At 38.2% G+C, this 72,089-nt stretch overlaps 1 protein-coding gene across 1 annotated transcript; it reads left to right on the top strand.

Annotated features, from left to right (window-relative positions):
• The first annotated feature begins 35,392 nt into the window (after positions 1-35,392).
• Positions 35,393-70,469, top strand: prox1a (prospero homeobox 1a). Its single transcript, XM_066683074.1, has 5 exons — positions 35,393-35,575; positions 36,646-38,436; positions 42,446-42,551; positions 47,498-47,692; positions 69,888-70,469. The coding sequence occupies exons 2-5, from the start codon at positions 36,713-36,715 to the stop codon at positions 70,071-70,073; spliced, it is 2,211 nt and encodes a 736-aa protein (XP_066539171.1). The 5' UTR covers positions 35,393-35,575; positions 36,646-36,712; the 3' UTR covers positions 70,074-70,469.
• The last annotated feature ends 1,620 nt before the right edge of the window (positions 70,470-72,089 follow it).

Here is a 72,089-nt window from a genome sequence, read left to right as displayed (position 1 = left end):
ATTAAGTTACTTTAAAAATTATTATTCTTTATTTGTGCATTGTTTCACTCATCACATTTGCACTTATGAATTACAGTAATACACAGTCCAGTCATAATATTATGACCTTGTATCTACACTCATTGTCCATTCTATAAGCTCCACTGACAATACGGGAGAACTATGTAGTTTCTACAATTACAGCCTGTAGTCCATCTTTTGCTCTGAATACATAGTTAGCTACCTTCCACCCTGTTTTTCAATGATCAGGACCTCCAAAAACAAGTATGGTTTGGGTGGAATGTAAGTGTGTTGTGCTGATAGAAGACGATCAGACACAGCAGGGCTGCTGAAGTTTTTAAGCCAACCAAAACATCCAGTCAACAGCATCCTTTGTCCACCAATGGATGACCAACACAAACTATGCAGCTTCTGATAAGCTATTTTCTCTGACTTTACATATACAAGGTGTAACGATGAGGTAGGAGTGTCTAACAGTGTGGACACAGTGGTTAAAAACTCCAGCAACCCTGTATCTGATCATCTTGTACCTGTGTTGGGGAGTAACAGAATACATGTAATGGTTTTACTATTTAAAATACAAAATATAATTATATGTATACTGATCCAGTTACTGTATTGTTAAACTGTAAGTAGATAGAACTCAGAATACAGTTACTCTGGTGATATTAATGGATTACAAGATCTTTTTAACAACATGCAACATGTTTGATGTTAGTTGCTTGTTTACTCAATGTCATGGAGCTGACACAATACTGCCAAAAGAGTAATGCATATATTGTCTTAGAAATTCAAATGCTATTTTATGTTTAAGCAAGAAAACTGAGAGAGTAACATAGTACAATGCAAATTGACTTGCTTTCAGTGTCCAAAGATGGTTCTTTCACAGCTTAGGTTTTATTGGCTGAGATCTTAATTAACTGTTTTATTTAACTGATTCTATTCCAGGTAGATTCCAGACCTGCCACACCCCTGAACTAGACAAGTGGTTACAGACAATGAATAAATGAATTTAACTGATTCTTGTGATAAACTGAAGAACCTGAAGCTGAAAAGTGATAACTCTTGTGAACGCACATTTTTGTAATTTTCGACAACAAACTATTTGTCTCATACATTTTAAAAAATGCATTCTAGTCAGTGTTCCAAAGTCACGTCTCCATTTCACATTAAATTATGAGGCAGTTTATATCTAGGCTTTCCAATCAACCTGAAACTGAAGATCTGTCAATTTTAAACAGTACTCACGACATTCAGCTGCTCCATTCTAAATTTCCACCCTAAATGGGTTACATAAAAAACAAGTTTTCTGGTTTTATTTCTCTGGTGAGTTGCAATACAAAATGCTCATAAGTAAACCAAGTGCTAACAAAGTTTGTAATAGTAACACTAAATTCCATAAAAGAACAGGATATGTTATGCTTGTCCTAATAGCTGTGGAAAAATGTCAAGGGAAATTTGGGAATTTTTTCTTTCCTTTTTTAACCAGACAAATGCTGCTGGGTTTTGTTGATACTGATTCAGCCCCAAACCTTACTAAAGACCTCCACAATGTATTCAGACTTCAAGGATGTCTCTACCTGCAGATTTAAATTAAAACTCTATTGTTTAGAATTTGTTTGATCAGAGGAGGATGAGTCCCGCTTGTGAGGCTTGGTTCCACCTGTCCAGCTTCAAGGGAGTTGTTCCTCGCCACCGTCACCTTTGGCTTGCTCACCTGTGATTATTAATTTAAATTTTGCATTAATTCTCAGTTTCTGTAAAGCTGCTTTGTAACACAATCAGGTTTTAAAAAGCACTATACAAAAACTTTGAACCAAACTCATGCAACCAAACTCAGAAAACTTTGGGCAATGTAAACTAAACATGAAAAGCTTATTGAATATTCCATCCATTATCTGTAACCGCTTATCCAATTTAGGGTCGGGTGGGGGGGGGGGTCCAGAGCCTACCTGGAATCATCGGGCGCAAGGCGGGAATACACCCCGGAGGGGACGCCAGTCCTTCACAGGGCAACACGGACACACACACATTCACTCACACCTACGGACACTTTCGAGTCGCCAATCCACCTGCAACGTGTGTTTTTGGACTGTGGGAGGAAATCGGAGCACCCGGAGGAAACCCACGCGGACATGGGGAGAACACACCAACTCCTCACAGACAGTCACCCGGAGCGGGAATCGAACCCACAACCTCCAGGCCCCTGGAGCTGTGTGACTGCGACACTACATGCTGCGCCACCGTGCTGCCCTTATTGAATATTCAATTTGTACTATTTTAAAAACAATCCACTGAAGGCAGGAGAATATAAAAAGTTATAAAATAAATATCCAGTAAAGGCTCAGTCTTTGTAATCAAAGATGGGTCGTGGCTTGCCACTTTGTGCCAACTTTTGTGCAAACTTCATTAAAATATTTTCAGACAAATCATATGCCTAGATTATAAATCTTCACTATTCCATGCTAGCATTGTAATGCTAGTACTTTTCAATAGATGACTACATAGTTTAGTATTTAACAAAAACAAATACAAAATGGCAAATGGGATCATATTAGATTTTGAGCTAAAACTTTGTGAAGGTTCAGAAATTAAATGTTGTTTAAGCCTAGGCTGTTCATATCTAACATTGCACGTCTACAAATGGATACTTAGGTTTTTTATCTTCTTAAGAATTCCCTCTTGAGTCAGTGCTTTTTGGATAACTTGTTGGAATTAGTGTGGAGACATTTATATCATAACCAGATAATACAAGTTAATTGTTTGATTTACACAGCCCGACTGACATACCAATAGAGGCTCTGCAGTCATTGTAACTAGAGCATTAATAAATTCAGAATGTGCCTATTAGGATGACAGCTTTGGAGGTGCAAAGGAATAACAGTTATCACTTGGCAGAGGCCAATCTCGCCCCATCTGCTGAGACTTTGCATATATTTTCAGCTTCCTGAGCAATGATTAGGGCTGTCAGAACCTCTTTAACCTTCTAACTGCTGGTCCCAACTGGCCCTAATTAGAGATTAATGATTTCTAAAGACACAGGCTGTGATGGAAACTGCCTCTGCAGTTTGTGTACAAATTAAGTGCCAATTACTTCAAGCATTTGTACATCAGTTGATGTATAGATAGAATACCTCAAATTAAAGAGTGAAAATTGTGACAAGACAAACACATTTTTGACAAAACATAAAACCTGTTCATAATATAATATGGAACATGGAAATACCTTTACAGAGTGGAATTTTGAAAATAAATAAAACTTTACAAAACTGTTTCATCTTACTTTTAGATTTCATTACAAACGCACAGCTCAACAATCAAGGAAGATACTTCTTTCATCTCCACTGCTCTCTCAAACATTCACCTTTCATCCAGAACAAGTAAACAGCTTTAGTGTTCATGATCGTTGGGAAAGTATAATTAAATTTTTATTAAAATGGCTCTTTCATTTCCTACTATGATAAGCAGTGTCTGTCATTTCTTCAATGAGGATGAAATGTAGATTATCTATGAAATATTTAGAGTGCATTTGCCTTTTTTTGTGTGTGTGTGTGCTGAGGTTGAGGTTGAAATGTTGGCTGCGCTTCTCATGTGGCTCTTTGAGGCCATCTGGAGAGCTGGCTCACGTGGGAGAAATCCAGCAAGGCTCTCTCTCTTGTGAGTTGCGTAGCCTGCCCAGATGATGGCGACCCCAGAGATTCCATGTCGAACTGCATGGTGGGATCAGACAGCTCACAGGGATGCGAGGAGAAACAAAGAGGCCCCCGACTCTTGCCAGATCAATCCTACCACATCAAAGGGCTTGACAAGAACAGAACGCCTATCAAATAGTGTAATCCAAACAGGTTCATTTTGTTGGCCAACCCTAGTTGAGAGTTTTGACTTGAGTATCACCCTTACATTAATATTCAGGAGTTGTGTGTGTGTGTGTGTGTGTGTGTGTGTACCAGGGATATCATGTTGTGAGGACCAAAGCATATTTACACATTCACATTGTGGAAACTTCTCATCCACTAGCTGGTCTCCACAATGTATATAATTAATTTTTAAGGTTGAATAAGTTTTAAACTTAGATTAAGGCTAGGGTTAATATAACAAGTGTAGTATAGGTAAGGGTAAGACTACATAAACTATTGTACAATTTTATTATAATTCACTGATCACTTTGTGAAAGCATATGCAGATACATTGGATCATATTCTAGTAAGGGTGAACAAATTTTTTATTTGTTATCAACATACAAACCCAATTCCAGGACGAGTTAAGGCTGTATTTAAAATGCAATAAAAATATTTGTTAATTTTGTTTAATTATTTATTTATTAGGTGTACAAATATATTTTTAATTAATTATAATTGTAATTTAAAATTTATTGATGCTCTTATTGGTCTTTTTATGATTGCTAGTATTAAAAATGACAAGTGTCATTTTATTAAAAAAACAAACAAACAACAACACTATGTCTATTAAAACACTATGTTTATGATTGCTAGCATTTATATCATCATCTTTAAATCATTTAAACCAAAACTCACTTTTGGATACAATATTATTCCCAAGAGGGCGGCACGGTGGCGCAGCAGGTAGTGTCGCAGTCACACTCCGGGTGCTCCAGGGGCCTGGAGGTTGTGGGTTCGATTCCCGCTCCGGGTGACTGTCTGTGAGGAGTTGGTGTGTTCTCCCCGTGTCCGCGTGGGTTTCCTCCGGGTGCTCCGGTTTCCTCCCACAGTCCAAAAACACACGTTGCAGGTGGATTGGCGACTCAAAAGTGTGAGTGTGTGAGTGAATGTCTGTGTTGCCCTGTGAAGGACTGGCGTCCCCTCCAGGGTGTATTCCTGCCTTGCGCCCAATGATTCCAGGTAGGCTCTGGACCCCCCCGCGACCCTAAAATTGGATAAGCGGTTACAGATAATGGATGGATGGATGGATTATTCCCAAGAACAGAATAAATCAATGCACATGTTTTGAAGCCTTTCCTTTGATGGAACTCCTTACAAATGCAGTGACAAATATATTCTTCTCACTTGCCAATATTAAACAACTTAAGTTGTTTAGGTTATTTTTAGTTTAATAAATGAAAATGGTCATTTTTAATACCAAGCAAGAGTTACCATAAAATGAATAAATAACAAAGAATTATACATCACATTAAAAAAAATAAAAATAAATAAATAAAAAACAAAATTTAATAATAATGATTTTACAGACAGAACTGTTTATTGTTTATGTGTTTTATTAAGTAATAAACAAGAAGTTTGTGACAGAGATCGGTTAAAATACATTTGATTTATTTATTGTTTTTAATGGTTCGGTATATATAAAAAAGTGTTGGTAGGTGGACTGGTGACTCAGAAGTGTCTGTAGGTGTGAGTGTGTGTCGCCCTGTAAAGGACTGGCACCCTCCAGGGTGTGTTCCTGCCTTGTGCCCAGTGATTCTGTGTAGGCTCCAGATCCACCACGACCGTGAACTGGATAAGCGCTTACAAACAATGAATAAATGAAGTTTGTCTTTTCCGGTTTAAAAAAAAAAACCTTCAGCTTCTTGCCTGTCCTGTTGTGATTCTTCTTTTTATGATGTGCCATTGTTGATAGATCTGGACTGCAGGCATGCAGGTCAAGTACACATACAGTGTGTATGTGAAGTCTATGAAACATTTCAGAGGTGTAGACACAAACACACACACACACACCACACACACAAATAATCAACAAAGACACCTGATGACCAACCAGTGGCTGGGCACTTTTGTAGTGTAAGCTCATGTGTGATGTGGATGAGACGACCCTAGCAACATACACCTGGATCCCACCATTAAATCTTTCTAATCTCAGAATATAGAAGTGTATGATTTTATATTAATCACTAATGGTGATATTCTTTATTAAATGTAGTGTAGTACATAGTAGCAGATTCAGGAGAATACTCAAATCACTACTTCCACGCTAAATTACTTCTGGGAAACAACTTTATAAGATTCAAGAAAAATGCTTTGTTTGTTCTGAAAGTTTAGAGCTTGGATACTAAATCAAACTTATTTTACAATATGACTGGTCCATTTTAATGCATTTCCAATTATGGATAACAAGATAAAACATTTGAATTCCAAAACAAAACCCATTGCCAAGAAAGTTGTGATACATATTGTATATTGAAATACAATATATTTTTTGCACTGAGCAATGTTATTGTTTTATTCTAAACAAGTTGGGATGGAGCAAAGAAGACTGTTAAAGTTGTGTAATGGTAAAAAAAAAAAAGTAAATTAAAGATCGAAAGGATTTCACCATTCTGTAAATGACCTACATTTAAATAGTAAACAGCTTGGATATTTTTTCATTTACAGTTCATTACATCATTAAAAGATTCTGAGAAACCGAAGCAAACTCTATGACCAAGGCTCAAAAGCTGTATTGGATGGCTTTGGTTTTAAGAGCCTAAGGTGGTAATGAAGAAACAAATAGAGATGTTTCTGTAGTCTAAATCATTGCATGGACTCAGAAATACTTCCCAAAACCAGTGTCGATGAAAATAGTTCTTCACTGCATCCACAAATGAAAGTTGGACTGAAGTGAAAAGAAGTGTCCTGTGGTCTGACAAATTAAAGTTTGAAATTATTTTTGGGAATTATTAATGCCACATCCTCTGGGCTAAAGATAAGAGGGACTTTCTGGCTTGTTATAAGCGTACAGTTCAAAAACCTGCATCCATGATCATACAAGGGTACATTAGTGCATATGGCCTTAGTGATGTGCACATACAGTATCTGAAGGCACCGTTAATGCTGAATGATATATACAGGTTTTGGAGCAACGTGCTGCCATTTGAATAGCTGTTTTTCAGGGCGGTCCTTGCTTATTTCAGTAAGACAAGGCCAGTCTACATTCTGCATGGATTACAACAGCCTGGCTCCTTAGTAAAAGGTGCTAAAATACAGACTTTTAACCCATTGAAAGCACCTACTAGCTGGCTGTGGACTGTTGGGCTCAGTCCAACTGTAAAACTGAGAGGTTTAAAAATTTGTGTTTGCTAGTGTTGCTGTTTCTGATCCACTGACACCAGCATAAAACACACTAACAAACCACTGCATTGTCAGTGTCACTGCAACTGCATGAACCATCAGTAAAAGGAGGCTAACAAATTATGTGGAGCAACATATGGACTACAGTTTGTTACTGCAGAACAACGGTGTACATGTATATCGGGAGTGGGGCTAATAAAATTGACAATGTTTCTAGAAACAATGAGGTCATCTTAATGATATGGTTGTCCAGTGTTCATCAAACATCCTTAATTTTTAACCATTACCTTTACCTACTCTCTTAACTATTAAATAAAGAAAAGAAAAAGGTAATAAAATGCATTTAAACACATCTCTTCCAGCCCATTCCAAGCAGAATACTGTTTATCAGTCATCTGTGACCTTGGTTAAACTCTCCCTGCTCTATTATTATTATTATTATTATTCCTTCTACCATTTTTGCAAGGGACACATGTAATATTTGTTCTTGCAGTGGATAAAAAATTGACCTTCCTAATCTAAGGCCATTTATGCTAATTAAATTATGTTTTCAGACAGAATTCATATATGTGCATTAAGGCACAGAGGTCTGAACAATAAGTGCAAAGTACTATGCAGAAGGAGCAAACCCTCAGCTGGACTTAGCCAATTTAAAAGCAAAAGCACAAGTGCTCCCATTCCATGTCTTTGTAATACGACTTTTGAAAGCAGCTCAAACTGTTTTTTGGTCTCTAATGGATTTTTTATTTCTCTAAAACATACATAATAATTAAGTTCTTCCTAATTAATTATAGATTCAGCGTTTTCTTTCATGTGATTTCTTTTCCATCTGAGCTCAAAGCCTGTGTCCATAACAGTGACGCATGTCTTTGTTGAGATCATTTGTACCAATGACATGCAAGGTTTTCTTGCTTTTTTGTATGAAGGCAGTTTGGCTTAGCTTTCTCAAGGCTTTTCTCTTCGTACAGTCTAGAGCTTTCTTTTTTTTATGTTTTTTTTCTTCTTTTTTGTCTCTTTTTCCCTCAAGGCAAACAATATTAAACAGAACACAAACATGTTTTAATTTGTGTTGGTTTTGTGCAGAGCACCTTGCATGTTTAAAAATAACTTTTTTTTTCCCCATGTCCAGTGATTCTTCCATGTCCACTGAAATCTGGGCTCAGCACTGCAGAAACTGCATTGCGTAAGCTTTGGAGGAGGGTAAGCATTTACAAACAACTTATTTTTTAAGTTATTTTTTTGTTGAATAGAATGTCAACTCATTTATAATATTACACAACTGTTACCATACAATGATGAAAGATAGGAGAATATTTGAAGTTTGAATGACAATTTTGTTACAAATCTGCTTATGTATAGCTAATATAAACAAAGTTTGAACTTGATTCAAACTAAAATAAGGATTGGACAGAGGCATGTTTATGATTTTTACATCATTTTTCCTTTTAATACATTACAACAAACTTAGAGAACCATATACATACTGAGTGAACCATGAAAACCAATGACGTCCAAGATTTAGAACAATATAAATATACAAGGCCATAACCAATCACAAAAGCTAATAAACCTTCTTAAACAAGGAACACCTGTGAAAGCCACATGAAGGAAGGGGCATGGCCATGACAGGAACAGCAGGGTGAGTCACATGAGAGAAAGGAGTGTGGCTATAGGGAAACAGACCTGGGAGGAATCAAAGGGAAATAAACACAGGAAAAAACAGAGGAACAGGACTGAAGCCCTGTCCACACGGATCTGTTTACTTTTTGTCTTTTCTCCAATGTGAAGATTTAAAAAAATAACACTGTCACTGCTCCTATGTGGATGTGGAAAACACTTTTTTTTTTTTGCTGACGTCACACATCGTGCCTGACTGAAACACAACAGTTCCTCAGTCCCTATATAGTGAATTACATAAGTCATAAAACTACAACATGTGACACAGTGGGGCAGCAGCTAGTGTCTCAGTCTCACAACTCCAGGGACCTGGAGGTTGTGGGTTCAAGTCCTGCACCAGGTGGCTATCTGTAAAGAGTTTGGTGTATTCTCCCTGTGTCCGTGTTGGTTTCCTCCCATGTTCCAAAAACACACATTAGTAGGTGGATTGGTGACTCAAAAGTGTCCCTAGGTGTGAGTGTGTGTCACCCTGTGAAGGACTGGCCCCCTCCAAGGTGTGTTCCTGCCTTGCGCACAGTGTTTCCAGGTAGACTCCAGACCAACCACAACCCTGAACTGGATAAGGGTTACAGACAATTAATTAATTTTATTGTTATACTTATATAGCACCTTTCTAGATACCCAAGGACGCTTTACAATAAACACTGCTCAGAACGGCATTCCATTCAACACTCAGTCCACACACACACTGGCAAGAAGTGGCAGCCAAACGCGCACAATGACCGTCCCCCTGGAGGACTGCATCGGGCACTAGGTTTTCACCCAGAATAGAGCACCAATCCATATCTGGGCACACACATATTCACTCACAAATACAGACATTCATTCACAATTCACTTATTCACACTCACACCAGGACAGTTATTTCAGAAACCAATTCACCTAACCTCCATGTTTTTGGACTGTGGGAGGAAACTGGAGACCCTGGAAGAAACCCACACAGATACAGGGAGAACATGGAAACTCCACCCAGATAGGACCTGAACCCAAGATCCCAGCACTGGGAGGTGAACGTGCTAATCATCAAACCACTGTGTCGCCACAAATGAATGAATGAATGAAACTACAGTGTACAGACACAGATAGCACCAGATTTCAGATTTCCACACAGGTGGTGTCACTGTCACACAGCTACAGGGCCCAGGGGTTGTGGGTTTGAGCCCTGCTCTCGGTAACTGTGAGGAGTTTGGGGTGTGTTAGGTGAATTAGCTACTCAAATGTGCCTGTTGGTGCGGGTGTGTGTGTCACCCTGTAAAGGACTGGCGCCCTCTTCAGATTGTGTTCCTGCCCTTTGCCCAGTGATTCTGGGTAGATTCTGGACACACCGCGACCCTGAACTGGAGTTGTGTGACAGCAATGCTACCCGTTGCACCACCTTTCCACCCGAAGTACAGTTTCAGATTATAAAAATAAGTATTTCCTGTAATAACATAAAATTACATAGTAAGTTAATAAGAAGTCTGAAGTGTAACTTGTTTATAAGTTTTTATTCACTGTTTAAATTCCCACAGAAACTCATTTGTAACTCGAGCTGTTTATTTTTGTAGCACTGTCGGTAACACAGTTAGCTGACTGGAGAGCAGCACATGGAGAGAAAACATGTTCTGAATTTTATTTAAAAAAAGTGTTTTGTAATTGTAATCATGAATGTCACCTTTAAATGGAAAAGTAACGTCCTGCCTGCCTGATATCCAGCCAGCTTTGACCATATGACTGCACATACACTTTCCCCAGAATACACTTAACAATTTGCGATTCTTGCTCATCTGGAGCTGGAGTGTTTCAGCTTGACGCCACTAACTGACCACCTGACCCTGGACCTTAAATAGGACTGGCAATATTTCACCTGCTTCGGACTGTATTAATTGTGCTTTTCCAATGAATGGCATCAGCTTGACTCAACTTAACGCACTTTTCTCTATTTGCTTTTCCACCAAATGTAACTGTTGACGTTGCAAAACCCTGTCTCTAACGGGAACAGAGGGCTTGGAAAGCCACAGCAAAAGTGGTGGTAGCATTAGGTGCTGTTTACTTGTTGTGTATTCACATGTTTGTTTGTTTTTTTAACGGAACACGGTTCCATGCCCCAGTTCTCACAGATCAGCAGAATATTCCTTTTTGCAGCGTCTGGCTCTCGCTGGATATTTTCGTCAGCCACTGATCCAAGGAGCATGTAAAATCAATCAATCCATCAGATTTATTTGTATATCGCTTTTTACAACTCATGTTGTCACAAAGCAGCTTCACAGAATACCAGTAAAGATAAAGTGGCAACAGTGGCAATTAGCGAAAGTGGCAAGGAAAAACTCACACTGAGCTGAGGAAGAAACCTTGGGAAGAATCAAGGCTCACAAGGGGGGACCTATCCTCCTCTGGTCAATCTACTAGTAATATTAGTAAGTAGTCCATTTACTTCAGTGGCTGAAGAATGTGCAGCTGGTCTGAAGCATGGAGCAGGAGCTCGACAATCAGTCATCCATCAATGACATCAATGACAGACAGGTTGGCGGTCATTTACTTGGAGGTAGAAGGATGGACTTAGTTTTGGTGGTAGGTGAAGGTAGAGGGATGGAGTTAGTTTTGTTCTGTTTGGGTGAACGTAAAGTGTGACTAATGACTTCAGCAGATCTGACTATGACAGCTTTAACTAAAAGGAGAGAACCACAAGGACACGGAAGCATCCTGAAACACTGGCATCCCTCCGCTCCACCGTCAACAAACCTGAGTGATCGTGCGAAGAGGTGGGATGACAGCACTAGCATCTCAGTTTAAGATAATTCACTGTGTCCATGGACCCCCTGGATCTGCCGCCTTTATCTATGGGGGAGCATTAACTACCAAAACTAAACTAAAATGAGTTTTAGCCTAGATATGAAGATTGCAGTGGAGTCCTGAACATTTTCTGGAAGATCATTCCAGTCTTGGAGGGCTTTATAAGAAAAAGCTCTTCCACCATCTAGGGCCTTCTGAATTCTGGGAACTATTAAAATTCCAGTCCTCTGTGATCTGAGTAATCGTGGAGACTCATAATAGGAAATATCATCTTGAAGGTATTCAGGAGCAAGCCCATGTAGGGCTTTATACGTTAATAACAGAATTTTGTAATTGATGCGGAATTTAACAGGCAGCCAATGAAGTGATGACAGAACTGGACTGATATGTTGAAATTTTCTAGTCTTAGTGAGGACCCTGGCTGCAGAATTTTGAAATATTTGAAGTTTACTTAAATTTCTGCTGGTGCATCCTGACAGTAGTGTGTTACAATAGTCTTGAGGTAATAAAGGCATGCAATAATGTTTCTGCGTCATAGAGGGATAAGGCATTTCTAATCTTGGCAATGTTTCAAAGATATAAAAAAGCTGTCCTTGTGATGCTGCCTGTGTTGATCCAATGATAAATCTGGGTCAATTATGACGCCAAGATTTTTTGCTGCTGAACCGGGTTTAACTGGAAAGTCTGCAAGATTTAAAATTAAATCTGATAATTTATAATTGCTGTGCGTAAGGGTCAAGGCCGTTAAACTCTACTGGATGCTCATGATCTCCGGGCCCTTAAACGTCACTGCACCTCAAACAGGAATGCCACTGTCAAGGAAATAACAGAATGGGCTCAGGAATACTTCCAGAAAGCATTGTCAGTGAACACAATTCACCTTGCCATCCGCCATTACCAGCTAAAACTCTACAGTGCAAAGAGGAAGCCATTTCTAAGCAAGCTCCACAAGCTCAGACGTTTGCACTGGGCCAGGGGTCTTTTAAAATGGAGTGTGGCAAAATGGAAGACTGTTCTGTGGTCAGATGAGTCACGATTTGAAGTTCTTTATGAAACACTGGGACGCCATGTCATCCGAACCAGAGAGGACAAGAATAACCCATGTTGTTATGAACGCTCCGTTCAGAAGCCTGCATCACTGATGGTATGGGGTTGCATGAGTGCTTGTGGCATGGGCAGCTTGCATGTCTGGAAAGGCACGATTAATGCAGAGAACTATGTTCAGGTTCTAGAACAACATATGCTCCCATCTAGACATCATCTCTTTCAGGGAAGACCCTGCATTTTTCAACAAGATAATGCCAGACCACATCACAATCACTGCAGCAATCACAACATCATGGCTACGTAGGAGATGGATCCGGGTACTGAAATGGCCAGCCTGCAGTCCAGATCTTTCACCTATAGAGAACATTTGAGAGCATCATAAAGAGGAAGGTGCGACAAAGAAGGCCCAAGACGATTGAACAGTTAGAGGCCTGTATTAGACATGAATGAGAGAGCATTCCTATTTCTAAACTTGAGAAACTGGTCTCCTCTCTCCCCAGACGTCTGTTGAGTGTTGTAAAAAGAAAGGGGGATGCCACACAGTGGTAAAAAATGGCCTTGTCCCAACTTTTTGGGGATTTGTTGACGCCATGAGATTTTGAAACAACATATTTTTCCCTTAAAATTATACATTCTCTCAGTTTAAACTTTTGATCTGTGATTTGTGTTCTATTCTGAATATAATATTAGATGTTGGCACCTCCACATCATTGCATTCAATTTTTATTCACAATTTGTTTAGTGTCCCAACTTTTTTGGAATCCGGTTTGTATTTTCTAAGTAGTCAGTTAGTACCTCTAGCTCCATTGGGTCTAATGAAGTGGGAATAAAACTCTTCAAAACACCACAGCATAATTTTACAAGCTGCTGTTGAGAGTTGGCGCCAGGGTTGTGCAGCAGGTAGTGTTGCAGTCACACAGCTCCAGGGACATGGAGGTTGTGGGTTCGATTCCTGCTCCGGGTGACTGTCTGTGAGGGATTGGTGTGTTCTCCCTGTGTCTGTGTGGGTTTCCTCCGGGTGTTCCGGTTTCCTCTCACAGTCCAAAAACACAAGTTGGTAGGTGGATTGGTGACTCAAAAATGTCCATAGCCTGAGTGTGTGTGTTGCCCTGTGAAGGACTGGCACCCCCTACAGGGTGTATTCCCACCTTGTGCCCAATTATTCCAGGTAGGCTCTGGACCGTTACAGATAGTAGGCTCTGTTACAAATAATGAATGAACGAATGCTGTTGTGAGTCAAATAAACACAGAAGTGACGGCTGTAACTTTGAGATTTTACAAGCTGATAGATTGTGCTAGGGACTAAATTAGTGCCCCGTTCCAGGGACCAGGTAACAGATTTGGCAAATGGAAAAGCAAAATAGCAGAGCCGAGCTGAGTCGAGTAGGTTCCATGCAGTGGAAAAGCCCCATAATACAGCTCTTAGCACTCAGAAAATGAAAAACTGACAATTGATTTGAAGTGCAATATAATTCTGTATTGTGCCTGTCAAAGGTTTGCCCAACTAATCCTGAACCCATGTGATTATATTGACTATAAATGTCGATACTTGAAGCAGCGCCAAGGGATCAGAGATGGCTTAGGTTTGTGCCTTTTCCTTTTTAAGAAATGACATTCCTCCAGTGCTCCTAAAAGAAAAGGTTTTTTTCCTGGGTGCTGCTTTCATAATAATGATTTAAAATCATCATAAGACTCACAGTTTTATTTAATCATTTCACCCAATCACTCACACTAATTTTCCCACCTGAATATGAGAGATGAATGGAAATGAAATATAGCTGAAAAGGGAATACCAGAAAAGTCTGCTTTTCTTAGGGACTGCAAACAAGACATATTTATATATCATTGCTTTCTTTTTATTATTTGCAATCTCTGTACCCTCCTTACTTTCTAGTTTGGGGTTGAATAAATAAATGAATGAATAGAAAAATATATAAATAGTGAAAAAATATATATCAAGTAAGATGTTATATTTTCTGAACAGATTAGCAGGGATTATCTTAAAGTTTAGATAATACATTAATAATACACTTGTGCTTTATATATCAGTATAGAAATAGAAAAATATTTTGAGCAGAAAAAGGGCTCAAATGCAAAAAAAATAGTGTTGCCTTACACCGCTAACTCATGGACAGACTTTATTTTTGATTTTCTAATTGCCATACACACAGTATTGTAATGACAGTGCTGAATTGAGCAAGAAGCAACATGAGGTCACTTCACATTCGGTTGATCCCACCAGCATAAGGTCTGGAATGCTGAGCGCCCACCCTCCGCCCCACTAAAGGAAGCACTTTCACTGTCTTGCCGCTGATCTCTAAATGGTATAATGCCTCAATCTGGGAACATTATGAGACTCTAGCACATAGACCTTTTAGCGTTCTCAGAGGGAGGCGAGGAGAGGGCGGATTATCTGCCCCATATGGAGTGGCCCTGTGTAATGTAGGCCATTTTAACATCCCAGTTCTTGTGCAGTCATGCAAGAAATCAGTGGGTCAGAGGGAAAAAAAAAGCAAACAAGTTGCAAGCAATGACAGATGCCTGGCAGAAGATTGTGATACCCCTCCTCCATCTATCCATTTCTGAGAGCAAGCTTAAGGCACAGCAGTACTCGGGAGTCCTCGCCTTGTTAATCTAAGGATGGACACTCATAAAACATGTTACCTCAGCTTCACTGGATTACACACTAAGCACTCTCATAGCAGAGAAACTTATGTCCATGTTTGCTTAATAGACTTCCCATTGTTTGTTGACTGTGTACTCTTCAGCAGTCTGTGGTTGAACACATTATTGGACAGAGATGTTGATTAAAATAAGCAATAGATTAATTAACCTGTAATTTAATATGGGGTCTTAAGGACATACTGGCTTTAAATTATATTGTGATGAGGGCTCTGTTTCAAGAAAGGCTCCAATTTTGTGTTATGTAAATAAGGCTTGAAGATTAAGTATGCATTATTATATGCAGTATTAATTAAGTAAATAAATACATACACAAAATATAGCATTTAGAGATCCTCCTGGGACTTGTTTATAAATATAGATTAATGCCTAGCTGGAGAAATGCATGTACACATTATTTAATTGGTCGTTCAGATTTATTTAGACAAACTAATTTGATGTTGCTCACATACACAAAGGACATACCAAGTGTATCTGACTCTAATGAAGGACAAGGCCTGAAGATCATTAATATACACATTCTTCCTACCATTTCTCTTATTTTTGTAAACCTGTTGTTTGGGATAAGAAAGACCAATGCAAGCATTTTTATTTCTAGCATCACCACAGAAATAATCCAATTGAAAAGCGGGAAAAAAGAAAGAGGCTTGCCCCATTTAATCCTTGTTCTTTTCATTTCTCTTATCCCATGGGATTGGGATGATTTTATTTAAACTGTCAGCATGAGCCAAGGGATTGAAAATCAGGATTTGCAAATGATTATTGTACATGAAAAAAATATTATTCAGCTCTAGAGCATTAAACATTTGGACACAAGTACAGAGTATTTGGAGTGGAAGTGTGTTTTAGTATCTTAGTGTAACATAATGTAAAGCTATTAGTCTGGATTATAAATGACCTCTTTCACTCATGAATTGTATTTAGCAGCTACTTAACAGAAATATAACAGAGAGACCTTGTTTCTGATGTCAAGATTTGTCTGCCTTAAATGCACAAACCAAAAGACACAAAAAAATTACAAAAATTGTAATTAATAATTTCCATTATTTCTAGTGTTTAATTGCATTCTCCTCTTCTCAAGTTACTTCTGCTGCTTTTAGCTGCAACTTTTGCTGATACAGGCATTACATTTTATGCACACACACTGTACAGTCAATAAAAAAGTCTTGATATATTAATGAGCCTGCGGTGTCCATACCTAATGGTAAGTGTGAGCCAGAGATGTCTAAAGCTCCTCAAGTGCTGTACTATGGCACAGGAGATCTCCAGTTAAATTGAGTCAAATCGAGTGGTCTTTATTATTATGCATCAGTGTACATAGACCAACCATAACATTATGACCACCTCCTTGTTTCTACTCTCACTGTCCATTCTCTGAGTTCCATTTTCCTTACAGGAGCACTTTGGAGTTCTACAATTACAGACTGGAGTCAATCTGTTGCTCTGTACACATTGTTTGCTCCCTTTGACCCTGCTTTTTTTATTATATATAGGTATTATGTAGGTGGTCGCTTATTCTCAGTGCTGCAATTCTCGCTTATTCTCAGTGCTGCAGTGACACTGACATGGCGGTGTGCTAGTTTGTGTTGTGCATGGTACATGTGGATCGGGCACAGCAGTGATGCTGGATGTCACTACTATATGTCACTACTAAACTGAGATAAGTCCACCAACTAAATGTCCAGCCGACAGTGTCCTGTGGGCAGCACCCTATGTTCACTGACAAAGGAGTAGAGGACAACCAACACACACTGTGCAGCGACAGATGAGCTACTGTCTCTGACTTTACATCTACAAGGTGGACCAATGAAGGAGGAGTGTCTCACAGAGTGAACAGTAAGTGTCTAATTCACTCGTACCAGCGCAACATACACTTTACCACCACATCAGTGTCATTGCAGTGCTGAGAATGATCCCTCTCCCAAATCATAACTGCTCTGAGGTTGTCCTGTGGGCCTCCTGTGCATTGAAGAACATGGTGAAAGTGGGAAAATATATTATACAGGGCAACAAATACGCTATAGTCTGTAATTATAAAACTACAAAGTGTTACTGTATGGTCACTGGAACAGTATGAACAGTGTTGGTATAGAAACAAGAAGGTGGCCATAAAGTAATGGTTCATCTGTATTTGTACACTTTAGAACAGATGTAGTTACTGCAGTAAAACCTGGCCTATGAGTTCCTATAATTTATTTGGACAATATAATTTGTATATCCATCCATCCATTATCTGTAACCGCTTATCCAATTTAGGGTCACGGGGGGTCCAGAGCCTACCTGGAATCATTGGGCGCAAGGCGGGAATACACCCTGGAGGGGACGCCAGTCCTTCACAGGGCATAATTTGTATATATTTTGTTTTATTTAAAATGTAGTATATGAAAATATTTATTATTCAGGAAAAAACAAGATCAAGTTTCAGTAAAACTGCGGTACACAGAAGAACCGGATTCTGGATGCTTCTGGATGATTGAATATCTCCAGTTTTCATGTATTTGAACAAGAAGGGGGAAAAGGCAAACAATCAAGTGTTCATTTTAATGAGTTAGCCATGACTAATGGCTGGAAAAGATACTTTAAACCACTCCAACCTTCCAATCTCACACAAAACAAGGCAACTGTTTAAAACAAAAAGGACATCTGGTAAGTGTAGTTCACATACATTAAGAGGACTGTTGTGCTGGCTTAACGGGCCTTTTAAAACTAATTGACACTTTTTTGGGAGAATCCATTTACTTTGTTGAGAAGTAACATTTTGGCTTCAACCAAGAGATACTCTGTGTACTTGACACACTTTTCAGCAGAGAAAATAGAGATATGCAGTTTCTGATTTTGATGTTTTAAGTGAGATAGGAAAAATAAATCTAGAAATACCAGGTTTTGTTTGGAATTGAAATAATTATATATATATATGCTTCGGGGTAGGCTCCGGACCCACCACAACCCTGAAATGGATAAGTGTTACTGACAATGAATGAATGAATGAATAAAACATACCTTGACCACATGAGGCTTCCTGCTGGCCACATATCCTGCGAGGGTCCGCAGGTAAGCCCTGTCTTTTTGCTGCTTTCGTTAGCAGTATTCACAGAATGTAACGTTAGTGTGCTTTGCACACAAAAAAGGAGTATGAAAAACAATCAGAAAAAGACAGTTCTCCATTTATTTAGCATGCTAACTCGCATAATTATTATAAGACACCATGCACTTCCTGCTCCTGATTAGCAAAGAGATAATGGAAACACCCAGAGGAAACCAACGTCGACACTGAGAGAACACACCAAACTCCTCACAGACAGTCACCTGGAGTGGGACATGAACCCACAAATTCCAGTTACCTGCTGCGCCAGTATGCTGCCCAATACAGAAACAAGGACTGCATAATTGACAGTTATATATTGTTATTATATATTTTTTATTTATTTATTTTGCAAATAGCAATTATCAAAATTTGTCAGGCTATTTATCTCTGATTAACTGATGACTACGCAAGTCATTAAGTCAGTTCAACATCCTCGCTTCTGTGTTCAATCTTCCTCTTGCACCTTTTAAAACAAAAATCTGGCAGGTTGTCTAAGTGCTATTTTTTTCCAAGAAATGTCTCATGCTACAATGGTACCTATTTAATAATGGAATACACCTGTACATAGACAAGCACGCCCACACAGGCCCACAGACAGACTAACAGAGACACACACTCACTCACTTTCTCTCTCCCTCTTACAGAGATTTGATCTCTCGAGCCTAGTAAATGTCTTCATGGCCCATACTGAGTGGTAAGCCATATGATATGATGTTTTACTTAATGCTTTCCAGTAGTTTCCAGACAAGGCACATATTGCACCTTCCTTCATGTCTTTTTTTATAGCAATAATAATTATATTTCCCTGTGCAATATTTATAGACTTTTTATGAAGGATGAAACTTTGTGGCTCAGAGTACAGTTTAAAATATAGGCCAAAAAATCACTATACATAAAGTGTTAAATGAAGGTAAATTAACGTGGAATAAAAAAAAATTAAATATCATTTTTAAACTTACTGTTAGAACTGGGTATCACCTCCAGTCATGTGGAACTACTAGACAGACAGAAGACTTGAGGGAGTAGTGACAGGAGGGACGCGCACCTGTTGTTTGCTTTTCTCCAGAAGGAGCAGGTTGAGGAAGTCGATTGGCTCCTTGGAGAGGCTGGAACTCATGGATAATGCATTAGGCTCATATGATGGAGGTCATACAGTCAAACACTGTTAATGAGCAGAACAACACATAACCAGCATCTAGAACAGCACAAAGCTCAGGTTTCTTGATTGCTCTCTCCTATTCTTAGATGTAGATTTCAGTATCCTCCTATCTTGAGTTCAATTATAACAAGTTTTTTGACTGGGTCACTGCAGTGGATTTCCTTTAAAGTGTAGCAGAAAATTGGATAACAACCCAGAGCTATGTGTTACAGATGAGAACTTGATATTTGGTTGAAATAAATTGCAGCCAACGGACTGCTGACAAACTGGCTAATTTTAGCCTCAAATTTGTCCAATTTAGGTACAATAGACAATTCTAATACAAGCTTAAGTAAATCCCATAAAGTTTCTATAAACATTTATTATATGAAGTGCTGTTAAATGCAATTAAACGTATATATAATATGTTCAAAATAACTTCTAGGTGCTGTGTGCATATGTGCTGATTGTGCTGGGTCTATTTAGGACAAAGTCTAGGGCTGTTTTATATTCCCAATCCATCCCTGGTCATGGGTGTCCAATGCTCAAAAACGGGCATAGGTCAAGAAGACTAATGCTGGCTTATAATATATAATACATAATAATATATTATATATAATGTGTTACATATATATTATATAAGGTGTAAGAATGCTTTGCGGTCCACCTTGCTGCTTATGGAGTTGTACACGGTGAGCATGCTTATCCCTGTTCACCATCAAAAGTTGGGAGGTAGGCATCTACACTTGACCATGAACCAATGGAAGAAGTCTCATGAATCACATCTTCATTTTGTCCTGATTGTAAGGAGAACGAGGTAATTACTTTATTTACAGAAACAAAACCAAACACAACAAACAGAGAAAACAAACATAAGCAGAACAAAGCAAATACAATCAATAAAAGACAATAAAAGACCAAAACAGAAAACAACCATGAACCGATGTGGCTTAAGACATACACTCACATAGAACACCAGACAAAGGAAGCTAGCAAGGTATATATACACAAACACAGACAAGAAACACCTGGGAAGTATAACGAGAGGGCAGGACCACAAAGGAGGCACAGGTGGGAACACTAATGACAAGGCAGGGCTAGGGCGGAGACAAGGGAGGAGACAAGAACCAAAAACAAAACAGAGCCATGTGTTAAAGAAGCACACAACAAAAAAAGGAAAAACAAAAACAGAGCAGGAAAACACGAAACAGGGCAAAGGCGTGACACTTTTGCATTATGTATATATTATCTATATATTTCTTGCACAATGGTAGCATTGCACTGTTCTTTGCCCTTGCTACCATAGTTTCCCTTATATTTATATTTTATTTTTTGCATGCTCTTCTAGTTTTTATCTGCTTTACCATTCCCCTGTAAATGTAACATCCTCTCTATTGTGAAGTCTACTAAATTCTGCTAAAGTCTGCTAAATTTCCTATTTATCTATATACAATATACTTTATTGCACTTATACTGCACTTATCACCTTTTTCTTTTTAGGTATGATCACTGAATAAATGCTGTGTATTGCCCTTATACTATGTTTTGTTCTTTCTAGGTATCAGCACTGGCCCTTGTTCTGACCACGTCTGAGCTCAGGGGGAGTTTGGACTGTAATCTATTTGCACGAGCAAGGATACACACTCTGTCTGAACACTAAGCACTTTTGTTAGTCACTTTGGATAAGAGCGTCTGCTAAATCCTGTAAATGTAAATGTGTGGAGATAGATGCTCTATGAGAAGAATGCGTACTTGCATAGGCTGTGTGATACTTAGGGCAATGTTGTGCTAGACTATATTTCCAGTTTGCTAAATCCTGTAAATGTAAATGTGTGGAGATAGATGCTCTATGAGAAGAATGCGTACTTGCATAGGCTGTGTGATACTTAGGGCAATGTTGTGCTAGACTATATTTCCAGTTTGTCTGGAAGGATAACCTCACATATTACAGAAGGTTACTTGCCTTGTAGTGTTTGACTTTTTGCTTTTCTTTAATTAAATGTAACAAGAATAATTTTTAGATTACTCTAAAGTACAATTTCTAAACTATTAGGTTTAAAAAAGATTTTATTCAACAATTGAATTTATTCATCACTTTTTTGGTTTCTGTTCTTGTTAATAATATTGTATCCAAAAGTAAGTGTGATTTTGATGTTAGCGATAGTGAAAGTAAACTCCTGACCACACAGTTAGCCCAAACTAATCCATAGCTTTTTGCAGCCAGTGCAGATCCTGAACACAGTACAACTACAACACAGAGGCTGGAATCATTTAGTCTTCTTCAAGAAATTAAGCTAGTTAAAATAATAGGATCCTCACAATCGTCTACCTGCATATTTGACCTTATTCCTACAATTTTTTTCAAGGAACACTGTCACCAGACATATACTGCCAATAATATACTCTTCTCTCATCTTTGGTTATGTACCAAAACAGAGGTGTCATAACAGTTGAAACCAATTTCTAGGAAGGGTTTTTACTTTCTGGACCAGAATTTGCCACTTCTGTTGAGCGAACACCTACTCAAAAGCATGTATCGCAGTATAATTACTGGTAAATAAATATAATTATAATGGATTCAGTCATTTTGTACGGGTACATTACAGTCGAACAAATGGCTGTGTAAACAAATCAGAAAACACCAAGAGAGGTCAAGCTGTCTGAAGCCATCACCATTCACCAGCACCACTAAGGTAAATCAAGCGTAGGGCATTTCAAAGCCTAATTGCCAGGTACATCTCAGCAGAAAGAAGTGTTTATGGGTAATCATCGGCAGGTGGGGTACTTAATATGGTGGACGGATGGCCAAAAAAAGACCCTCTCTATTTTTGCCCACCCCTAAATTTGACCCAAAACAAATTCAGCAGGTTTAAAGTGAATCCTGGTAAAAGCATGGAGCTGAAAACATCCCAGGTCCTAGTCATGACTGCTGATGAAGAGCTGAGTGATTGACTTGAACAATAATAATTCTGAGAATACTGGATGATATTTGTAATAAACAGATAATTATGTAAATATAAGTATTGGCATGGGCGTCGTTAGACCTGTTTTAGGGGGCTGTAGCCTCCCCTAAATGTTCTACATCCGAACTGATGTTTATGTTCATTCCTGACATTATGTATATTTTACAGATTCCTGTATATAATGATATACTTTATATAGTTAACAGTTGTCCACAACTTTTTTTTTATACCTGTTGATGGATATTCAAAATTGTTTTATAGAAAACATTCTTATTAGTTTTAAATAGCTCTTGATAAAAAAAAGAATTCAAAAAAATTCATTAAAAATAATTTATTGATTTATTTTCTTGCTGAAATAAATATGAAAATCATATGAAATAAAAAACATAAAATGTGTTATATATGTTAACTGTAAGTCAATATATGATTTTAATGGGAAATATGTAACAACAGCAGTGAGAGAAACATGTAAACGAAGGAACTTTCCAAACCTGATGGCTGAGAGGCTGGATCAGTTCTCATTGGCTAGTTTCCTGACTGTCAGCCGATTAGCCACATTTTTTTAAAATCAAAGCAGAGTGACGAGAGAGCCAATAACAAATATTTCAGCGTGGTAATGTAAAGTAAATAAAGAAATATGTATTGTATGTATTGTATTGTATATGCAAGATCATTTATTTCATGGATTTATTAAGTGATGCCACTTAAAAGTCATGAGTGAGGTTCAAATTTGTTCATTAGGCCATTAGGATATTTGATATCATGTTATACTTTAAATGTTTAACAATAATATCATAATATATACACTAATGTGAAAAAAGGTGATGAGGTGTCTAATCTAAATGTCTCAACACCTACATATTATTTTTATCAATTTTTATGTGACCAAGGAAGCCATGTGCAGCCAAGGAACTAGGCTAGTTTTCAGATGTTTCAGATGTATTGCATACTGAATACTGAAAGAATACTGAAACAGATGCAGTATTCTTTGTAAAAACTCACATTGTGTAGGACATATGTTGGACAATATATGAATGTAACATAAAATGTTCATGTATGATAATTGAAGAACGTGAGTGAAAGGGGGAAAATAAAGAAAACAGAGCAACAAATGGACTAGAGTCTGTAATTATAAAACTTTTGAATGCTCCTGTATGGTCATAGGAACTCACAGAATGGACAGTGTCTGTAGAAACAAGGAGGTGATCATAATGTTATGGCAGATCGGTGTATCTGAGGAGTCAAAAAGAGAAAGAACAACATTGCGATGTCACGCATCAGCTTCTGTGCAGAAGGCTGTATTTCAGTAAAATACAGCCATAAACCCTCATTGTTTTCAGCTGAACTCAAAGATAATCGTAGGAGAAACAGAGGCAGCATTTAGGAATGAGGACCCAGTTGTATGGAAAGAGGCCAAAAATTCAGACTGGCAACTCAAAGACCCATGTTCATTTTAGAAATGCTCACAACAGTATACCACCTACAATGTGAGAAAACTCCCCTTGTTCTCTTTGACCTCCACTTCACCAATGACCTGAATGTGCAAAAGACACTCTCTAGACATTCTTTTTTATCTAGACAGTCTCCTGGCTGCTTTCATTACTATGGCTCGTTCACCTCCCCTACTCTTTTCACACTCACCACCAGGAAATCTGTAGGCCTTTTCAGAAAGCAGAATCAGGCTTTTTCAGAAGCACATATAATACCTCCTAGTCTCCCCATCCACAAAACTGTGATCAGCTGTTGTGAGAGCTGACAAATCTGTTGATGATGCTGGCAACTTGCAACATCTTTTATCCCATACCCCAGACTCAGTTTACAATAAAGCCAAGTGATGGGAAATACGAAACAGACCAAAGAGGGGTTATTTTGGGGTTAAAATCCCAATGTAGCATCAATATAACCATGACCATTTTGTAAGTTGTATTTTAGCATTTTGTCCTTGAAATGAGGTCAGGGTTAGGGTTAGGACGTAGGACAGATTACTAAACATTTTGAATTGTTAAAATGTTGGAACACACCTTTAAGGAACAAATATATGCTTTTAGGCATTTCTTTGGGGTCCATGTACTCACCGAGCACACTGTCATTCTGGAAATGAGGTCACATGTACACAAATTCACAAACTGTCATGTGTCTAGGACGTTCAGTTAATGTCACTTAGGGACGTCATGATTTAACATGAAGGATAAAGCTGTGTAAGGAACTTTCCAGACCTTTTAAATGGTTGGTGACATTTATGTCACCATGGGCTCTTATGGGCCACTGCTTGAAAGAACTGGGAACAAAACTAGATGTATTTCTTTTCTGGTAGATCATTGATTACCTGACAAACAGGACTTAGCACATAAAACTAGACCTAAACTTGCAGTACTACCACAAGATTGTATACGCTTGAACTTTGTCTTAAGAAATTGTCTGTTATGAATACCAAGCTTGAAGATGGTTCAACCTCTTAAAGAACAGTGATGAGTCTGCCTACAGGTTCAAGTGGCTGCTGTCCTGGTGCAGCAGTTGCAATCTCCTCCTTCTTCTTTTCCACTGCATGTACCCTACTTGACTCTGCTTGGTTCTTCTGCTTTTCCATTAGGCAAATCTGGTAACTTGTCCCTGAAACTGGGCCGTTTTCGTCTGGTACAAACTTACTAAAGGTATTAAATGTGTCGTGTAAACCTTGCTGAGCGCTGACTGGCCAGAAATCATTGATTACACAAGTAAACTTTAAGGTACACAGCAGGACTTTAAGATCACTGCTGTAACTTTTGAAGGAATATTTAAACTGTGTGTACAGTTTACCTGAACAGAACTTTTATTTTGATAGTGCATTGTTCTGTTAGCAATGGTTAATTTTATGATATTTAAACACATAAAGGAAGATGGAATCAGTAACAATACACTTACTATATATATGAACTGAGTAGAAATTGTACAGTAATATTACAGTTTGAAAATACTCAGAAAAGAGTAAATATGAGTAAATATTTCCACACACTTAGGACATTCTTCTCAAACACAATAAAGTTTTATTCCTATTATTCGCATAAACAGAACGTATTGTAATTGCTAGGTTTTTCACAAATCCTGAAAAAAGATTTTTCTCTTTAAATGTCTAAACAGTAATGTCAGTTAAACAAAACACTATACAAAGTATGATACCTCATAATAATATTACAATATTTAATGTGTCCACCATTTGCCATTATTACAGTTCCCTTTAAATTTAAGGAAATTCCATTGTTTTCAGTTAAAGGCCTGCTAGCTCTATATAACTTTTCATAATTGCAGATTTTTTGGTTACTCCTTATATCAAATCCTCTTTAAAATGATGTTCCTTAGCCATTTTAGATGTAAACGAGAGACATTTAAAAAAGTATCTAAAGCATCCAAAAATACCTCTTGTGGCACAATATGCAGTTTAGAGCATTGCACCTTCTAGTACTTTTATTATTAAGAATGTTTTCCTGTAAGACATATTTCGCTAAGCCTGAATGAACAGAACTCTAATTACTTATTATTTCCATATCTGCTCTGTTGTATGCTAGTGTAATTCTGCTGTTACTAGCCAAAGCACCTGAGGCTGTGTTTATTTAGAAGAATAGAGGAAAAACTGATAGTCTGATTTTTCTTTTCTTTATCTTATTTAATAAGAGGTTGAAATAATCCTAATTGATTTTAAGTGCATGGCTGGAAAGCATAATTGGCCTAATTTTTAATACATTCATATTATTTCTTTTTTATGGCCATTTATCCAAGAATGCATGAAAGATATATATCCTTAATGAATACAAATAGAATAAAGTTTAAAAATACCCTTAAGCTAACATGGGTTGGAGCTGATATAAACACACAAATTCAGAACAGCTTACAAGACGGCTTTGGAGTCTCTGTGGAAGCATAGTAATAAAAGTTTGTTGGACAAAAGTGCCTTGATGCTTGACCATATCAGACTGGTTAAAAGTAAAGAGTCTAATGGACAAAACGTCTTCTTTGTCCAAAACACCTTTTCTGGTTATTTATCAAATAGGTTTGAGCCAGTGTGTTGGTGTTTTCCTTTTATTTTATAATTATTTTATCTAGGGGAGAAAAAAGCAGTCACACATGACTGTGATATTTCAATCAAAGCTGGGACCAAGAGTATTTTATATTAGTCAGTGGAAGTTTGTCCACCCCTGATGCTTTTTGTCAACTTTTTTTTCTTTTTGTCATGAATGTGTGAAACATGAAGATAAACACACAAACACACAGAAATACACACACACACACACACACACACACACAATTGTTGAACCCCTCTCTGAGCTCTGTGGAGAAGTCAGTGTAGGAAGAGGCGACAGATAGGATTGTTTGTTTAAATGCTGCTTCAGTTCAGTGCACCAGCGTCTGAAGATCCCTATTCAACCTGGAGGCCGGAGGGCTGGTAGTGGTCTGGGTAGAGCCCTACAGGCAGTGAGGCACAGGGCCAGGCGCCTTTGCCAACTTGCCTCAAATGCTGACCTACCGGCTAGACTAAACAGGGAGAGAGAAAGACAACGCCGGCAGTTTAGTCTCAGTGGCAACTCATTCATTTAAACAGCTTATCACAGACAGGGCTGACAATTGTGTGTAGTTATGTGTTCGGCATAAGACTTCTGGTGGCCAAAAAAAAAAAAAAAAAACATCAAAAAACGAATAAACGCTGAACTCTTTTTGAAGCTATAAAATCTGGTCAATTAAAAGTAGTAATGAGTGATAATAAGTAATAATGTACAACATATCCATATTATTGTTGAAGCAGTGTGTAATATCAATGCATACAATATGCATCTAGATAAATCTAAACAAATCCTGTACATGGAGGTAAACAGAAATACAGAGAAATATATTAAATCTATTTGAAATGAATGTGAGCTATTATAGTTATTGTAGTAGTTAATGTTGTTTAATGTAATTAGATTTTTTTAATCTATTAGGAGAGAGGGCAAAAAGACAAAGTGCAAAATATCAAATAATGACGGTAAAGGAGCAATCTGTAAGATATTTACTGTACTTGATCATAAAACGTACACAGTGGGTGATCATAGCTTAAGGAAACGATCAAAGCTAAAACACCTCTGCCACTCACAGCATTACTAAAGCAGTATTTTCTCTTAAACTGTTTATACACTGGAGCTCCTATAATCCCGCCCTCTGTCCAATCCAAATTTTACAGTCCACCGTGTGGCCAGGTCTACAAACAGTGTCTCGCAGTAATCTAAAGCAGTAAAGGCTTGTAGATGCAGGCAAATGTTGGCGGCATGTTCACTTTTTTGCATATATAGATGTTTTAGTGAAATGATAAACACTTTTGTGTAAATATGTTGATTATGGCACGTTCTTCTTAGCTATTATGGTCCAAGTTCTTGAACTCGTCTCTTGTTTTCTCGTTCAGTTTTTCTTAAACTGGCAACCTACTCGAGCTTCATGTCTGGAGAGGAGGGGGCGGAGGTAGACAGCTCTCTCCACTGTTTTGAAACTGTATAATAGTTCCAATTTTAAATGCTGGGTGTCAATATTACAGATTGCTCCTTTAATCCAAATTAAAGGATTTAAAATCAGATGAATGTAAGTGTACCCATGTTCAGCTCAACTCTATTTTTTAGTACCTGGTACCTAGAACTACTCCTGGAGTGAGTAGGGACTAAACCTAGACGTGTAAACCTTGCAGAGTCCCGATTGGCCAGAGAGACTTGTCAATCATGATGAAATGCAGACTTCCAGCACAAACTAGATGTTGGTAAAATCTCAAACCTACAGTAGAGATGACATTTGTTTTTATCCACATCGCAACTGCATCATGTAAAGTGAAATTGTGTTTTTTGAAGAGGTTCAAACATTCCCTGGAGTTGTGACTGATGAAATAATACTGTGAGACCCAAACAATGCAATAATGAACAGAAAAACTTACAATGATCTGTGTAAACTCAAGCACGAAGCCATGTTCAGTCCCATGATGAGTAAATGATGCTTAACGATACCGCTGCCATTGTTGTCGTTTCCAAAGCCCACAACTGTCAAAGTCCTTCAAGATCTCTTTTTAGGCACTCATCACTCTCAGTCAGCAAAACGAAATAAGCCTTCTCCGGGCCAAATAAGTGTATTGCCAAACGTCCCTACAATAACTGCAATCACCTACTCTTGAATAAAGATCCAAAGGCCATTTTGGGCCACTCAGCTCAAAACTGAAAACTGAAACTATGAACGAAGTAGAAATAAAAGACTGCCTGACTGAGAGGAATAAATACCTGCGCACATTCATTTTCTTAACATGAGGGGATTACGTATTCAGAGTTCAGATGTGAGTCTGTGAATTCACGCCAACCAGCAATATCATTCCTTTTGGCTTGAAGGCTAATTCCTGGTTGACTTCTTCACAGTGTCTCTGTTTATCATAAACACAAAAACATCTCCACAGCTTCCTACCCCTGAGTCCTTCAATTTAACATTAAATGGCTAGATGTTTCATTCACTGAATCTGCTGCAGTTACTGAATCAGCTCAAAAGCACTGGTGAACATCTCCTGAGCAAGTGGTATGTACAGATAACCTTTGAAAAATGAAATATATGACCAGACACCATTAAATGAGCACTAGGTACTATTTTTACCTCAAAATTATAGCTTGAAAAATCATTGTGATACTCCACTGACATGTAATAGGGAGAAAATAATCACTATTCTTGTTACTCTGCACTCAAAACTGCATGTAACTTTTGCACTATGTAACGTTTGCAATTGACAAGCTGGGTAGATGAGACTAGGATGTAAATGATGACTGGGTTAGGAACACCTACCTTGTGTCTACACTCATTGTCCATTTTATCACCTCCATTGACCACACAGGATCACTTTGTATTTCTTCAAATAAAAACTGTAGATCACTTCTTTCTCTGCATACTTTCTTATCCCCGCTGGTACGAGTGGATCAGACACAGCAGGGCTTTTAGAGTTTTAAACCCCTCTGTGTCACTGCTGAACTGAAAATAATCCACTAACCAAAAACATCCATCTGACAGTGCCCTGTGTCCACTGATGAATGAACTAGACACTGTGCAGCGACAGATGAGCTGTCTCTGACATCTACAAGGTGGACCAACGAGGTAGGAGTGTCTCACAGAATGGAAGATAAGTGGACACAGTGCTAAAAAACTCCAGCAGCACTGCTGTGTCTGATCCACTTGTACCAGCACAAAACACACTTACACATCACCAACATGTCAGTGTCACTCTGATAATGATCCACAAACACATCATACCTGTTTTGTGGGGTCCTGACCATTGAAAAGCAGGGTGAAATGGGGGAAGAAAGACTACAGTCTGTAACTGTAGAACTACAAAGTGCTCCTGTGTGGTCAGTTTCGCTGACAAAATGAACAATGAGTGTATATATATATATGGAATTAGATAGATATAAGCAGATTATTCATATACATATGTTTATATTATATTACTGTCCTTATATACATTGAAGTACTATATTTCTGTACTGTACTGAAGTACTGTATTTCTCTTATTCAAGAACATTTTTAGTTACTCTGTTTCTCTCGTTTCACTCTCTCTCTCTCTCTCTCTCTCTCTCTCTCTCTCTCTCTCTTGACAGAAAGCACTTGTTGAAGTGGTTGTCATTGTTACTCTGCCTCAAACACAATACTGATTTGTTTTTTAGTTTATGTCTTGCTTTTTGTAAATAGTTGTCCAATTGTTTAAAGCCATGTAGCAAAAATAAATAAATAAACAGCTTAATTCTTTTCAAATATATGAACCATTTTACCTAAGTTTGAGTGTGTCTCATTCTTCGAAATGTACTTTAGTTGTTCATTTGGAGTCATTACTATTCTTAGCCTGCTTGATTTCTCCCTGTACTTCTTTGCCCCCCACCTGACTGACCTTGATGTGATTCTGGCTCTTGATAATTGTTCGATATCGCAATATCACGTTCACACTTTCAGATCCATGCTCCTCTGTCTTGTAAATGAGTCCTACACCATGTCACATTGTCACGTTGAGAGGCTGCCATTTTCCGCGTAACAGGGGTCCCTTAAACACTGGCCACTTTCAGTGCCTCATCCTTTTTCCTGAAGACCTCCAAGACCCTTCTCAAGCATAAGAGCTTTTAGCTAGCCTGCACTAATGTGTGGAATAATAGCTACTCCCTGAATCTTGATGGCCCCCCAAAAGCTGTCTGGATTTGTACACAACAGCATCTACATCACAGTATTATCCTCCTTTTTTATCTATTTTTCTCTGCATCCATATCCAATCTTATCTTATTATATCTCTGCTCTGCTACTCCCTTTCCCGCATGCGACCTTTATGTCATATGATTAGTGAAGTGAAAGATATCATCTTCTCACAGATATGATGATATATTATGAAATGAGGATAATATTACAATTATGTTTTACAATTACAGAAAATGAAGTGGGAGATATAGCAGAACAATTTTAATACATTATTTATTTACTTGTTAATTCATTCAAGCAAACCTGATGTTATGGTTACACTTTTTAGCACACAAAGCAATTTCTTCTTTTGTAGTTTACGTTCATGTTAATTCATATATTTCCGCTTCGTTTCATCTATTAAGACTCATGACCACTAGACACAGAGACACACACACGCGGATGCAGGCACAAACACACACTTTAAACTTCAATCGATTTCAGGCTTGCTTCAGATATCTTAGTTATGAAACTGAACAACTTTATATTCCAGAGACGGAGCAAAAAATAACTAAATAAAATGCATATACAACTTTTTGTTTATGTAACTAATTTTACGTTTTAAGGCTATACCTTTAACAGTGTATAGCGATAACTGTACTTACACAGCAAAAGTCCACATATCATTGTGTTAATCCATGTACAGAAGGAGTTTGTTCCATTTATTATTTCTTAGCTTTAACATCCAAGTTATCAATATTTTCTACAGTGAGATTTAAAACTCAGTTGATCCCTCTTCTTCATTGTTTCTTTTTCATGCAAATTGATTACTAATGAGTTTAGGATGTCAACTTTGGCCCTGAGTAAAAAAAAAAAAAAAAGAGGAAAAAAAATTATGTTTAATATTTGGTTATTTCAAAGAATCACAAGCTTAGAGAAACTGAATGTTTAAAAGGAAAGAAGTAGTGTTGTTCTGTTGAGATATTATCACATTGTTCAATAGATTATTACCTGTGTTTATTGTTATAAATGTAATTATGAATAAAAAATTAGATTTTTTTTAATTGTTTGACATACTGTATTGTTAAAAGTTTTTTTTACTAATTTTTTAAAGGTATGTTGGAGAAACCTAAATAAATGAAGACAGACAAACACACACATACACAAACACACAATCTTGTATCTGTGAATTGTGAGGACATTACACAAATTTCCATTCACTCTGTGGAGTCTTACCATTAACTTTTCCACAGCTACTACTAGTTTAACACTAACACTAACCTTTAAAGAAACTTAAGTCAAATTTAAACCAAGCATTAACCTTAAATTGTAATTATTTCCATTATGAGGACCAACCAGTGGAGCCTACACGAAAGACCCCCAATGTGAGTAGTGTTTGGTCCCCACAATGTGATGTATACATGGCACAAGCGCAAACACACGCGCACACACAAGCAGACAGGCGCGCGCAAACACTCTCTCTCTCACACACACACACACACACACTGTAAACTTCAGCAACATCCTCAGGCTTGCTTCGGATATCTTCCTGTGATTCATTTATGAAGATGCACAAATGTAGATTTCTGCGACCTGAAATGTTCAGCGAAATGTAGCATATACAACTAGACGATGTACAACTGTATTTAATAATTAAATTAATCAGGTTGCCTAGCTGCAGCATATAGGAAATCGTATTAGTTAGTACAAAGGTTTATGACATGAGAATAATTAAAGCACGTTATATTTAATTTAAACTTACATTGATGTACGACCTGCCAGCCTCTACAAGCTCAAGGAGTGCACACATTGGTGTTTTCACTTTTGTTAAAGAAGCATGTTGTTTGACTGAATGAGTATTGATATTAATTTTAGCAGCAGCAGAATTTTATTATTATTTATGTAACAACTTTCGGTGCTGCTTTCTTTCTCTTCATTCCTGTGTTACCCTTAAGAATAAAGCCTTACAAAAATGCTGTTATTGTGCTACTTCACCTTCTACTCCTCCTTCTTCTTTGCCCTGTCTGCTACTTGCAAATGTAAATATAATATATTTTTAAATATATACAATATATTTGTAACCATTTTCGTACAGTTATCGAACAGATATCACTTGTCGTATACTTGTATTAGTCACAAAATTAAATCTCTAATGAACATCGACGGGTAAGAATCTGAAACTAAGGCGAATGGAAATAGTATCGGAATTTTATATCAGTATCTTACGTCACAATGCAATAAATTCTCCAGGTTCCTTTCAGTTTCTTTAAAGCTCTATGCTTTTCAAGACCAAATGAAATGCATGGACTTAATACAGATGACTGCGCTTCTGCGGAGTTCAGATAAATGGACATTGCGCCGGTGTATATCTTTCTCTATAACACGACTGGGCAATCTTAATAAAAATATAAGCAATGTAAATTCACCAAATAACAACACAGACATGATGCACACATTTTTATTTATTAGCAGTGCCAATAGAGGCAGTGTTTTTCTCTACATATAAGGCAAAGAGCCCCTCTTTTAGACACATTTCCTTTATTCTTTTAATGTGTTTTCCACTCTACCTGCACAACAATGACGCCTTTGGGGAAACATGCGAGTGGAACTTGTAAACACATGGAAAAACAAAACCTAAATGACGCTGCACTCCATTATTCGCCCAAAATAAAGTTTACTAACTTGGAAAAGAGGTTGAAGAAGGCGTCTTTACTTTCGTTCCTGTGCACAGAAAATAAAAGATGTTAGCCAAGGGAGTCAATTCAGCTGTGAATTTGGAGAAAACTTTTCTTCAAATAATCTGCTTTAGAAACGAAATATTTGAGTTACCAACAAGGATTATAATATTAATAATAAAATATTTTTTTATCCCAAGTATATTATTATTTTAACTGATACATTTGGTAGGATACAAAGTATTATACACGTAACAAAATTGCATTGTAAAATGACTACAGTCAACACCCGTGTGAAATGATACAGTTAATAATCTCATTAACTGGTCAAAAGGTTGAGCTGTGATCTACTGTGGGGACGCGCTTGGGCTGGCTGACGTTTTGCAGAATGAGACTAAGGTGAGCGAACAAATTTTGCGGCTAAATAATCAACGCGATCAACATTTTTTATAATACATTTTTTAAATTAAAAAAACACCTTATAATAATAATGTTATTTTCTCAAGAAGTGACCCAATATTTATCTGACACGACTACTGTGTGAACAAGAAGAAATTAATGATGTGGGGGGGGGGGGGGGTGAAAACTTTAACTTGTGGCGTGTGTCTAGTTCTTGTAAAAATGCGAGAAATACACAACAGAAGGGTAGCACAGTTCTGTCCATCTGTTTAACTGCAACAAATGGGGAGAATATAGTTCAGAGAAAAGTAGGTTAGTGCTTGCTTGGTGCCCGACGAACGTGGAATACCCTAACTGCGTAAAAGTAACAAAAAACATTTATAATTTGTCAAGATATCATCACATGTTGCTTGATGATAAATTATTTTAAAAAATAATAATAAACACACGTTATACCTTACGTTTGGGTTAGGTAAGTGGTTTTTATTATTATCATTATTATTATTATTATTAATGTACAGCAGTGCAAAATCCCTGAAGCGTATTCATAATTTGCAAAAATCGCACAAATCTTTAGAAGACCTTTTAATATCCCTTTCAAAACATTTGCACTGGATTGGAAGCTCGGTCAAATTCTTTGACAGTGAGAGAATGCGCCGAAGCTTTAGCGATTTGTTTTAACGTGGCTGCGTCTAAGTTGTCTTTTCGCCTTAGATGCGCGCTCACTGGCGACCAACAGGAGGAAAGTGTGGTAAGTTTTGACTTTGCAAAGTCCGACAGAAAGTGAACACAAGTGGAGTTTGATAAGAAACTGACACGGGCTATGCTTTATAGAATAAGACGAGGATTAATACAACGGTATGTTTTTATCAAAACTACGTGACGCATATGAATGGAGCTGACCAACTAGATTTATTTCCGTATATTTATATATTCTCCGACATGTGATCACCGAATGTCCTTTAAGTGGATTATGAATGTAAAATACAGATTTGTGTTTTACAAACAGGGATATAAATTTGATAACAAGCAAGCCCACGTGATTCTGAGCACGATACAGAAAGCAGTAGTGGAGTTGACCAAAATCCAAGTAACGTACTTAAATTACCCATCGTCGCTTCGCTGGTGCCTTTGTTGTTGACTGACGGTCTTGGTCCACGGCGGTGAACATCAGTGTTTTGTATCGCTCCAAATCCAGCGCACTGTTCTTATTGGTAGGTGAGAGCATTACATCACGCTGATTATGACGCGCCGTCTTCCTGCTTCCTTCAGCTGCGTCTTAAAGTGAATCTTGGTGGTGCGAGCGCGCGCTCCGGCCTCTCTCTGCTGCTCGTCGCACAGGCGGTCAATTTTCTTCTTGAGAGAGGAGCGGCGCACAAGAGCTCTCTCTCTCTCTCTCTCTCTCTCTCTCTCTCACACACACACACACACACACACACACACACACACACAGAGAGCGCTCCCTTATCCTTAGAAATTACAATATTCATCACGGGGCGAACAGCCCTCTATTTTCCGTTACACTTTTGCAAAGACGCTCAATTCGCTCTCATCTTCAGAGTAAGTAACCTTGTTCTCGCACAGCTTTTTCTCTCTCTCGTACGGACACACACGCGCGCGCGCACACACACACACACACGCGCCCGTTCACACTCTCTCTCTCTCTCTCTCCCCCTCTCTCTCTCTCTCTCTCTCTCTCTCTCTCTCTCTCTCACACACACACACACACACACACACACACATTCTGAGCCGATACGTTCAGTTGCAGTATTACTTTTTATGAGTTGCGAGGTAGTCTACTGCATTTCCTCAGCCAGTTTTACTTGGTTAAGGACGTCTACGAACTCACAATGATTAGGATTTTAAACGCACTCTGAAGACATTTATTAAGAGTGTTCTGTCGCTTCCACATGGACTTTACGTTTACCTTTCAAAGCCTGCAAGTAAGTACTCAACCATCTTTGATGGCTCTTCTGTATTCGCGTGTAATGTTGTTTGTTGAGATGTAGACAATTCAGTGTTCACCTTGTGCATGGATGCGCTTGCTCGGTCTCTGCATTTTTAACCGATCCCTTGCAGTTCCGTGGCAGTTTCTTCGGCACTTCGCTCCGAGAGCGAAGCGCAAACATTGTCGAAAAAAACTTCAAGTTGCCTTTTAGTTGTTAGTAGTGGTAACATTAGGTGTCCCGTTACGCGTGTGTTTACTTCTGTTGTTAGCGTTCGTTTATTGACAAAACGTGGCCATCGTTAATACGCAGCGTTCCGTTACGTTGTGGGTTAATAATAGCGTTGTACAATTTCTACGTTTAAAGTTTCTCTTTCTTGTGTTTCCAAGGGGAATTAGAAATGCCTATCTCTGTTGTCAGTTTAGCTGTCAATCTCCTGAGAAATATCCAGCTGAGAAACTCGTGTTTCTAAAATAATTCATAGTTCATTAATACTTTTATAACTGGTGTCACACGCTACATTACTTTCAAGTTTGAGGAGCTTCCATCAGCCAGCGTCTAGTTTCACGATGTCTTTTTCAGTTGAGAAAAGTTCTAACAGGAGAAACACAGGCGTTTGGTGGCAATGGCAGACTTAATAGTTTGTACTCAATTTGACAAATTAATTGAGAATAATTACACAAGTGTCAGGTGCTTTCTTTGTGGATGTTAGTAAGCTTCCTACATATTTTGATATGTCTTGTTTTCGTGTAGATGTTTGTTGGCCCGTTTTCTTAGTTTTTTCTATCCACTGTGGTACAATCATTATTTTCCAGGGAATAAAGGTGCATTCTCCTTGTTTTATATCAGTTCCTCCAAATATAATTTTGCTATTAGTGTGGTTTTAAAGGCTCTCCCTTTATTCATTCAAGATTTTCAAGTAATGTTATTCCATTTAACATTATATTACACTTTACTTACTTTTTAAAAATCCTGTAATAATACATTTTGCTGAATTTGATCATAATAACATTGTTGAGATCTAGTTAAAGAAACTTATTCATTAGGGGTGTTTTTTCCTTGACCAGGCTCTCAAGGTTCTCGAGCTATGTCCAGCTGACAGGCTATAAAGATGTCACAGTAAGAGTTCCAGTGATGCCTGACCATGACAGCACGGCTCTCTTAAGTAGACAAACCAAGAGAAGAAGAGTTGACATTGGAGTGAAAAGGACTATAGGGACAGCATCAGTGGCATTTGCCCGATCAAAAGAAAGCATTTTCGGTGTCATGAATCCCCACGGATCTGAGCAAGATGTCGAGTGTTCAGTTGTGCAGCACACAGACAGCGAGAAGTCCAATGTGCTCCGCAAGTTGCTGAAGAGGGCAAACTCGTACGAAGATGCGATGATGCCCTTTCCCGGGGCCACTATCATCTCCCAGCTGCTAAAAAACAACTTAACCAAAAACGGAATCAGTGAGCCCAACTTCCAGAGCAGTGGCCTCTCCAGCACTGGCTCAGAGATTCACCATGAAGATGTGTGCAGCACTTCATCACGAGGCAGCCCTCAGGAGTGCCTGTCCCCTTTCAGCAGACCCTCCATGGCCCAGTTTGACATTGACCGACTGACAGACGAGCATCTGAGGGCGAAACGTGCCCGGGTGGAAAACATCATTCGTGGGATGAGCCACTCTCCCAACGTCCCGCTCCGCACAGGTGACAACGAGCATGAGGGGGCACCCCAACCTCCAAGTCCTCGTGAGGGTTACAGAGAAAACAAGCGAAAGCAGAAACTGCCCCAGCAGCAGCAGAGCTTCCAGCATCTTGTCTCGGCTCGTAAAGAGCAGAAGCACGAAGAGCGCCGGCAACTCAAACTGCAGCTGGAGGACATGCAGAAACAGCTCCGGCAGCTACAGGAGAAGTTCTATCAGATATACGACAGCACAGACTCTGAAAATGATGAAGACGGGAACCTCTCAGAGGATAGCATGCGTTCTGATGGAATAGACAACCGCGTTCCTGATTCAGCTCCAGACCGCTCAGACAATGAAATGTCTGACCTGGATCCAGGACATTTCTTGGACCGAGCCCGAGCGCTCATTCGTGAGCAGACCATGGTGACGGAGGGAGATAAGCCCAAGCAGGATGGCGCCCGTGGAAAGGGATCCACATCCGTGCATTCGGAGGGGAAACAGTTAGCAGAGACACTAAAACAAGAGCTGAACACTGCCATGTCCCAGGTAGTGGACACAGTGGTAAAGGTCTTTGCAAGGCCCCCACGCCCACTACCTCAGGTCTTTCCCCCTGTGCAGACGCCCCCAGACAGATTTGCCGTCAACGGTGAGAGCCCAAACTTTCACACCACTAACCAGCGTTTGCAGTGCTTTGGCGATGTCATCATTCCTAATCCGCTTGACTCTTTTGGCAACATGCAAATGCCCAACTTAAATGACCAAACAGAGGCCCTTCCTTTAGTGGTGAAAAAGAACTCCACGGACCCGGCTGGTCCTCTGCCTACACCCGGAGGTCACCATCACCCTGCTTTGCACCCATCACCGTTATCCACAACCATGGCCTTCAGCCCTCCCTCGTTCCGGCATCCCTTTCCTCTCCCTCTTATGGGTTACCCTTTCCAAAGCCCCATAGGTGGACCCACTGGGCCATATCCAGGCAAGGACAGATCTTCTCCTGAATCCTTGGACCTCTCTAGAGAGACCTCGGGCCTACGAACCAAGATGTCATCCAACCACCTCAATCACCATCGTTCCCTTTCACCGACACACCCAGGAAACCCTGAAGGCCTTACCCTATCACTCATCAAGTCTGAATGCGGTGACCTTCAAGATATGTCTGACATCTCCCCATATTCAGGAAGTACAATATCCTTTCAAACAAAGAATTGATTCTTAAAGCTTGTTTAATTATGTTTCATATAAGCAAGATACAAGGGGCATGCATGATGGGATTAGTGCAATTTATCTCAGTTAATTGCTACTATTTTGAATAGTTTAAACTAGGACTCTGCCATTTTTGCCATTTAAGCATACACTATAGGAAAAAGGCCCCGCGCTGGTGAAGATAACCTCCCATCTTCTGTCCTCACACTATCACAGAGAGACTCACAATGAAACCCCCCTCTTTCATCACAGGGCATGCAAGACTTTGTACATAAACGCTCAAAGCAAATCATATTTCAAAGCCAGGAAGTAAAGGGACAAGTGGGATCCTTCACTGAGAAGCATTAGCTGCTTGTATTTAGAAAGGCAGAAAAAAAGGTTCTGTGTATGGGGGGGGCATTTAAGTTCAGAACACTTTGTCCTTGTTTATGATAAAGTAATATAAAACTAGGGAAATCAGTGCAATGTGCTGTAAAACGACACCAAACAATTTCTCACTGTTTTATTGTCAATTAAACGTGTTAGAGAATATCTGATTGTCTTATTCCTTATAATAATAAAGAGCTTGCTGTAGTCGGAAGCACTTCCAGCGCTAATAGCTGTTGCCTGGCAGCAGATCTTTTCTTTTCATCTGTCTCTCTCTCTCTCTAACCCCTCTCGTTTTTTTTTTTGGTGTGAACAGGTGTTTGCAGGTAGCTGTTTATCTTTCATCCCCTTCCCTCTTTACAACCTTTTGCCGAAAAGCCACTAGATGTATTACAAGCTTTAAAAAAGATCGTCTAAAGATCAGACATAAATGACAGCGCAAGATGTGCTTTTTCAATTAATCAGTTTTCAAAAATAAATGTAATATACTTCGTAGATTTAACGTTATTGCTTAGATATGCCATGAATCATGATGTAGTACAGGTTCTTAGATTTGATGTAATTACGGATGAGTGATGTAGTTACATAGTGTTAGTTGTCCCGAAATGTATGAAACTATACTACATACAATTGCTAATGATTCAGATGGTTCTCCTTGCTACATGAGCATTTTACAAGCAAATAAAGTGTCTATAATTCTGCCCAATAAACACGTGCACCTGCACACTTGTGCTCTTTACAGCAATGTCTCAATATTTGCAAAATAGGATGTTTAATCAAATATTAAATTTTATTCAAATTCTAAGAGTAACAGGCAGCCAATTGTCGTCAGCCGTGGACAGAATGATCTTCCTTGTCACGCGCCCTCTTTGCATCTCAAGAAAAATAGCCTTGTTCAGTTTCCCTCCGGCATTTGCATATAGAGAGACCAAACAGCTCTGGCATGGTACGCCTGTAAGACACAGGGGGTGTGTGTGTGGGGGGGTGTGGGGTTATTGAAAGCAGTTTGCATGTCTAATGTAGCAGACAGAGCTGAGGTCCTCCGTTGTCCTAAAGACATCAGCTCTTTTTTTTTCTTTTTTAATTAAGCTGAAGCTACAAACTTAAAAGTCGCTTACAGAAGCAACACTTCAGCATGTATTGAAATAGACTCAAGTGGATAATCTATTATTTTGTGTTCTGTTAATGTTGATATTGTATTTTGTGTATTGTTTCTTTCTTTTTTCTTCTTTTTTTTAAGTATTACAGTCTTTGATTTACCTAAAGTTCACGCTGCCACAATTTTAAAGGCAATTTCTTGTTGCTAATCTTTTATATTGCAGAGCAGATGTCTGACATTAATTTATGGATCTATCAAAAGCCTATGTTTTTCTCCCTGTCTTTCCTTACACCTGGCATCTGGATCAAATTTCAATAGTTATTGTCTCTCTTTCATAAAACACAGTGAATCCACAACAAAGTTCAAACAGACTGATGGTGCACAGCATCTATGTCACCGCTGTTTATGTAGTATCCCATGAGGCTATAAACCACACTCGCTCTCTTTTACTCCCCTCTCCTACAATTCTTCATATTCATGTTTGCATTATTTCCTTGACTGACCTTGACTATAGCCGGCTTGTTTTACACAGAGTGGAGCGGTGTTTACTTGATCTGTTTTGTCATTGCGCATATTTTCGTCTCCTAGAAACAGCTGTATTTTTCTTGGAAGAGAGGTTTCCGTGTAGGAAATGGGCATTAGGTGAGTCAGCCCCATCAAGTCATGCTCATATATTGTTCCAGGACGTAAGCGCTTACATCTGTTTTAGAGAAGTGTTCAAATGACACTTTTTGTAACAAATATATTTTACTTTGAAAGTTTTCTTTAGTGTAGGTGGTGACTTACCAAGAAATATGATTGCATTGTATTGCTAGTGGGGTGCTCATCTGAGCTCTTTAAGGGCCATTTTCAGCCATTTAAATAGGGCATTTCAGTGTTATTAATGGAAAAAAAAGTTATTTGCTAGTCCTTTTTCTGGCTAATCCAATCCTCCTACTATTCTTTGCAAGAGACCTTCATTCAGTGAGCTGCCTTGCGTTCTCTGAGCTTCTGAATAAGCCCAGAGATCCTTAAAACTTTCACTTACTCCTCCTCTGTCACTTACTCTCTCTTTTTTCACTGCTGCTATTTGCTGTATGCGTTATGACAGATGGCACAAGAGAGAGGCTAATGCTCTTTTAGTCTCCCCTATCAGCCTGATGGAGGTCACACAGGGCTCTATTCCTACCCTAGCTTTCCTAGCACAGTGTGCATGGCATCATTGTAGGGCCACTGAAACACAAATAGCGTTCATCTGAATACTTATTAATCAAAAATCAATTTCTATGAATTTTTATGGCTATAGTAGCAAACAAAATTATATTCAGTCATATTAATCAACGGCTGCCTATATAATTTGTCAGCTTGATTCTTAGTAATCAACCAGACGCAGCAATATAAAAGTAAAAATCCTCTCCAGGATTTCATTCCACCCACCTGGCTTCTCTAATCCTCTCAAACCACCCTTAGAGGTTGAAACAAATTTCTGGGAAGGATTTGTACTCTCTGAAGCTGAATTTGCTACCTCTTTTCTTCCTGCCTTTCTGGACCCAAATGAGCCATCTCTGAGCTTATGAACTCACTCGAAGATGCCACAGTGGGAAATTAGTGCCCACTCTCTGTACTGCAGGGAGAAGGGGGGGTAGGTCTCTGCTGGGCGAGCCACTTAATTGACCTTGCAGGGGCCCATTGATTTAGCCCCACATGCATCTTCATTTTTGATAAATTATAAAGCCGTTAATTTGCAGAGGAAATGGCATGGCCAGTCTGCGGCACAGATGTGGCTAAAGCCGGTCTAACTGGCAGTATGGGGGCCATGCCAGGAGGCTGTGGGGGGAGGGGCCTGGGGTGGAAGGCTTGGGATTGGTTTTGGGCAAACTGAAATGGGGAGATGGCTCTGGTTAGCCATGGCTTCTCCTGGGACTTCACTCAGTAGCCTTCTGTTTACCAATCTAGAGGGCAATGCCACCTCCAGATAAATAGACTTTTCATTGGGCTACGCAGGCATTTATTGGACAGCAAAGCTGAGTATATTGACTGGGACACTTTTAGAATCTACAGAAACACTTTAATAAACTAGTCAGAAAGGGGAAGTTGTTAGGGCTAGGCTGTGATCTATGGCTTTGGATATGTAAGAAGAAAGACAAGAATGTATTTTGAGGCTTGTTTTATTATATAGTTAGTACCGTATTATTTACCATCCATGTATTGTAAAGCACTATATAGGTAAAGAAATATATTTATAATTATGTTTTTTTTATTATTATTTGTGTATGATTATTTTACTTTTTTCAGGTGCACACACACACACACACACATATATATATATATATATATATATATATATGAAAAATATGTATCTCCAAAAATAGTAAATTTACTGATTTTAAAATATTTTATTATTTTTTAGGCATTTCTCCAACTACAAATTGACAAAAATAGAGATACATATTTTTTCACTGGACAATAATGATATGTATTAATTTTTAATGTCAATTGAAATCTAAATTCATTTTTAAAACTTTCCTTGACCTCCCATTTCTGCAAATTCAAGAAGGACTTTCTCCTAACCACTTGAAGAAAGCAAAGCTGATGTTCTTTTACACACGCTATCCCAGTTCCAACATGCTGAAGATGTTCTTCTCGGATGTGAAGGTGAGCCTGTCTCCGACAATTAACCACATGTTGTGAATAGTGGCACTGCCACACTAGCCCAGATGGGTCCTAAACAGACGGCCAACTCCCTCTCTCACACGCACTCACTTTCTCTCTCTTCCAATTCAAATAACTGGCCTTAATCTTCTGGAGATAGACAGAATTTCAGAGTTTAACCTAAAGGCCTACTTCCTCTTTCTGTGGCTTTTGCTTAAAAACAGCTCATGAAAAAAAAATCACTACCCTGCATTATTTTTAATAGATATCTGGGTGATGTGAAGTATGTCCACCTACGAATTCCCAGAGGATTCCCAGTTCCCACCCATGTCTCCTAACTGTCCCTGTTGGATGGAATAGCAAGGAGGGTAGGGGATGATGAGCTATGATGAAGCTGAAAGGGTTGGAGAAAAAAAAAACATGCGAGTGAAAGTGGGTGCAACAAACAAACTAGAACACAACAACACTAACAAAACAATGGTGTCTCTTATTTACAACTTAATTTGTTGTTGATGCATCGTACAGTGAGCAGATGAGGGGGGGGGGGGTAGTGGATAATGTGACAGATTTAGGCCACATTATTCAAATGAGAAAAGGAGGGTCCTCTCACTCCCAGCTGGCCCTGTCCTGGGTCTGTGACGACCACATCATCTTGACTAGTGTCTACTGTTCTATTAAATCCAGTAGCCACTAGAGCAGGTAACACTTCTCAGCAGTCAAGAGAACATCCTGAAACATATGCTATCACTTAGTAAGTAGATGTAAATTGATTACATGGATTTTGAAGTAGTTATTTAATTACGTTGTGTTTTTAGACAAGGTCACGTCCCTTTTAATACTCTACATGAAATTAATCTGAAACCAGGTCAGGATGCTGGGAACATTTTTTTCATTGGTACACTAGGACAGAGGAACAATAGGGGGCACATATTTTCTGGATCAAAAAGTGTGTATGTTAGAGAATTAAGTATAAATTACCGACAAATTTTAGTGGATTTTCCTTCTGAAAGCTATGGGAATAACTAATTAAATAGATGTTTTCACCACAGTGAAAGGATCTGGATTGAAAATAATGACTGTGGGAAATAGGTTAATTTGAACTTAGGAATTATTTTTAATGGGAAATCAAAAACGCCTCTCATTTGGAACATAATTGCTAAAGAAATATAAACATAAATTAGGCATCAGCTCTCCGTTTTGATTTCATTAATTCTTTATTTTACTAACCAAATAAATCTAAAAAATATTTTAAACTGTTATGGCTGCATTCAAATAAATAGAATGATAACTGAAATGTTCAAAATTTATGCCAAGCATTCTTTATTTATTTCTAATAGTTAAAAATAACTGTGCAACGTTAAACTTAGCAATAACAAGTTAAACTTAGAAATAACAATAAACTTAGCAATAACAAGTTAAAAATTGTTCTGACCACGATCCATTTTTTTTTTTTTTTTTGTAAACATGTGTAAATCTTAATATGGTACGTTTACAACTTGTATTTTCTAATCTTTGCGAAAGGTAGTGAAGCAAATATTGAAAGATCATGTTAAAAAAAAAGTGTAAAAATAATTTTTTTTATTATTTCCTACAGCTGAATTAACAACCTGCCAGGCACCGTTAACAGATGAATATCAGATAACATACTGGGGCATTTGGAGTGTACTGTAGAACCTGACTTTTCCCACATTCAAGTTAAGAGCACATGCCTTAAGTGGTGGTTCCAATGGTGGTGGTGGAGTAGGAGGGGTAGAGCCCCCATATTAATAGCATCTAAAACAAGCCTGCGAGGTGGATGTGAAAGCCTTTATTGTTCATGGCTAACAGAGGAAACGTGCAGAGTGACGGGTCAAATCTTCCCCCCCCGTGACTCAGAGAAAGGGATCTCTATTGCTAGAGGAGTAATCTTTCACACGCCTGTGAAACACACACACCTACATGCACCAAGGCTCTATGAGACACAGATCGAACAGTCTTGTGTGACTGTGTGAGTATTTGTACCAAAAATAAAACAACAAATGTTAATCTTGACAAGCAACTTTCCTCTGCCAGGGATATTCTCTCCAACAAACGTACTGCGTGGGTCTAGCGTAACCTACTGCTTTTTGTTTTGTCCAGTGTTTACAAAGTTCTGACCTCAAAAGTCTCTGCGAGAAATGTTAAGAACGTGTTTTTTCACACTATATCAGCACTTCTGAAAATGTAATTTAGTGTAAAGGTGTAATTTGTAAAAACATCAAGGCATGTCAGACTACACCAGAGTGTCTGAAAACCCCTCAGACTCCAGGGGGTTAAGAGAGGGCTAGGAACTAGAGTGGCCCTGTTTGTTTGACATAAGCAGATGACACAATCCTTAATTGCTGACTTGTCACGTTCCAGCAATGTGGCCCTTTTGTCTGCCGAATCTCTGGTATTTCTATTCGGCAACAATGCTCTTTAAATCTCCTTTTATACCACGCTGGCGAACAATGTCATGTGGACTTACTTTTCTGTGCTCACCATTATGTCATCCGCTGGCCATTCTAGAAAAAAAAATCCTCCCTCTTTTGCCTTTCATTCCTTTTCTCTGCAAGCTTCGCTCATATGAGACAATGTCTTATGACAATAGAAAGGCCTAATCTCCATGTCAAAGCAAATTTCATTCCCCAGTGAGCAGCCTCCTATCATTTTGTACTGTTTTATTTCTTATTCTAAAAGAATTAAGACAAGAGGGGTTTTGGGGTGGGGGGCGTGTATGTTGTCACAGGAGCCAATGTTTTAGTGTCTGAAATTTTGTAAAGTGGTTGTTTACTGTGCAGATAGAGTGGAAAATTTATATCACAGTATATTTCTTACATTTTACTGGATATGATATAATTCCTGTATCAATATGAACAATATAATGGACAAAAATATATCTGCCATGGACAAACAAGAAACATGACATCACGGTCTAACATAAACCTCTTAGTTTTTTAATAAACTAACTTTAAAATTGAGTGCTTTGAACTGACGTTAGCGTCCTGTAATGTATGTCAGTCAATGGCAGATGCTGTAAATATTTTGGTTGAATTATTGAAAATTATAATCTTATTGAAACATTTCATACTGCAATATATACTGATGTTGAATTATTGTTCAGCCCTACATTCAAAGTCAAATCAGGAGATCCCAAAATAATACATTCAGTGAAAGAAATACAGAGAAAGGAATGATCAAAAAAACAGACGCAGAGTGAAAGACAGCACAAGAGCTGTTTATCTGATGTCACCCTGTGACATCTTTTCCTCTATTGCTTCTATGGTGTTTAATAAACGGAAAATGTCACTTCTGTATAGGTTAAGTACATGTTTGAACTTCTGCAGACAGGGCATTTAAATGATGACTTAATCATTTTCTGGTCAATTATGTGTGAGAAATCCTCACAGTGGTAGTGTAATTATACACATGACCCGGCCTTTTGGGGGGAAGCTATCAGTTCACTGTAGTTTCAGTCTCTCCCTCTGACTGAGCCCCCCACTACGAATTCCCATCCACTTCATTATCTTAAATTTGAGAGCAAAGAGGCAAGTTTCTACATAATAATTACACCTACCCACACTGAGAGTGACTTCCTCCTCTCTCTCTCTCTCTCTCTCTCTCTCTCTCTCGCTCTCTCTCTCTCTCTCTCTCTCTCTCTCTCTCTCTCTCTCTCTCTCGCTCTGTCTCACTCTCTCAATCTTTTCTGCCTCCTAAATTATCATCTAAACACAGGTCTATAAGTGTCTTCATCAGTACAAACAGATAACAGTTCACTGTTAGATTCAGTTTTTTGTGATTAATGCTCTCAGGAGAAGGGGCGTGAAATGGAAGCCAACCGAGGGCTTGATGATCACACATAATAACTAAAAGCAGCCAAATGGTACAGATTGCAAACTACATCTACTATCTACCTTGTAACACCACCTTACTGATGTTCAGTTTGATACTGTAGCCCATCTGTTGCCTTGCATAAGCTTTGCTAGCTGACACCTTCAGTCTTGTGTAGGTGGCATGGGTCTGATAACTGAGCCACACATAGCCTTTCTTTTTTTTTTTTTCTGTCATTGGTAAACTTAAAAAAAAATGCAAATCATGCTGTATCATCATTGCACAGTGGTACAACAAAATTTGCACTCCACAACACATTACTAGCAATGAACCCAGAGAGAGAGAGACAGAGAGAGAGGTGGGCAGCCTGGGTAATGGTTCAATGTGTTATAGCATGTCACTGATGTATATAGTAATAGATTTAATATATAGTATATATTAAAAAATCGAATATCCAGAAAGCCACAGCTAAACACATATCTGTACATACACATCCCTTCTCTCCAGCAACACAGTTAACTTGTTGCAAGGTTTATACTTAATTTTATTTGTACCATTTCACTCTTTGCATGGATATTATTAGTGCTTGTGGTGGGGGGCAGCCCTAGGGCATATCAGAATTAACTGAGCTACTTGATATGGAAATTTGCTGTCATTGCTTTACAGGCTGTTGACATAATTATAATTTCAACCACTCAGCCCTGAACTGTTTGCATTTGTGCACAACAGCAAGTATCTGTGCCGATTTTGCAAGTCTCTGTCAAAAAACCTGACTACTTTGTCACAGCTGAAGGCATATTTGCTTACTATCATCCTCAAGGACAGTATGAAGCGAACGCATTTATAGAAACAAACTTCTTATAAATGTTGCATGTAAAAACTGTAATACTGGAGGAACTATGAAGAAGTTGTGATTTTTTTATTTAGAAATTGTAATGAATAATTGATATGTGAGGGGATTTTTTTATAAAAAGAAAACATAAATTCAATAATTAAAAAAATGTCACATGTAAAATATTTAACAGATTTAAGCTCTGGAATTTCAAATGTTTCTATTACATTGGCCTCTTATTGTCTTCTGTGTAATCTTTAAACAAAATATCTCTCTTCTCTCCTTAAAGTTCAATCGCTGCATCACCTCTCAGTTGATCAAGTGGTTTAGCAATTTCCGTGAGTTCTACTACATCCAGATGGAGAAGTTTGCTCGGCAGGCCATCAATGACGGTGTGACTGGAGCAGAGGAACTGACAGTCAGTCGAGACTGTGAGCTCTACCGTGCTCTTAACATGCACTACAACAAGGCCAACGACTTTGAGGTGAGATTTTGTAAATCTAGAACACTTAAGTAATGTAATATAAGTTTGATTTAAATACGCATCATGCAAAATTAATTGAGTAATCTTCAATACGTAATTAACCATGCTCTAAACTCTTCATAATTTGCCTATTGCTTTCTCGCCCACCCAGCTTTTCTCCTTTCCGCCCTGAGATAAAAAGTACTAAAGTTAGACTTTATTTTAAATGAAAAAGAGCCATTTGTCTGTCTGATGAGAGAAGAACAGTGCTTGTCAAATCTCATTTGCCATGTTCCCATTTAATACGGTTAGTACCACATGATGTTACATGATTATGTAAAAGTAAAATAAAATGTGTATTAAATTATATATTTTAAATAATATTATATATTATAAATAGTTTAAAATATATTTATTTATGATTATTAATCAGAGTGTAATCTCTTTAAAACTGTTAAAATACAAATATGACCTGTTGTTTACCTAACTGTTAAAAAAGTTCGTAAAAATCATAAAACGAACATGAATTTAGTCATTTCACATGTTACGATACACAACATTACCAATAAAACCTAAACTGTCACTCTGTTGGTGGTTAATTTATTAAAAGCAGTTGCAAAAACTTATTAACAAATATGTGAAGCTGACAGTCATAATGCTGACTTATGGAGAAGATGAAATAACGTATGTTTGCAACAAATTTGAAGTTTAACAGTATCAATGGTTGTCGGTTCGCAATTTGGCAACAACTCATCACTGTTGCCCTATTAGGTGTAAATGGTTATTAACGACTTTCAAGGAGTTTTTCAACCTAATTAATAAGAATTCATTAACAGATAAATGTAGTCTTTTTCTAAAGTTGTACCAATAATAATATTAAAACTCTCATTACCTCATTATTTAAATGAATATGATAAAATAGCCCAGCCCATACGATTCTGCTGTTTCATTTTGTGTAAGACAAAGGAAACCTAAAGTTTATTAGGATAGCTGATATAAAGTAATGCACTCGTTATAAAGGAAACCAGGAAATCATTTAGGGGAATGAATTCCATATTTCCATAAATAAATGTGAGATTTGCATGGCTAGGAAAGAAAGAGAATGGTGCCATGAATAAGACTGTTGTTGTAAGAGAAGCTGAAGTCAGGGAGAAACTGATTTGCATAGTAGGAGCAGGACAGGTGTGCAGCACATCTATATCAACGATCACTGGATACTTATTTTGAACATGAAAAAAAAAATTATATTTAAAGCAAACAAACACACACACACCATTGCCTTATTTATTTATTTATTTATTTATTTATTTACCCTTTGGCTAGCCTTTTTCCACACTACATTGTCCAACGGTTCACTTAAACAGTTCACTTTTCTTTTTTTTTCTGCTAGATGTCCTCTATGTGTCATGACCAAGGCATGAAACAAGCCAAATCAGCAAGTCACACTTTATAACACATTTAGCATATCATAGCAATCAAAGCTGGATTTTGGTAGATCCAACTGAAAGAGTATGTCCTCTATTTTGCTGATCGTTTCTTGTTAATTCAGTTTATCATTGTGCACTGATGCATTTCCTTTTCCACTGAGACTTCTTTGTAGCTGCTGTTTCTTTCATATTCTTTTTCGTTCACTTTCCTTCTGCTCTTTTTTTTTCTTTCATCCTCTTCAAATTGTTTCTCCCCCTCCCTCTGCCCTTTCTCCTCTTTTCCCCATTACAAACTTTTTAATGACATAATTGCTGCATTTCTCATGGTGGAATGAGCAGAGGCCGCAATTAAAGGAGCTCTGTTAATTGCCTTGCCTGCTCTCATGTTGCACACTCTGTGCTTGCCTTTTTCTTTCAAGTTCAGCTGTTTATCCATTGCTACCCCCTTTTTTCCTTGATACAGTCCCAGTATACAACATTTTCACTCATTATTCTCACTCATGTACAAGTCTGACAGAGTAATAAATGAATAGAGTTAAGGCTTAATGGTTAAGGGCTTTAAAAATATCATAAAGAGATTCTCAAAAACTTAAAACCGAATTGCTAACTGTAGATTGTCACATGTGCAAGACCTGTCAGATAATGTGGCAATACGATTTGTATATTTATATGGTGTAACTGTTTGCCGGTTTTAAAAATAACAGTTGTAAATGTATTAAAAAACAATAATAATAGTTATAAAAGTATAAATACACTACACTTATGATAGTATTTATCGAAATCACCATCTTTAAATTGCCTAAAACAAAACTCACACGTACTTTTGGATATAAAAGTACAGAACAAATATATGCACATAATTTTGCAGAGCTTTTTGCCTTGATGGAACTAACAAATGGAGTGACAAATATATTCTTTGCACATTTAAAAGACTACATTTTTAGGCTGTTTTTTTTTGTACACCTTGTAGCATCAATTTTAATATTCATTGTTAAGAGTCATACATCTAAGTCAAACACTTTTTACAAGCAGCCAATATCTTATAATGAGAAAGAAGAAACTGAAATGTAGTATTCCTATATTGAATAGTGAGACTGCTTGATAGAGCGAACACCTGTTTAATCTTGCAACACAGTTTGGCATTGTTAGTCAAAGTGGTGTTTCCTTGCCAGACGACTGTGGTCCCTGGTTCTCAGGAGCAGCCTTAACACTTACTGTATCACATCACAAGCGCCATTCAAGAGCTCTGAAGGGGTGGGGTCCCTAGGCCCCACTGGGATAAGGAGACATTTTTATGACAGCTCTGGGAGGATCTCATCTTTCACCTGCAAAATAGTTCAAGGCTTTTCTGTCAAAGCCCCTTGAGTCTACACGAAGCCCGGCCTAAATCCCCCCCTTTTCGTTTTTCCCCCTCCTTTCCGCACATGGCTAGTCTGAGTAGAGTGTATAGAAGAGGCTAAGTCTCTTTCTCTCTTTCTTTCTCTGTCTCTGTGATCTCTGAGTCCTTTTGAAAGAGTGTTGGTGGCTGTATCTCCACAGCAGATGAACACAGAAGTCCTTTGACTTCAAGAGCTCTCATCCTTGTGTCTTCGGGCTATCAGGTGTCCACACATTTACGCATTGACCATTTACTTGCTCTGTTTTCATGTTGAAAAAAAGTTTTATGGGGATAATGTCCTCTTGTCTTGCCAGTATTCTTATTTTATCTTAATTCCAGTGTATTCCAAGATGACAAGAAAAAAAGCCAATGAGAAGTTTAATTTCCCTTTTCTCAAAACCACTTTTACATCGCAGTTTCAGAGCCCTGCACATAAATGCAGTTAAGTCTCTGATCAGTGCTACCTTAGCCTAACACAAAAAAGATCAATTATCTAACATCAGTGACAAGTCTCCCCCTCCTCTCCAGGTTTTTCTTTCCTCTTCATTCCTTCATGTCTGCTGCTTCTCTTGTCCGTGCCTGGTGTGACCTACCCCAAAGGCCTTCATTATTAATTGTCCTTTGGAGACAGGGAAAAGTTCAAAGACTTCAGATACTGCCTTCACTTGCCACCATCTATTGTCTGACATTCATCTCCCTTTACCCTTGTTCTGGGAGTGTATTATCCAGGCTGGCTGAAGAGAAAAGGATGTTATCAATAAAGGCATAGAGAGCTACCACTGCGTCTGCCACAGGGGGTGCTGGCCTCTGTGTCTGCTTGTGGCTCTCCCACAGAGGGTTAGTTTTCCATACTTTTTCACCACACTGTGCTAGGCTAGCATGTGCATGAGAAAGTCTGTCATTTCATTAGCTCCTCTTTTGTATCACTCAGTGACGGGCTGAATATTTCCAGCTCTGGGTAGCTTTTCTCCTCATACTTGTGCCACTCATATTGATGGAAAACGATGCCACAAAAATATGACCGAATGTCTAAGCCACTTTGTTAGAGAGATAACGATACTAATATCAACTGATAATTAAACATAATATGTAAGCATCAAGACACTTGGTCTTAAGACATTAAATTGGTGCTCATTGTAGTGCTAAACACCCTGCAGCTGGGATGGCAGCAATTACAATAAGAGTTCTGTAATGACCTCTCGGCCTGTCATGTGATATCAAGAGTCACTCTGGTCAGATGATGCAAACTATTGTCTTTGAGAGCTCTCAGGTCACAATAATTTTCCTTGGACTGGCTGGATACTACAGTATGGTAGAAATTAATTAAGGCTTAATTTAATGACAGAAAAACTAGAATATTCATATATAGTATGGAATTATTCTTTTGTTTAAAAAATTCCAGGAAAAAAAAAGTTTGAAAAATAAAATTCCCTTGAAATTTTATGCAATCCATAAAAACATAAAGGAAACACTTGGCAATGATTTCATTGACTAGCTTGAATGTATTGTGTAAATATGAATCAATTTTGAAGAAGAATAGAAAAAAAAGGTGGGACATGGGCAAAATTTAAATGAAAAGGTTATAGACTATTACATCACTGTGAAACTTTACACAATTAGCAAATGGATATAAAAGGCTTAGTCTTTGCAAGGAAAGATGGGCTTTGGCTCACCACTTTTTGGCAAACTTTGTTAAACAATTGTCAAACAGTTCAAAAGAACATTTTTAAATGCACAATTCTAAATAAATTAGGCCTTTCACCACCTACAGATCATAAAAATTTGAAAAGACTAGAAATTAAGAAAGCTCCATCTACATATGTCAAGACTGGACACCATAAGTGTGATTCTAGAGCTCTCAGACAAGTAGAAACATATTCTGGTTTGTTTAACACTTTTTTGTTTACTACATAATTTCATGTGTTCCTTCCTAGTTTTAATGTCTTCTGTATTCATCAAAAACACTGAATGAGAAGATATCCCAATTTTTTCTTGTTCTGTATATAGAATGAATATTGATATACATAGAATATATTTATATATATATTTCCCAGTGACTATTAACTTGGTGCTGAATCTATATGGTGCAACATGTAGTGTTGCCATCACACAGCTCCAGGGACCCGGAGGTTGTGGGTTCTAGTCCCGATCCGGGTGACTGTCTGTGAGGAGTTTGGTGTGTACTCCCCATGTTCGCGTGGGTTTCCTCCAGGTGCTCCGGTTTCCTTCCACAGTTCAAAAACACACGTTGGTAGGTAAATTGGTGACTCAAAAGTGTCCGAAGGTGTGAGTGAATGTGTGAGTGTATGTGTCGCCCTGTGAAGGACTGGTGTTCCTGTTTACAGACAAAGAATGAATAACTGAATGAATTGTTATGTGAATGTATTTAATGAATAAATATAAATTGTGCACTGCAAAAGAATACTTTCTTATATCGATGCTCATTCCATATATATCAGGGTCCATTTATATATAATTTTTTATTGTTTATTGTTGTTTGATTTGTTGTTTTTTTTCTATTATTAATATAACCCCTTTAAAATTGAATGAAGTTGAGAAGTTGATTCTGTCAACAAAAATTAATTCTTTAAATGTCCCCTGTTTTCCTGTGTTCTCACAGACAAGCATTCCTGAGTTAATGAATAAGTTTTTGGAGTCCATTTCAATTCTTGACTTCTGCTGTCAGTGTCAACAGAATCTACTCAGCCACTCTATTTAATTCAAAATATAGTTTGATTAAGTGCATTCTTACTTTTTTAACCAAAACAATATTAGGGCCTTAGAGAAATGGATGGGAGTCAGGATTATACTGCACTTGCTTTTGCATTCATAAACTGAGACTGAATCATCTCCTACTTGGGAGTCAATCCCAACACCTAGCCGTTTATAGGCTCCCAAAAACTCTTTGGGAGTCGACTCCTAATCAATACTGGAACATATTTTTGTGTGGGCATCATTTGGTGTGTGTCTGTCTGTGTGTGTGTGTTTGTGTTTGTTGGGGGGGGGGGGGGGGGGGTGGGGCACATGGCTCTCTTTTTGTGTGTCTCATTTTTCATTTGCACTTTTTTTGTGTGTTTGGATTTATAGCCCACCACTGGATGGTATCTTTTTATTTTGTTACAGATGTCAGTTTTCTCAAAACAAGCTAAAATGTGTACTCACCTGACCATAGACACATTTCCAAATGCTTTATGGCCACCCTAGTTGAGTTTGGGCTAACAGAACTTTGCAGCTTTTCTTGTATGGCAAACTTTCAGGTTGCATTTCTTGATGCAGCTACAGACTGAGTTGAGTGACAGATTTGTAAGGTTCTCCAGAGCCCATAGGACTATAGATATAACAGAAGCACAGCAGTTTCTCATGCAGTGCTGTCTGAGGGCTCAAAGGTCATGCTCATTCCACATTAGTTTGTTGTCTTTTTCTCTACAAAAAAAAATGCAATTTTGATTAATTGCAATCCTAGATTAATGTCCTTTTTAGTGGACACTCCTTTTATATATTTTATGTTCCCCTGATTATTTTATTGTGTTTCAATGGTATAACAAAAATATTCACTCTTTCTTTTTCTTATTTTGCCTGTCCTTGTCAGCTGTCACATTCTCCAATTGTCTATATTTACCCAATACAATCAAGTTGGTCATCAAAAAAAGTTGGAAATATTTTTAATACTTTCACCAGCTATCAGTTATCAGTTAGGTTCAAAAGAATTAACATATCCCAGATTCCTGTTTTTATTAGATTAAATATATATATAAATTTTCAGGTTTTATTGCAGCCATGTCTTATTAAATTTCTATGTAATTTCTTAGCTTTTTTAAAACTAATTAGAAATTGTCTAGGCAGCAATGTAGCACTGCAGATAGTGTTTATGTAATTATTTACCTGCCAACAGGCAGGAATGATTGTAATTGGTTAAAAAGGAACAAAAATTTTCAAATACCACACCATAAATGAGTAAAGCTCAAAACAAGACAAGAAAGAGTGAATATTTTTGTTATACCATTGAAACACAATACAATAATCAGGGGAACATAAAATGTATAAAAGAAGTGTCCACTAAAAAGGACATTAATCTAGGATTGCAATTAATCAAAATTGCATTTTTTTTTGTAGAGCTCCACCTAGACCCTTGTGTTTGCCTGCTCTGACTGATAGGAAGAAATACATCTGCAATATACTGTACACTTAGTTCTGTTTCATAAATTGTAGAGGTTTTGCAACAGTTTCAGTATTTGTTTTGCTTAAATGGAGGATAATGTAACTCAGTGCCTCTAAAATCTAAGTCGTAAGTTGTAAGTCGCTTTGGATAAAAGCGTCTGCCAAATGCATGAAAGCATAAATGTATAAATGTAAATGTAAAAGCTGCAGAATGCCTGTGAGGCAGATTCTGAGGAAGTACTTTCCTGCACATTTGTGTTATAAATGCTGCCTCTGAGGAAGCTCCGGAAAGTTCTACAATAAAATTCAGCTTCCTCTGAGGCAGAGGAAGTTCCAAAACATTATGAAACAGAAGTCTACAATAACATAAAAGAAATTTATATATAAATATATAAATTAATAAATTTACATTTATTCTTCCAGACACATTTCTGACCGTGACCCTGAACTGGATAAGCTGTTTCAAACAATGAATGAATGAATGAATGTATGTCAGCAGTAATTGGCAGTGTTACTGAGAGCTGAAATGTACTATTCTTTTATATGGTTTATGAATCTTTAGATGTAATTCATTGTACAGTATGGCCTTGACTTACGAGTTTAATTTGTTTAACTGGTTCTATTAAGTGTATTTACCTTGAAGATCAGATGAAGAAGCTGGCGGAGGTGGAGGAGATTGTCGGAGGAGGTTGGGGGAGTTTTTCATTTCGTGCTCTATTGCTTAACTTAACTTATTCGCTATACACTTAATGCTACAATGCTACAAAAAAAACAAAAAAACAAAAAACAGCGATATGACCGAAATGCTTGCACGGCAAGATAACCAAGTGAACTGAACACTCATTGGGGTACCTAGTGGCAGGTGGTGTAAGCTTACTTGCTCATAACTCAGATTTCAGCTCGCATCTTGAAGAAGAAAAGAAGAAGTTGATTCACTCAACTTTTAAAATTGTTTAAATTAGTTAATTAACCAAGAGTCTTGTTACAAAAATTATAATATGAAATTTGAGCCATAATAAATTATGCTACTTTACCTTTGATACTTAAGTACATTTAAAGGCAAATACTTTACTCAAGTTTAGGTCTACAATGAGGACTTTCACCTTGAGTATCTCTACTTTACATACATAATTTGTGTACACTGTCCACCACTGTCTGTCTGTCCCTTGTGTCTGCATGGGTTTCCTCTTGGTGCTCTGGTTTCCTGCCACAGTCCAGAAACATATGCTGACTTGTGGATTAGCTGTGTGATGCTATCTGCGGGTGTGAACGTTTACTTGACTGGGCAAATGTGTATTACCCTGTGGTGGGCTGGCACCCTGTCCACCTGTGTATTCACTGCCTTGCGTCCAGTGATTCCATGTGGGCTGTGCAGCGGCTTCAGCCCTAACCAGGATGAAGCATTTGCAGAGGATGAAAGAATTAATAAGTGGAAGTTGTCTAGGCCTATCTAAATCTCGGTTGATAAGGTTTATATTTGGCCTTGTGCAATCCCTCTTTGGTACACTCGAGTGGGAACTAGTTCTGGTTAATCATTAGCAGAGCTAAGCTGGACTACTGTTATTTCCGTCGTGATTTGTCTCCACGTCTTCTGCACTGTAAAAATCTTTTTTTATGTTTTAAAAATTCTGTTCAGTAGCATTACATATTCTGTATAAGTTAAACAAGTCCCTCAGAATCAGCAGCATTGTGACGTATTTTTGGTTCCCATATAAACTGGTGGAAACACATGCTGGTTCACTGGACAACACCAAGGTTCCAAGAACAAGAATGGAACCAGTTCAAGAAATTCAGAGTTCTTTTGTGTATCCTCAACCTTCAAAGAATATGGCTCACCTAGCTAGTTCAACTGGCAGATCTTAATCAGGTGCTTTTCCAGTTGATTTTACCCCTTTTCTCCTCCAGGGGCTCCCCTTAAAAACAAAGGTCTGCTCAGTCTGTGAAAAAGTATACTGCTTGTCCAGCCCAAAAGTTATTATTCTCTTTTAAATGAGTTAAGAATAATCTGCAGTGAAACAGTTTTCTTGACTAGCAGTTACTCGAAAAAATGGAATAAATAATTTGTCAGAAGCACTCTAGCACATAGCGTCTCAATGTATGTGTTAATGAGAAACGTCTGTAATATTTACTTCATTATTAATTAAGGAGTTTCTCTGTAATTAATAGTAGTTATTTAAGTCTTAATGCAGCATTGTCGCAGTAGTGTCGCAGTCACACAGCTCCAGAATGTGTGTCACCCTGTGATGGACCTGTGCCCCCTCCAGGGTGTGTTCCTGCATTGCACACAGTGATTCCGTGTAGGCTCTGGACCCACCGTGGCCCCGAACTTGATAAGCAGATACAGATAACGAATGAATGAATATAGTGTTTTTTATATTTCACCAAACTGTCAAATCATTCTGAAATCACATTATAAGTTGTCTACATGTTAAAAATCTGTTTGAGGAAATGTTTTTGGGAACTGTGTTTACTAATTATTGAAGTATAGCAAGTGGAATTTTTGCCCATTCTTGTTTGATACAAAAATTCAGCGACGGTGGTGGCTGTGGTTGTCTGGTTACGATTCTGAGAAAGTACTTTTCTCACTGGTTTGTTTATGTTAAGAAGCTCCATGTCTTTTAAGGTGGAATGATATGTTTGAGGGGAAAAAACAACCGTTGTTTAAACATGGCCAATGTTTAACTTGTCTGTATGTTTTTGTTCACTGTTTGAAACTGATTTGTATCTTGAGTTGTTTTGTTATGTAGCACTTTCCATCTGTGTTTACTTTCATGTATTCAGCTATCTCCTGAATTTATTTATTTCCTCCTTAAGTAATATGAAAGAGCTAAATTAATTCAATATTACCCACCTATGAAGCAGGAATAGAGCAATATCCACATCTCAGATCCTGCTTTTCAGAGAGAGCAGAAAAGAGAAAAGCAGAGAGCAGAGAGAGAGAGAGAGAGAGAGAGAGAGAGAGAGAGCGAGAGAGAGAGAGAGAGAGAGAGAGAGAGAGAGAGAGAAAGAAAGAGAGAAAGAAAGAGAGAAAGCCTAGCATCCTGGAACAAAACACTTAATTTAGCCAATTACTGACACTGGGGCTTCGTAAACACATTAGAACACTTTAACACAACTCAACAAAATAACTGGAGTTAAGACCTTGTGTATGGAATCAATGTTTACAACTTGCAATTTTATAATAAGATAGAATATTCTAGAGAAAAGCATTTTCAGCAGAAGGGGATGTTCTGGAGGAGCTGCACATGAGCCTAAGGTCACCATGCTCAATTCCACATGACTGCCACAAACCACAGAACTGTGAATTAGAACTGTGCTCACTGGACTAATGGAGGACTATACGAGTCTGAGTGGTGTTCGTAATCCATAAGAAATAATTCAGTATCAGCATCATACCTCACTTCCTGACAGCAGTGGAACAGTTTTGACATATTTTGTATTATTCAAGGGGAACATTACTGGACGTCTAAGTTCCCCTGTTTTTTTTTTCTTTTTGTAAATTGCACCACACATATGTAGGCACCATATAAATTGTGCATTTGTTCATGTATTTATTTATTAGACATTGTTTACAGCTTGCTCAAAATTATTATTATTTTTTAAAACACTGGTTTAGGGTGCACATAAGCATATCAGTTGTCTAGGGTTTTCACCAGGCTCCACTACTATAGTACTAGCACTTCATTGCCTTCCATTTTTTTCTCTCTTTTTCTCCCCTCTACAAGATCTTTTACAGCCACAAAAAAAAGACCAATTCCAAGCTGCCTCTATTGCCTCCTCCAGCTCCTTAGGCCATTCTGTCATGTACCCCCGCCCCCCCCACCTTTCTCTCCAGATGTCACTTCTTCCTTCTCTGCCCACCCCCATCTCTTCTTTCATTGGACTGCAATGTGAGACAAATGGCTTTATAACCTTTGGCCCAGTTAAGCTTGACCTTAGACCCTTTTCCAGGTCATAGTGTTCGTCTTCAAAATGTATTTAGTCATATCACAGCACTGGCACTGTTTACCTTGGTAGTTGCGTGTATGCACATATGACTATATTTAGTCAGCTTTATAGTGTGTAAAATTTTGCATGGGACCTGAATGTTAGAAGCCACTTTCTATACAAATATGAAGTATTATATATATATATATATATATATATATATATATATATATATATATATATATATATATATATATATATAATAAAAGGAGACTGAGCCACAGTTAAATTCAACATGAGAGTCCAGGAGTGAAGAGCAAGGAGCAAAACCTCTTCTCCCCATTGTAGTTGTTGTTGTTGTTGTTGTTGTTTTTTGCCATATTTAAGTAGAATTCTTATTTCTCTGCATTCATTGCATTTGTTTTGCTCCCTTTAAATCCTATATGCAACACAAAATCAGAACCACTCATTTTATCCCTTGTTTTCAGATATAAGCAGTCCACAAAAACTGACTGGTTCTATTAGTTCACTGTTTGTGGGTTAGTACGCACTCTAAATCCATTAAGTAATGTGCTAGTTCAGTGAACAGCTGTGTTACATTCATAATATCTCACCTTTAACCGTTTGTGTAGTTTGTTCAAAACAATATGGTGTTTTTAGATAAATGATAATATGTCACTACAACTCCTGCCAAGACTTTATCAAGGCCTATACACGATCTTGTTAATGCTACGGGGCACACAGTGCACTGTTTATCGATCATCAGGTCACTGTTCTTTTGAAGTTAATCTCAAAACCCAGACCACAGATAGGTTTCAGTTTACTTTTGATGTCCATAAGAGACAGAGAGTATAAGAATTAACCTCCTGCCCTGGCCTTGAGAGATATTTACTTAACGTCAACTTATTATCTTTTGAAATAATTCAGTATGGAGTAGTGCTACTGTGTTAAATGACAGAATACACTTTCAAAGTATGACTCTGTGTGTATTCTAGGATTCTAGACATTCTGTATTGTCACCCGGCTCTGAGTGCGTGTGTTTTCTTTACTGAAGGAAAGCTTTTCCTTGTTATATTTATGGGGATGTTTGAGTTAGCATTAGAATATGAAACACGATACAATATGCAAATTGAGAGATAAGGGCTTCCATTATTAAAATCTTTCTGCCAACAAAGTAAAAAAAGAGCTCCTGGTCTCAGAACAACTGGAATTCATCATGCCCTTCCTTACATATCACACATTTTTAGAAGAAGAAATAAATATGCTGTCATGTTCTAACTGGACAAGAGATTCATTTGTTAGAGGTCACTTAATAGCTTTATTTGAGCAAAGAAAGAAAGAAAGAAAGAAAGAAAGAAGGAAAGAAAGGAGAGCCTCCTTGAATGTTTTAGGTGTATTTATTTATTTGTTTGATTGTTTGTTGATTTGTTATTTGTTTTTGTTTTTCTATTTTATTGACCAGTGTGATAAAGCTTCTAAATTGTCTAATAATCCTAGCTACCACAATATTTAAGTAAGTTAAGTAAGTCTCTGAAATTTAATTTTTTTATAGATTTTACCTTTGTTTTCTTACATTATTAAAAAGGAGCACTTTTAATCTATTATTTTGCCTGCTATTTTTAGTTCCTCTGAAAACAGTTTGCACTTTCACTTAGACCTGTACTTTTTAAAAATACTAGTGATCATAAAAATGTCCCCGTTTGATTTTCTTGTCATTCAACTGAGTTCCTATGTGATTTTTTAATATCAGTATAAAATTAAATTACAAATCTTCCTACAGATATGTAAGACCAATAATAGCTATAGCCAGCGATATGAGTGAAAATAATGATAGATATAATTAAAAGGTTATGAGATTTAGTTTTAGTTAACATCTTGATGAAAACTGTAATTCATATCTGTCTGTGATCAATTCATGCCAAATGGATACTTCCTCTCATATCAGTTACATTTCATGCCTCCAGACCGCCAGAGGGAGTCTTAGTATTTGGATAGTTCCCCTGCGCATAGCGTGGATCAAAAATTTATACCAATAATGTCAGTGCCATATCAGCCTTAGCCAAGCTTGCACAGTGACTTCCCTGTATTTTGTTACTTCCCTCTGCACCCAGTGTTCATGGTTGCTCTCCCCTGTGGCTCATTCTACCTTGTGCTGCCCTCATTTCAGGTTCGCTTCTCTCTCAATCTCTTCACTCTACACAAGTATTGAAGTTGCCTTGGACAGCCTGTGAGCATGCATGGAGCGCTTAAGGAACTCATTATCTGCTTACACTCGCACTAAGCTGGCCCTCGATCCAAGGCTCACTTGTTTTTAAGACCCATGTTTACACTGGGACCGGGTTTGCCTGCGCGCTCTCTGAGATCGCAGTGAACACAGGTGTTATTCTGCCTGGAGTATTGTCTCTGAGGGGCTCTCAGAGACTGCACTGAGCTCGGGCCTTCATTCTGCTCCTCACTCTTGCTCTGGTCATACGTTTCTCTAGCATACTCCACATAAGTGTTTAGGTTTGTGTCCTCTCCATGTAACATTCACCTTATTGCACTAAGCACCAGCGCTCATTCCATTCCTCACATACACTCCAGAGTTCACCTCATGTTCATATTGCTGTTCAAAAAAAGCTGCTCCTACAGAGGACAGCTTCCTTTATGAAATTGGGTATTAAAGGTGTGACAAAATAATGAAAAGTTGATATATCGATTACTTTCCTTTGCGATACCTTGTGGCACTAAATATGACACCTGTTTAGACTCCGTAGGCAGATACTTTGAAGGGACACACCACAGAAGACCACCCTTGAACCATACAAGGAGAATACTAATAAAGCGCTTTCTGCAGATATCTGAAACTAATTAGGGTCTGTCTTGGTAAGTTCTTGAAAGGCAGACTACCTAGGGGCCCCAGGCCCTTTAAGCTCACCCCTTAGGCTGCTATTTTCAAGGGAGTTAAGGTATTACCATAGAAGCCTATGAAACAAAGGAGAAGAAATCAAACCAACATGGACCAAAACTGTGTGATTTGCAAGTCAGATTCCATGTAACTGAAGCTGATAAATACATACTTCCTGCCATTTGCGTATTTAAGAGTACTTTATCCTTGTACGTTACGCCAATTTGTGAGTATTATGATATGATCGTAATTGAGGGCAGCATATCGTAATATCATATTGTAAAATGCACTGTAATTCCCAGCCCTATTGGGCATACAATCTTTCCTCAACTGGACGGTTGTATAATATACTCCCCTGTACCTTTGCAGACAACTGTGCACTTCAGCTTCAGAACTGGGGCTTGTAACAAGCTGAGAGAAATCTCACTGTACCCAAGTTAATCCATTCAGTTTATTGGCATGATTCCTAATTCCAAGACCATGACTGCTCCAAGGCATGTAATGGACATTCTTTTTTTTTGGTATGCTGTGTCCATTTCATTCTTTTCTTATGCCTCCAGGGCAGGCTCGAACAGCTGCTCGTATTCTGCAACTTGGTCTACTAAATTTGAGGACATTGGAAATATCGATAACATGGCTCTGTCTCAGTCCATTCTGACACAGACATACTTCTGTTGTGATTGGTCAGGAATGTATGTCCGGTCTCAAAATCTGGCGACATCACGTATTTCTATTAACAGGGGAGCTATGCCATACACACAAAAGGAGGTCACCAGGTTGGGGTGCGTTATGGAAACACAGAGCTGTTCTGGGTTCATGGAACCAACTTCATAGTATGGAGCAACCTGTTGGAAATGAGAGCAGTTTTTCTAGTCCTGAGCCTTTTCTCATAGAACCTACAGGGTTGTCAAGTTCATACTCAATCACATAATATGATGACAATATCAAGCACCAAGGAGGCCTTGCTCATAATTGGCCCTATGTCTAATGCATCACATTCTGCTATGGACCTTTCCCAGACTAGCTTCACCAAGAGTAGTTCACCAGCCCAGTACACTCAACTTGGCAGCAGACTCTCTGCCAAGACAGCAGCTCGACATGGAGAAGTGTCAGCTGAATCCAAGTGTTGTGCATCAGATCTGGAATGCCTAGCTGAGGTGGATCTTTAGTCAGTACATTGTCTACGGTGGTTTTCTCACACAAATAAGAAAGGGGCAATGGGCCTGGTAGAGCTAGCTCATGATTGCCTTATGCCTTTCCACAAAATTTCCTCTCTCATGGAGGTTCTCTGGAGTCGGCAATGCAAACCACTCTTCTTCATGGAAAACCCTGGTCATTGCCTTTGAGGGTAGATCTCCTCACTCAACTGGGAGACACACTGTAGAGCATTTACAGCTAGTGGTGTGGCCTCTGAGACCAATGACCTTTTAACAGATTGAGATTCTGCTGTAAGGAATACACTATGAAATGCTAGAACCGCTCTGTCAACAATGTATGGTACATAACTTCAGGAGTTTCCAATCCAGTTTTTTTTTTTGTCTTCTGGTACATGAGTTTAGAAATATCAGTATTATATTTTCATTCATTGTTGCACAGTCCAGCTCGCACTGGATTCTTACAATTCAGCCACCTATCCAAAGAAAGTTTGTACCTCTTCATAAGACCACAGTGTAATTTTAAGGGCTGCCATTGTCAAATAAAAAGAAATGCAATATCTGCTGTGGCATGGAGATTTTACACACAGCTAGTGTGTGCTGTGTGTCTGTATTTCATTGTGATTCACAGGTCTCTCTGACCAATCAGTGCTTTGCATGGTTTACATGTCACGGTTTAGTCCCTACTCAGCTTAAAAAAAGTACCTGGTTCCAAATTTACCTAATAGAAAAGTATAGAGCTGAGTCGAGTAGTGTAGGTCTCTTGCAGTGAAAAAACCACCCACTGGTGGTCATCTAGGATCTACAGAACAACAGCTAAATTAAAAAGTTGTATTTCATATATGTGGATTGCTTAAATATGGTCATGTTTTGACTTGATTTAAAGTGTATTTTATCTCCTTACTTCCACTTTTCTTCCATAGGGTTTTGACACAATGTATATGCTTTAATTTAAGCACAGTGTGATATAGAATGACTGGTCACATTTCCACTGATTTTGGCTGTATATCTTTGAGAGATATTACATAATGGACTAAAGTTTGAATATTGCTAGAATGCATCAGCATGTGAAACCAAACGACATAACAGTGTAAATCACAGTGTGATAAAACTCCCACACACACACACTTCACCAGGCATAAAAAGTGAAGATTTCCATTATTAGATGGAAATCAAAGATTTAATAATGGATATCAAGTCTTTAGAAACACTACACACTGAGATTATAAAATCCTCTCCAGAGAGAGTTGAGTTTTGTGCCTTGTTAACATGTCCATATAGTGGCTTTAATATGCTAGAAGACATTCCATGAGTGTAAAAAGTCAGTGCCATGACTGAATATGGATATATTTGGCATTTTCATAGATCAACACCTACAGAATGAAGCCACATTAAGGTATTAGAGGATTATTTTATTAGAAATAATTTATAAATATGTAATTTTCATAAACATATATGAGTTTGAGGAGTTTAATTGATTACAAGAGGGAACTTCAATTATTTTCATTTAAGATCATAACAGATATCGTCTGAACCATTTGTGCATAAGGCCACTTTGTGCACACACCATATACATACATCTCTCATCTTATCCAGTGCCCATGCAGTCTTGGTATGCAGTAGTTATCTAGAAGTCAACAAGTCACTCAACAATCAATATTTACAAAAGGATTAAAGGTGATTTAGAGTGACCAGGTACACACTAACTTGGGTGAATTTATTCTGGGTGAAGTACTGGGACCACTGTGTTCTCCCCACCCCAGCCTGTCTGCCCTACTCAGCTTGAGTTTCTCAGTGGAGGGGCAATATAATATCCCTCTTTTCATAACGTGGCCTCTGCGTCCTCTCATCACTGGCAGCCATCAAGCTCCACGCTGCCAAAGAAAAAGATCACACTGAATTAAAAAGCACAGGCACTGGTGGCCCATTCCTGCACTGATGCACCTTTTCTTTTATATAGATTACCTGTCTATTTATCTATTTGTGTTATATGCTGTGATGGCTAGGATGACATGACTTCTATTATGTTATTCACAATTTATTGTGAACTTGACTAAAAATTGAGGTAGTTTTTTCCCCTACATTCTTTTAGTTACATTCTACATTTAAAAATGTTGAAATCACAATTAATTTTAAAAAAAGGCTTCCATTTTTATTTTTTTTTAGTTTAAACACATTTGACGTAGCAAAATCAAACAAAGAAAGAAAAAAGTGCTCCTACCAATTTGCCAAATTTTGTTACACTGAACAGTGAGGAGATCGAGTGACTTACATGACCATTGGTCCCCATTAAAGACAATTAACTGTGACTCTCTCTGGATAATGATCTGTTTAAGCTGTGCTTTGTGTATTTTCTTTTCAGTCTGAGCAAATCAGGAGTCATAAAGAGGGCGCATGAAATATTGATGTGAAATTGTCGGCTGCACGATTCAGCTGTGTTTACTGTGAGGCAGAGGCTTATCTGAGACAATGGCTATAACAAAAGTCGAACAGCTGATCCGAGTGAGTCGAGGAGATGACAAAAAAGTTAAAGCATGCATCTGGCTATGGGCAAGCAGTCAGCAGATGCAGACAAAAGGGTGTGTGACAAGAATAACTCTCTCTCTCTCTCCCTCTCTCTCTCTCTCTCTCTCTCTCTCTCTCAAGTCAAGAGAGGCAGTCAAGAGGATCCAAAATACCAATACCCTTTTCTCCTTGACATTGTCTTCTCTCCTGCAGTCAGCACGTTAATGTCCTTTTATAGTAAAAACAAAAAAAAAGAGCAGTACAAATCCATCACTAGGTCACCCTTAGAGTTTCCATGCTTTATATTTATAAAATAAAAAATACAAATATTTCACTAAATCATTTAGTTATATTTTAAGAAGTTTCAAATCAAGAACCTAATAGCAAAGCAATATCTGAGCCCTATTACACAGAAAAACTTTTACTGTAATGGTACATATTGCTGTCACTGTAGTGGCACCCTCAAGGGAACATATTCTGTACCTTTAGTTAGGGAACATAATGCCTTATACAATATTTAATATTTGTGCTGATTTCATACACCCATTTCTTCTTTTATTATTATTTTACACAGCTCTACAACAACAACAACAACAAAAAAGCTATCTTTTTTAACCACTGCTGTACCTTTAAAGGTACATTTACAATGTTTGTACCTTTAGTGACAAGATTGTATCTCTACTGTACCTTTTACACTGCCACGCAATTTAAGAATCATAGTAATACAGTTCACGAATTAATTTTATTAAATTATGAGGAAGACTGTTAGTTACTGCAATTGTGATCAAACTAACAGCTTTGTTGATTTATAAGGTGTTTTCAGTCATGATGTCAGTCAAATTATTCTCTGGAATACATTATATTGGGGCTATTATATCCCAACTGCATCAAAAACATTTTATACAGTAGCTGATGAATATTTCTGTATGTTGCAGCAGAGATGCAGTCAATTACACGTTGGAAAAAGGGTCATATGTTATAAATAATAATGTGTGTTTGGAATATATTGTATGAAGTATTTAAAGCAGGGACAAATGCTACATACACCATTTAGAGGCTAATTTGCCTAAGAGTTCATCCCTCTGTCTCTCTCTGTCTTTCACTGTGATATTTCAAGATTGTTTTTCCAAAGGCTTGTAACAATGAGGATAGGGTTGGTATTCAGGCAGGTTGTATATAGTAATCCCCCTCTTCTCTCTCTCGCTCTCTCTCTCTCTCTCTCTCTCTCTCTCTCTCCACCCCCCCTCCCACCACCACCACCACCACCACCTCACGCCCCCCTTTCCATGTGACATTCATTCATCAGCCAAGTACGTTTGGCAAGCCCTTCGCCTACAAGCGCCTTCCCAATGACCACTAACCTTGGTATGTCCTGACACTCATGATGAGTATCTGCAGGACACAGAAGGCAAGCAGGCTGCTATGTCAGGCCTTTATTGTGTACTGCCGAGGCTAGGGACAGTCAGCATAATCAAACAAATGACCCCTGAAGGCTGTGCCCCTTGGGAAGGGAGAAGGAGAAGGAGACAGAACCTGAGCAAAAAAACACTTGGGCAGGTCCGTCCCCACTCCACAGCACCACCACCACTACCCACCCCGCCTCTCTCCACTCTATGATCTTGCCCCAGGAGAAGGAGTGAGGAGGTAGAATAAGATCATTGTGCTGCAATATGCAAAAATATTGGCCAGTTTAAATTAGAGACAGGGTTTGAATACAAGTATCATGTGTTGTATACTGTATGGAAACATAGAGACATGGTCAGCCACTTCACAGTAAAAGAAATTGTACCTATAACCTTTTATCTTCTTATTGTTTTAAGTAAGATATTTGTAATGGGCTATAATGTAATGCTGAAGTCAGACATCCAATGCTGACCTACCAGCCAAAACATTCTAAACAAGGGCATGACTTTGATGACAATATCTTAAACACACTTAATGGAAAAAGGCGGCTGTGAATGGTCAGGGTCACTTACATGGCATGCTTTGCCCAGACAACTGCTCACCAGGTATGACCTTTATAGAGTGCATGTCAGGTCATGATCGATGTGGCTGATGTTAAGCTAGGAGCCAACAATGCTTCAAAAGTGGGTCATGTGGATATTATTTTTATTATTATTATCAGAAGAATGCAGAGACATAGTTTCTATTCATTATACCTCAGGTTGCATGATGTAAACAAGTTAAGGTCAAATCTAATAACTAACTATCATTTATATTAAATGAACACTGAGCAATCACTGGATTAGGGACACCTACTTTGTATCTACACTCATTTTCCATTTTATCAACACTTGGCAGTTCTGCTATTGCAGACGGTACTCCACTCATTTTTCTGCTCACTTTGATCAGGACCCCCAGAGGACCACCACAGAGCTGGTATCCTTTAGTTGGTGCTGAATTCTTAGTGCTGCAGTGACACAGAGTCGGCGGTGGTGTGTTAGTGAATGTTGCACTGAACTGCTTCTGTAGTTTTTGAAGTCATCAAACTGAGAATAGTCCACCAATCAAAAACATCCAGCCGACAGCGCTCTGTGTCCACTGATGAAAGACTAGAGGAGGACCAGCACACACTGTGCTGCGACAGATGAGCTACTGTCTCTGACTTTAAATCCACAAGGTGGACCAATGAGGTAGGTGTGTCTAAGAGAGTGGACAATGAGTGGACTCAGAGTTTAAAACCTTTAGCAGTAACATCCACTCAGACTAGTGCAACACACACTAACACACCACCACAACATCAGTGTCACTGCAGCGCTGAAAATAATCCACTACCCAAACCATACCTGCTCTGTGGGGGTGCTGACCATAGAAAAGCAGGGAGAAATGGAATTAAGAAAGTATACAGAGACTGAGGTGGACTACAGTCTGTAATTGTGGAACTGCAGAGTGCTCCCTTCTGTGATCAGTGGGGCTGAGAGAATGGACAGTGAGGGTACAGCGTTGAGGTAGGTGTGCCTAATCCAGTGATCATTCAGTGTATCTTTCTTCAAACACAAAGAAACATTGCAACTGTGATTAATACCTCAATCAACAACACACAAAACAACCTAAATTAAATTTCTAAGCAGGGAAAGATACCTTTAGATCCAAGAGGCCTCAGAATTGTTGTGCAGTGGCATTCATGAGCCAGTATTGGAAGCCTGGGGGTCATAATGCAAACACTTTGAAAGTATAAAACAAATAACATTATTTATTCATTCATTCATTCATTATCTGCAACCACTTGTCCAGTTCAGAGGGTCCAGAGCCTACCTGGAATCACTGGGCACAAGACAGGAATACACCCTGGAGGGGGTGCCAGTCCTTCACAGGGCAACACACACACATTCACTCACACACTCACACCTACAGACCTACGGTGTTTTGTTTGTTTGTATGTTTGATTTTGATTATATTTAAACCCATATCACATATGATCTTGTATTATTCACACATATATTTGTAAACACTTTCACACTAAATATCTGTGAACTCTATTTTTGACACACGTGAGAAACCTATTAGCGACAGTGTGATTCCAAAGCCTAGGCTGAGGCCTGCGTCAGCTGCTGCGTCACAGAAGGCTGCTCCAATGTGAACAATCCTTCGTATACAGCCGAGAAAGACAGGCTACGTTTGGAGCAATTTGAAAGATCTAGCAGACATCTCTTTCGTGGCCCTCAGTGTACGTACAGTGCATTGGAGAAAATAAGCAAGACATGCAGAAAAATAGACCTTCAGAGTTTTTTTACCTTGTAAAGTGTAAAATAACTAATTAAGTAAACTATTTGTCTCTATACCGTATTTAATCAAAAAGATTATTGGCATATTAGAGTAGCAGAGACAGCATATATTTACTAGTATGTTATTTTTAATACCAGTTGAAATGTGAAGTTTTAAAGATGAAGTTTAGTATTGTATTGCAGGACGATATTAATAAGCAAATACAGCTTATTTTAGCTTACAGTCAATGCTTCAAGGCAGGTAAGATCTTTCTGGTGACATCACGACACAGCCTCCTTATACTGTTCCATTTGTGTGATCAGGTTACTAAGAAGGAATCTTCATAGGACAGTCCTACTTCGGCCGCAGCCTAGGCTTTGGAACGCAGTTGATGTCTTTCAGACAGCCTCACCTGGAAAGGCTTGGAGCCATAGCGTAAAGGTTCATTTCAGCCACGTGGGTCTGGGGGCGAACCAAGAATTATTGGGTGCAAGGCAGGAACACACCCCGGACAAGGACCCAGTCCATCACAGAGCATCATATACTCACATGGCCACATCTATGGGCACTTTTGTATATTTTTACAGTCAATCCACCTACTAACATGAGTTTTTTGGATTGTGAGAGGATACTGGAGCACCAGAGAAAACCACAGTATAAACCCACAACTGCAGCAACACCACCTGTTGCGCCACTGTACACAGTTGCTACACAGAAATACACACACAAAACCGAGGAAACAACTAAAGAAAAAAAAAACATATATATATATTATATGTTATATATATATATATATATATTTTCTTTAGTTGTTTCCTACGTTTTTGTTTGCTCAAATTAACATAAAGAAGCTGTTGGGAGATTTAATTTGGGCCTATCAAACATGGTGGAGCAGCCATGCCCTACTGAAATGTAACCAGGGAGGATTTGGGCTCAGCGAATGGCTATCTCTCTTATCCTTTTGAGAACTATACTGCAGCCCATTTTGCTTTTTTTTTTTTTTTTGGTTAATCAGAGACCTGAGAATGAAACAAAATACATTTATTAATGTCATTGTCTCCTTGTGTATCAGCAGGTTCCGGAGCGATTCCTGGAAGTGGCGCAGATCACGTTACGGGAGTTTTTCAATGCCATTGTGGCAGGCAAAGATGTTGATCCTTCCTGGAAGAAGGCCATATACAAGGTCATCTGCAAGCTGGACAGTGAGGTCCCAGAGATTTTCAAATCTCCCAATTGTCTGCAGGAGCTTCTACATGAGTAGTGATTAGTATTTATGCCACTTAACCATCCCGAAGATCTGTATGAAGATATAAGGTAGCATTTCTTTTTTGAAGCCCAAGCTACTGTTAGCTGTTAATTTTTTTGTGCTGTTTATTTTGAGGAAAAAAAGTCTTTAAACTCTGATTGTTTTTACTGTGTTTTAATCTTTACTCAGCCCTTTTCCCTGCCTTTAAATGGGAATTATTCAATTTACCATAAGACGGTAAACAATAGAACCCCATGATTCTCTTTTTTTGGTCATATTGTTGAGGGTTTGTTTCCAGCCAGGATGTTTGCAATGTGTGATTACAGTTTCTAAATTTTTAGCTTGTATAGATGTAATTATTATTTATGATTAATATAATTATTACCATTAATGTTATTAATGCTTGCAAAAAAGGCCTGTGGTATTCTTGTTTATCATGACAATGATACATAAAATAAATTATTGTTTGAACAAAAATATTAAGGGGTACACCTTTTCTAGTGATATATATATATATATTTGTCAGTCTATCTGTTCTTCAGTGTTGGCTGGGATCCAGTGCTCATGCGTTTTGTGTCCACTCTGATAGCACTGGCTCAAAGGAGGGAGGCCTACTCATAGGGTTTTTTCTTGACAGAAAAACCTCTCCTGTAACTAAGCAACATGGCTATTTCATACTGGGGCAAGCCAGTTCGGCACAAAAAAAGATGGACGCCTTCCCACTGAGAAACCATTTTTGCTCATATAAAGCATGTTGTCACAGTTACTCACACAAATGAACACACAAAAACACACTATGCTCATGCATACACTGATAAATAAATACTAAAACACTCAAAGTCAAACATAGTCTTAAGCCCAAAAAGGGGGAATTATTATAAATGTTCCTATCATAAAAAGTTAGCTTTCTTGCTACACTTATTTTCTTATTGTTTAATTTTACGCTTTAAAATGCACTTGCTAATTCATACTGGATACTTAGATATTTACATTTACATTTAAAGAAAACATAATTGTTATGGTCATCTGTAGGAAAGATTTTGTTTGCTGTCTGAAATGCAATGAATGATAAAAAATCTTAAAAAGAGCATGTTCAGACTAGCATCCATTGAGCTATAATAGGGTTCAAAATAATTAATTGTATATCTGTGTATTCTGTATATATTTTTATTTTAAATGATGATACAGTGAAAGTTTGGGAATCAATTTTATAGAAATTCAGAGAGGCATTTTCTCTCTTTTTTCTTTTTTTATCTTTAAAATGATTATTTAATAAAATCAGACCTCTATTTTACCACTTTGGTTTCTAGATGATAATAAAGGATGGCTCAAGAGGGCAAAAGTCCAGACATGTGATCTGCTCTGGAAACCTTTACATTGGGCAAATCCTGCTGATGAACTGAAATGCAGACATGCGGTTATTGTCATCACAAAGCCTTAAAAACCTGCTGACTTCTAGATGAATGAGCACAAAAGAGGTCGAAATACTGTCATTCTGCGGCCAGACCTGGCACCATCAGCTGCCACTGGACACACACAATGAGTGTAACAAACTGCCAAGCTGATCACTATGCATTGTGAGGTGAAAAAAATAAGTTAAAAAATTGCCCCCAAATCTTAGACTAGCATTCTGAAATCAAACTTGACACCACCATACATGCACCCACTATATTGCCAAAAGTAGTTACTCACCCATCTAAATAATTGAGGTTAGGTGTTCCAATCACTTCCATGTCCACAGATGTATAAAATCAAGCACCTAGGTGTGCAGACTGCTTCTACAAACATATTTGAAAGAATGGGTTGCTCATAGGAGCTCAGTGAATTCCAGCATGGTAATGTGATAGGACGCCACATGTGTAGTCAACCGTCAGTGGTATTATAACAAAGTTGGGAATGATGTCAACTCAGCTACGGAGTGGTAGGCCATTTAAAGTGTCAGCGGATGCTGAGGTGCATAGAGGTCGGCAATTTTCTGCAGAGTCACTCACTACAGACCTCCAAACTTCATGTAGCCTTCAGATTCGCTCG

This window comes from Hoplias malabaricus, chromosome 1 (assembly GCF_029633855.1).
Source record: "Hoplias malabaricus isolate fHopMal1 chromosome 1, fHopMal1.hap1, whole genome shotgun sequence".
Lineage (NCBI taxonomy): Eukaryota > Metazoa > Chordata > Actinopteri > Characiformes > Erythrinidae > Hoplias > Hoplias malabaricus.
Note: the sequence above shows the minus strand (reverse complement) of the source record. Positions and strands in the feature narration are given on the sequence as shown.

Coding starts and splice junctions, on each gene's coding strand:
- prox1a (XM_066683074.1), top strand. CDS start 36,713: ATGCCTGACCATGACAGCACGGCTCTCTTAAGTAGACAAACCAAGAGA. Junction 42,552..47,497: donor TGTTCTTCTCGGATGTGAAG/GTGAGCCTGTCT, acceptor CTCTCCTTAAAG/TTCAATCGCTGCATCACCTC. Junction 47,693..69,887: donor ACAAGGCCAACGACTTTGAG/GTGAGATTTTGT, acceptor GTGTATCAGCAG/GTTCCGGAGCGATTCCTGGA.